At 37.5% G+C, this 72,089-nt stretch overlaps 3 protein-coding genes across 4 annotated transcripts; 1 reads left to right on the top strand and 2 right to left on the bottom strand.

The window, feature by feature from the left end:
* Positions 1 to 939: 939 nt before the first annotated feature.
* On the bottom strand, positions 940 to 2,827 carry LOC149053554 (uncharacterized). The gene is made up of 4 exons (XM_089203164.1): positions 2,769 to 2,827; positions 2,007 to 2,078; positions 1,695 to 1,766; positions 940 to 1,015 (listed from the first exon to the last, which is right to left on the bottom strand). Exons 1-4 carry the CDS (start codon positions 2,825 to 2,827, stop codon positions 940 to 942), a joined length of 279 nt encoding a protein of 92 aa, XP_089059290.1.
* A 49,390-nt stretch (positions 2,828 to 52,217) lies between these two features.
* LOC149053553 (uncharacterized) lies at positions 52,218 to 60,868 on the bottom strand. Of its 2 annotated transcripts, XM_089203175.1 has the most exons (5): positions 60,730 to 60,868; positions 55,309 to 55,371; positions 54,533 to 54,626; positions 53,348 to 53,381; positions 52,218 to 52,586 (listed from the first exon to the last, which is right to left on the bottom strand). In XM_089203175.1, the coding sequence occupies exons 3-5, from the start codon at positions 54,603 to 54,605 to the stop codon at positions 52,508 to 52,510; spliced, it is 186 nt and encodes a 61-aa protein (XP_089059301.1). In that variant the 5' UTR covers positions 54,606 to 54,626; positions 55,309 to 55,371; positions 60,730 to 60,868; the 3' UTR covers positions 52,218 to 52,507. The 2 variants fall into 2 exon arrangements, with proteins under 2 accessions (XP_089059301.1, XP_089059300.1); XM_089203174.1 differs by lacking the exons at positions 52,218 to 52,586; positions 53,348 to 53,381 and adding an exon at positions 53,394 to 54,129.
* An 83-nt stretch (positions 60,869 to 60,951) lies between these two features.
* LOC149053552 (diacylglycerol kinase theta-like) lies at positions 60,952 to 68,732 on the top strand. Its single transcript, XM_089202977.1, has 12 exons — positions 60,952 to 61,226; positions 61,952 to 61,983; positions 62,496 to 62,643; positions 62,891 to 62,932; positions 63,190 to 63,341; positions 63,849 to 64,001; positions 64,602 to 64,847; positions 65,074 to 65,164; positions 65,590 to 65,651; positions 66,100 to 66,142; positions 66,497 to 66,844; positions 67,163 to 68,732. The coding sequence occupies exons 5-11, from the start codon at positions 63,268 to 63,270 to the stop codon at positions 66,707 to 66,709; spliced, it is 882 nt and encodes a 293-aa protein (XP_089059103.1). The 5' UTR covers positions 60,952 to 61,226; positions 61,952 to 61,983; positions 62,496 to 62,643; positions 62,891 to 62,932; positions 63,190 to 63,267; the 3' UTR covers positions 66,710 to 66,844; positions 67,163 to 68,732.
* Positions 68,733 to 72,089: the final 3,357 nt, after the last annotated feature.

Below are 72,089 nucleotides of genomic sequence, written 5' to 3'. Positions count from 1 at the left end.
GAAAACGGTTTAAACTCTAAATGCACTTACAAATCTAATAGCTCCACCAAGCCCTGGAACTGATCTTCATGAAGCTTCTCAATTTTGTTGAACTCCAGTTTCCTGGAGAAAACATCATGGGAATTTTAGACTGAAATATGCTCATGTGGTAGTGATATCTTTAGCTCTACTTTTTTTAAAGTAAAATTTGTGGTTAAGGCAGGGAATGGCAACGTTTTCCAGTAAAATAGCTCCCAATCTTTATATCGTAATGATCAAAGAACACACTCGACATATTTATGATGATCTCAAGATTAAGTGCGAAAACTCTCAAGTTCACTCTCTGTTACAGATTACAAAATTAGTGCCAGGGTAGTTTGATCTGGCAATATAACAAATTCTGAGATATTGTCAACTCGGATAAAAAGGAAACTAAAAAACCTTTGCCTTCAAGGAGTAAATTACAATGTAAGTTGTCTTTTACTAAGAAGCTATTATAGTCACCAAGTGCTGTTATTTTCAAGAAAATTCTTTAAAACAATTTTTAATATTTTGGGCCGATATCAATCTTACTTACAGAAATTTTACCGCTACAATGTTTCTGAAAGCATACGCTGGCAGATTTTCAAGTTCATTGTTTGATAAATCCCTGAAAACAATTATTACACAGTTACAAAGATTTCGCTTATGTTAGAGCTACCAACTGAAATCTGGGAATCGTTAAGGTTGCTATTTAAACAGAAGCTAATAAATTCTTACACCACAAAGTAACTTAACATTACTAACCAAAGCACAAGAAATACATAAGATAGCATCGTCTACTTCAATTAAGATTTGCAAATACGAGCTGGAAAACTTCATGATGTTTCAACTATGATGGCTGTGCTTTTAAAAAAATATATTTTAAGAATGATCATTTGGTTTTGTCCAATTATCTCCTTGGTTAAATAGCTAACTCACTTACAGATATGTCAGCTTGGAAAGGCTGTTAAAAAGTCCGTCTGGTAGACTCTTCAACTTGTTATTTGACAGATAGCTGATAGGAATAACGAAACAAGAAAATGCATTTTCATTAAATACATAAAGATTCTGGTCATCAGAAACAACCAAAGAACAAAGAGAAGTAAGTAGTGATACACATGCACTGTCTTACAATATAGAGAATATTCAAGAGTCACTTCATTCATTTAGTTTGGTCAATATTTATGACAAAAAGCAATTGAAGGCCGCTGAAAACTTGAAATCTGTGTGCATACTGAACTCTTTTCCCCAACACTGGCAATGGCTGCCTCTTGGATCAATAATGAAATCATTAAGCTCGTGATCTAAGAAAATATGCCAACATGGTTCAAAACAGAGAAAGATAACCCATAAAAACAACTCTGATATTCATAACATGCGTGAATTTCATTGTTGTATGTATGATCGTTGTCACTGAAATGTTAGTTCAGCAACAAACACAAAATTCTAGATGGTTCAATTTTAAAACGTGTTATAAGTGCAGATGGAAAGATTTTATAATCTGCAACTGGAAAAGATTTTCTTTCTATATGCTCTAATTAGAGAAAGGGACGAAAAGTATGATACTACCAGAATCTGTGTTAAAATACACTAGCAGTGATTTAACAAAAGAAAGGAAAATTTTACTAAGTGTTGGAACACTTTATGTAGTCATTGAGTTAAAACAGGGGGAAGCTTGGAATGAAATAACTTACAGTTCTTTCAAGTTTTTTAGATCTTGGAATAAATTAGGAGGCAATTCCGTGAAGTTGTTGTCTTGCAACCATCTGTGTTGAAATTAAAAAAATATATATGTGACCTGTATGTAAAATATGTTTAGTTTCATTAAAACAGTTATTTACCGAATCGTCTTTTGATCACTGAGTGGAGGGGAAGAAAAGAGAAAAAAAGAGAAAGGAAAAAAGTTAATTTGAAAAACAAGTATAGACAATGCGGTAAGAGAGGGGAATGCTGCTGTGTTACAAAAACAGTTTTCCTTCCACAACAGTATTGATACATTAACTTACAGTTCCTCTAGCATTGTCAAGTTTTTGAAGGCACTTTCATTCAACCCTTTGATGTCGTTGTCATTCAGGCGTCTGCGTTATTTACCATATAAAACTGACGATTAGTTTAAAGATCCACCAGAAGTTTATCTGCTTAGATAGGGGTACTACTGAAACCTTTCAGGGCTGTTGTCGAAGACAGTTACGATTGTTTTGACTTGTGAGCAAAAGTCGGCATCACCGTCATTGAGCGAAGAGTTGTTTTTGCTAACTTCACCGTTTACTCATTTTACAACATAAGATTATAATCAAATTTGACATAGATATGGAAATTTGTTAATGATGGAAATTGGAATGATCTTTTTATTTAATGAAGGCACTTTTTGATGCCTTTTACACAGAGGACAGAATCTCATAAACGGTCAGTCCTGCACAAAGATCCAGAATGCAACAGTAGATATGTGATCTTCATGATATTTCATATTAATTCTTGATTTACGAAGCGAAACGAATAATCTGATAAATTTAATAAAACAACGATAACAACAAAAAGCAGTTGGAGGCCTGTAGAACTGTTGTGCAGCTGGTCTGAGATTAGAGTTCTTATTCTGCAGGTGCGAAAGTTGACTAGTAGTGTCAATTAAAGGTGAATTTATTTTGTATTTAAATAGCTACATATTATGAATGAAATATTTGCAAATTTTGTCAATCTTATGAACGCTTATATTGCATCACTAAGAATCTAGGAGCGCGGATCAGACAGAAAAAAATGAGTTTACTTACAGAAACCTTAGCTGTGTGTTCTTGTCAAAGATTCCTGGAGGTAGGTGGTGCAATTGCATTTCAGACAAGTGCCTATGAATTCGACGAAAATTTAGCACACTAAATAAAGGCCAGGGCTGGGATGCATATAAAGTAATAAATCAGATGACTAGTGGAATAAACTCAGTTTTGAAATGCAGCTTGAGGATTGTGTAGACAACTCAAAATGATTATTATAGAAATTTTACTGTGAAATCAAAATGGTGCAGCCATGTACATATGTTTTAATATTCTCACTTGTCAAGACGAGCAAGGTTTTGTCTGTCGTGGTTATCCTAACTCAGTTATGTACCCTTTGACGGAGAAACAAGCTACTCATAAGGCCTCGAAAACAATCCTCCAGCTACATCGGTCTTAGGCCACCTTTCGGGCCTTTTTCCATGATGGATGAACTGAAACAGGCTTTCTTTTTTTTCGGCGGTTCATCTCACGATAATTTGTGGTTACCCGTTTCCTTTCCGAATCTGTTGCTCCGAAAACATATAGAAAGGTTATCTTTCTGATTCTCGAATACACCATCGTATTTTCCTCCTTACATGATTCCGAAAGTTCTTGCAGATGAAAATCAAGTACAAAACTGATCTTCGCAGGCGCGGTTGCGCAATTGCACCTTACCTGCAAGGATCATTGCTTTGCTTGATTTTCATCCGAAAAATTTATTTCATCAAAAAATATGATAATATTCCTCTACGGGATGGAAGAACCCTCCAAAATGTGCCTTGATCTCAACGAGTGGCGTCTTAGCTCAGTTGGTTGAGGCACCCCACTAGGTTTGGGGAGGCACGGGTTTGAATCTTGTTGAAGCCTGAATTTTTGCTCGGGCTTCTCAGTTTTTGCAATTGTATGAAATACAGGTCAACTTCGAGGATCATTGTCCAATTTGTTTTATTTTATACTCTTTCCTTAAAGCCTTTCTAATGTCGTCATATCATCTGTTAGTCTCAGCGTATAATCATAATATCAGAGTGAAATTTTTCTAGTTTTTAAAATTAAAAGTGTTACCCAAACATTTATAAACACGTAATAGTGGGTTAATGTGTTTTAAAATACAAAGAAAAATATCGTTTGATGTCCCTTAATAGAGGAAAAATTAACTTACAGCCAAATCAATTTAGTATTTGTAGCGAAAATGTCAGATGGCAAACTCTTCAACTGGTTATCAGACAACATTCTGAAAGATAAGAAACAAAAAAAATTAGAAATGCAATTTGAAATTGTTAATAGTGGCCTTCTTTAAGCTGTCAGCTTGGCATTGTCAAGTAAAACATCGATATGCATAAGAAATTTGTTATTCTGATATAAAGAATAAAGAAAATAAATGGTTGTCCGGTAAAACAATCTTAACATAAATCGCCTCCTTTTCATGTCAGAATGTGTCACTTAATTTACGTGAAAGACCTTTACGTTTACTCACGGTCAATCCTCGTGGAATTACAAGATTATGATTATAAATATAGACAGTGACACGAAGTCTACCAAGTAAAAACGTGGTACTTCTACCTTCTGTACTTCTAAAAGATTAAAATATAGCAAGTCATAATACAGATTTGCATGGATTCCGTGCTACAGATATAATGAAAGGAGAACTGACTAAAAAATTGGGACGGTTTATTAAAGTTTAAATTCTGTCAGCGATGACGCTTGACGCAAGTGGCGACCTAAGCTATTTCACAACACTGCATTGCCGTAACTAGAGCTTCACTTCAAAAATTCTGACAGGAGAAGTGCAATTATGATCCCAGTATTTCTCAGATTATAAGAAGTAAGTCGTTCCTTTCAATGAAATTGGACTTTAAATATTCTAAAGGCTTGCTTTTTCCTTTTTTCAGTTGTTTTTAAGTGACTTTGTAATATGTCAATTTGCTTTCCATCTCCGCCAGTTTAAGTTCGAGAACCCCTCGATTATGTCCATCTAAATGAATTTGTTGGTTCATGATCAGTTGATTCTCGATGAGATTGATTTCCGACCGGACATTTTGGACCTCAGAAATAATTCCACTTTTCGACGAAGCTTTCGGTTACCCGGTGCCACGCACAAATTTCTCGTGGTCCTTGTTCACACTTTTAGATCCCATCTGAGCGTTTTCAACTGTCGTCGTATTTCTTGAAGTCCAGTAGACTTATTGCGTACAGAATCTATGGGCGATTTCTTGAAAATTGTCAGGTGTTACAGAGAGAGACTGTCAATCCCAATCTGCTTGGGACGTCATATTTGTCTAGGTTCTGTCGCCGTGTCTCGGTTCAAAGTCAGCTTAAATTCGACTAAAACACGAGTTAAAAGTTGCTATATGTCTTGCTGAGAATTTGCCACGCCACCATTAGCGTTAGCAGCCCGACATATCAGAAAAGACAGGGTAAACAGAACTTTAAAAAGGAGTTGATGGCCTACTATCTCAAAACACATGGTTCTACCAAGTCACGATAGGACTCTTAGAGAGCCTTACTGAGAGACTCGAATAAATGTTAAGAGTTTTCTTGTTGTTCTCCAGGCCTTGTAAATTCATAGAAAATAGACACCTTCCATGCGCTTTACTTTGTACGCGAACTAATACAGGTTTAACTGGTAAGTAGTTTTGACTTCTAGAGGCTTCAGTTAAAATCCGGTCACATTGAGAACATTTTTTACGCTATTATCAATTAGTAACCTGCGTACTTAAAATGTGACCAGACTTTGTTTTGATTTGTCTCATAGCAGCCTTGAGACTTTGTCATGTTGCTGCATTGATGTTTTTTTGGTTTATCTTCCGGCCTAAGTAACGAACTTTTCCTTGTCAGCACATTCAAAATCAGGCTCGATTAAACGAGACAACGAGGCGCCCTTCCCCTTAAGTAGCAAAAGTTGGCCTCTGGTGGGCATTCACTACCCCCTTTTCCCAACGCGACGATCTAAAGGGAATCAGGCTGAGAAGTGCTTGAATGAATTACTATATATTAATCATTAGTGATTAATCAGATTTTATTAGGGTAAATAATCACTAAGTAATTAAAAACTATATTACTCCTTCATATAAGATAGATTACAAGCTTAGCATTTTTCCTTCGGAGCTGAAGAGTCATCAAGACTGATGTGCCATACATTTTTATAAATCAGTGACTTTGGGGACAAAGTCTATATATTTTAATGCCTTAAACGTCACTAACTGTCCCTGAAATTATCTCTTCATGTACTCTTCTTCCTTTTAAAAAATTAGTAGGATTAAATCTGGGAAGAATGGTCTTCACTTTTGACCAACAGATATTTTAGTTTGTTATTTGGGACGTATGAAACAGCTCTATAAAACGTTCGTAGACAAAATATGAGCGTCCACTTATTGAATTTAAACATCACATGTCCAACTTGGAAACTCATTGCGATGGCTTAAACCTAAATAACTTCGAACATCGAATTCCTATAGAAACTACATGCCAAATATGAACGAATGACTAAATGATACTAAACGAACTAGATACTTATTTATATTTTGACGTCTCTTCTTGTGCAAGTTAAACACCACAAGTGTTACTAGCAAGTACTTATGACTCTCATATCACAAAGATAAAGAAATAGGTAAATTAAGGAGTGCTCCACTGAACATTGACCTGACCCTGTTTCGATTTGTTGCATGGAGTTTAGAGATCGACGCTGTGTAATGATGCTTCATTGAATAGATTTCTTTCTCTGGTCTACTTGGTTTTCTGTAAATGAGCTATGCCACTTTTTTGACCGAGGAAGCTTACCATAAGAAAACTTGTAAAAGGCGAAACTTAAAAGTAGTATTTGACAAGGAGATTGTGTAAAAAAAATAAAATAAAATAAAAATTAAAAAAAAATCCAGAGATAGAAAGGAATTTTCGTTCAGAGCACTAACTTCAGAACATACTAACTTTGAAATAGACGTCATAAGTTTTCTTTGATAATTTGCAGAACGAACAAAATTAAAAGATCCAAAAAATTAAGAGATTCGTAAAGTAGTGTTCAGCAGAAGTGAGGACAGGGACGTAACACGGGGGTAGGAGGGTGGTGTCTGAGGATGCTCTTGACCCACACCCATACCCCATTATACTTGCAGTGGAAATAAATAACATGTTTACGAAAATTAAACATTCCTACTTTGTAACTGATATTTATTTGGAGCCAAGACAACGCTGCTCGTATCTGCTGGTTTTTTTTTCACCAATACGCAATGGATTTGACGCGTTCCTTAGACAAAAATAAAACAAAGTCCAAACTTACAAATATTTAAGCTCGGTGTTGCTACTGAAAATGCCTGATGGTAATTTCTTCAACTGGTTGCTGTCCAACAACCTACCAAAAAAAATAGAAAGAGGGTTTCGGGTGTTGAAAATGTCGTATTTTTTAAAATTTTCTTATCTTCTAACAAAATCACATGTCAAAGAACCGATGTCTTATTTTCAGAAATAGATAAGGAGACCTAGGGTAGCGTTACGAATTAAAATCTGGCTCAAAACCAATTGAGTCTTCTTGTTTTTTTTTTAAGCACTAAAAACAACTGAATGCCTTACATTTGCCTTTTCTCCCTCCTTTCATTGCCCAGCGATGCAATACGTAAGGCTTGTATTTCAGAATAGTCTTCATCATGAACCAGGCGACATCAATTGCAGGGAGGGGAGGGTAATATACCGCGACACAAATTATCTGGATAGTTTTGCTTTAGTTTACATACACAGTGTCTTCAGCACAAGTGTTAACGCCATGTTCAAACTTATTTCAAATTGTTAAAAATTTCAAATTGTTTTCCACTGAGACTCTTACAAACTTTTCTTGGATAATAACAGTTTATCAACGTGATGCCACGTGAGGAAGCCCGTGAAGAGAGTGGTGTTCAAGGTTAGAAACCAATATTTTAAACATATTAATGGAAGCGGAAAAATTATGCCTCAGAGAAAGATTGAATAACGTATGTTACGAGTGACGAAGGACTGTTGTCGGTCGCGGCGGACTGTTGTAGAAAAGAGAGATGGAGAAATCTTTGTCAGTCACCCAAAGCCAAATGTTTGTCATCTCACCTATTAATCGACCGAACGCCGACAGATCGCAGCACGGTTATTTGTATCGAAATATCTGTTTCAGTAAAAATTGTTTTGTTTTAGGTGTTGATAAAACTTTCCTAGGTACTGTCCGGTCATATCTGTTTTGATATAATCCTACGTGTCGCAAAAACATTTGAACAGCATCACATAAGAGGCTTCATGAGGTTTGAAGATACACTCGTTTTGTACCCCAAAATTAAGTCATTTTACCATATTAAGCACAGGGAAGCAAAAGTATAAATAAGCACCAGAAATATTGCATTCTCCAGTGGCTCTAATAGATCCTGGATGTCGGGCAGTGTTCTTAGAAAGTAAGTCCAGCGATGTTCAAGCCGAAGTTGAAAGGCGTGGCATGCCTTTTGTTATATCTGAGGAAACTCTACGAATTGAACTATTTCACTGACCAAATCAGACACCTTCTCATTGACGAATTCCTCTCGTCAGCCGATCGCCGGTCTTTAATGGTTCTTCCCTTCCATTGTCATATTAATGTCTGTGCCCTTAAATATTTCTTTCACACTTTCTTTCTTGTCCCGCTTTGCGATAATGCAGCACTTCTTGGCGTTTAAGAAGTAGCCAAAATCTGGACCCAGATTCCCACCATCCTTTGCTTTCTGTAGTGGAGCCTGCCCCACCCGCATCATTGGCGAACCAGCACTGCTTTGCTGTGGACCTCACCTGTAGTCTCGTGGATAGAGGCTGGATACTAAGAGCACAAAGGGCCGTAGCGATCGGATCTCCCTTTGTGGTCCCTTCTTCTCAGTGGCGGGATCTCTTTACCGCCAGCGATAAGTTATTAATTGTCACTACGTATTAGTTTCGAACGTACTTATAATGTTTACTTATGTTTTTATTGATTTTGTAATGGGTCCTTTGAGCATCACCATGCGTATGTAAAAGCTGAGTTAGCATCCTTTTAGAGAAGTTTTCCTTTTGATTTCGAGTGGCCTTTTTTTAGTGACGTTTTTTGACTCTTAACCCTTGGCCCACCTTCGTTATTTTGTTTAGGTTACGTTTGATAGTTATGGGCAAAAAATACAAGAGAAAATATATTTTTTCATGTTCTACCTGAGGTCCTGGAACATACCCGCTAACAAAATATTTTTGCTAATGTTACTTTTTAAAGAGTGGGACAATTTAAAATAATAACACAAAATGTCTCAACAGTTTTCTTTGAAATAATGCCCGTAAGACACAGCGACAAAATGACCGCGCATGCTTCATTACTCGTGCCTTTTGAGCGTTTAGGGCTATCATTCTTATTCCTTTGCAAACAAAGCTGACGCTGGTTTTCCACAAAAACAACAAACTTTTTCGCCAGGGATTTGGCCACCGAGGAGGCGATGACCAGGTGCGGCGATTGCGATTTTCGCCAATCCCCGCTATCGGGGTATAAAATCGCCCATATCTGGCATGTCAGATATCGGCGATTAAATTCGCCGGCATTCACTAAGTCGGCCCGTTCCCACGATTTTCTCGCCTTTCCTCTGGGAGTCGGCAGGAAAATTAACCAGTCAAGTTGGGCGATATTATCACATGATTTGGCGGAGGGCATCGAAAATTGTTTCTGAACCGAAGAAAAAGAGGTAAATTTGACCACACTGTGGTCAGAAAAGCGATGCTTATTTGGTGTAACATCGAGCGACTACGGTAATCGTCCCAAGAAAGACTCTGCGTTTCAATAAATCCATGTCTTTGACCATACTTTTACATTGTCCCACTTTTAAGAACGCTTCCTGGAGCGCTTTGGGTGCAAAAGTATGACAGCAACCAACAATTTTTCGCTTCGCTGTCGCCATTCTGTTTGTTTATATTGGATCGCGCAATTTTTAAACGTCACTCGATGGAACCTGGGATGAAGTGCCACATTGTCGCGATCGGCAAAAAAAATCGCCAAGTGTGTCCGTAGCTATCTGTGGCGATCAAATTGGCTGCAATTGGCGCATAAAAAAGCCTTTACACTATTTACGGTGGCCAATTTACGTGTTCAACTCAGTTGTTAACAATAAATTACCCTGTTGTTCTTTCCCACCAACTCAGCACCACAGTTTCTTTAGAAACTTACCCCCTTTATTCGTGTTTAGGTTTATATTGCCAGCTGTTGTCATGATAATTATAAAATATGTATCCTGTTCAAAAAAATTTGTCTGAGACTTTAAAAGAGATGATTAAAAGGGAACCGGCATGTTATTCTTCCTTTCAGGCTTTATGAAGCATAATTTGTATGCTTTATAGTCAGTGATATATACTCTGTGTTTTTGAACTCTCGAGTGATGGATAGGTGAGGACTAGGCACATTATTTCCTCTTGGTGACGAATAACGTCAAAGAGAGTGGTCCACAGTGAAGAAACCATGTTGAATATATCTGGTTCTATATTATTTTTCAAAATATTTAAAATGAAAATACCCGAGGTTGTTTAACCACAAAATATCCATTAAAAATTCTCTCGGTATCAATTTTTTTACATCTTTCTAATCCTGTTAATAGCCAATTAGCTCTCGCATATTGAAGAAACTTCTCGGAAAAAAAAGCTCAGTAGAAGGACGTATGGCATCTTATTTTTCATTAAGTGTGGTCGCTTCGTAGGTTTAAAGCTTCCCGTATCCCAAAGTTTACCTGATCAGAAATACAATTGGTAATGGGCCTGAACCTTCAAAGGAAACAGGAAAAGAAAAAACACTTGAAAGCCTTCACGTGCAAACACTGTCGCGATGAGTGTATATAGGCATTATTACTACTAAGCCCTAAGCCCTTGGAAAAGAAGACGCTTTAACTCTTTAACTACCATGAATGACCAAGAAAGAATTTCTCTTCAAAATATCCTTACAATATCAAGTGCACATGTGATGAGAATAGAGAAAAAGATGATTTAGTAGATTATTAGTCGATCCAATGCCAAATTCTCCGCACTAACATCTTAAGGATTTATGGCAGACAGTAGAGAGAGTTAATGATGAGATCTTGCGAGCGAAAGGGATAAAAACACTTGAAAGCTAGGGATTGGTTATAAGATCTTTCTTACTTCATAATTATGATTGATTGATTATGGGCCGCTTACATAATCTATCATTGACGGAAAAATACTATGGGCTTTCTCATATTTCAAGGAGACGTCGAATGCGAGAACTTAAACATAGTTTGAATTCTGTTGAACGGCAAATAATATCAGGGTCATTATGTCATTAGTTAAAGTATGATGGTCGTTTCAATTTAATTTTCATCTCATGAAACTAACGAATAAAAACGTTTCGCGCCTCAACCAGCACGAGAGGCTCGCAGAATCTCTGTGTGCTGATAGTATGTGCTGTGAGAGCTCTTCTAGTGCCCCTTGATGTAACGTCACGGAATCTTCGTCTCGGTATCAAAATTTCGTAGGGAAAATAATGAAATATATTAGCAATGTTAGCAGTCCAAAATATCAGAGGGGACATGGTAAACACGGCTTTGATCAAGTTTCCTGGCCTGCCAGTTCAAACCAATAGGGTCTACTAGGCCACGTGACCTCACACCACAGGCTTACAATTACACCCATATTCTCACAGAAAATACTTTTGAAGAAGCTTAAATTAAAAAAAAACTTACTGTGAATTTTTCGTACGAGTAAAGTCAGGCTCTATGTGTTCAATGTTTCCCTTTTTTCATATTTTGGGTGGTCTACAGGCAGCCATTCGATTATACTTATGCATAGTCCTGCGAGTAACTTGATGGCTTTTACAACCGTCGAGATCTAGTGTCTCCGGCTTCCGCTACTTGGGTCTCGCCAGGTGTTCCAGCTTAGGAAAAGGTTAATTTCCCACGGTCACAGCAGAATAAAAGAGCCGCAAATAGATGTTTAATTTTATTACATTGGAACCGCAACGAATATCACTGTATGACCAACACCGATGAAGAACAACCGTAGCTGCAGTTCAAGTTGTCTCCAGCATGAGTAGCGTAATCACAAACACAGAACTTTAGCTCACAGAGGATCTTACTTGAAGGGCTAATGTTCTTTCGGGACATATGAAACAGCTCTACAAAAATGTGAATAACATTTTTGAACTCAAAATCGAGTGCTTCCACTTTTTTCTACAGTATTTTCTCGTATTTTGCCGAATGGTTTAATTTAAACTTGGTTCATCATCCATTTACACCTCGCAAGCGTAGAGCGGTAAATTCTTATAGTTGTTTATTTGATGTCGGTGCGCATAGAATGTACTTTAACTCTTTATCTTTCCCCAGCGTTGCATATAATCTTTTCTTGCCTTATAAATCATATAAAATCAAACATTGATCGCATTTCAATGACAGGAAGCTGGTGAAGAGTCTCAGGGTTAAGGATACCAAAAAAGGATACAACAAAGTGTCAAATAAATCCTGCAACCCCAGCAATAACTACATTTGGTAATGATAACAATGACATTTATAATAACAATTATGATACTGCTATTATGTAAGTATTATATTTTAATACTAATCTTCATGAAAAATCCATGTTTAAATGGCTACTTTTAAAAAGTCAATCAAAAGCTGATAAAATATTAAATTTCACGGTCGTATTCTTTCCCTCTGTTGTCTGGACAGCGCAATGGGTAAATTAAGGTGTGTCCCAGTGATTATTGACCTTACTCTGTTTCGATTTGTTGCATGGAGATCGACGCTGTGTGATGTTCCTTCACTGTACAGATTTCTTTCTCTGGTTTACTAGATTTTCTTTTCGACGAGCTACGCCACTGTTTGACCAAAGAAGCTTATCATGGGAAAACTTTTAAAAGGCGAAACTTGGGAGTGCAGTCTTTGACCAAGAGATTATACAATATAATAAACTACGATTAGAAAGGAAATTCTTTTTGAAAACACTAACTTCAGAACACATAAACTTCGGAATGCACTTCACAAGTTTTCTTTGATAATTTATATAGTGAGCAAAATTTGAAGATATATACATGGGAATGGTATGTAGTGTTCAGCAGAAGTGAGGATAGGGATGTAGCACAGGGGGCAGGAATGTGGAGTCAAAGGGTGCATTTGACCTACATCACTACTCCATTGTACTTGCAGGGGAATAAATTTCCATGTTCAGAAAAATAAAACATTCCTGCTTCGTAGCTGATTTCATTTGGAGCTAAGACATCGCTGCTCGTATCTGTTATTATTTTTATCATTGTGCGATGGATTTAACGCGTTCCTTACATAAATAAGACAGACTCCAAACTTACAGCTCTCTTAGCTTGGTGTTGTTACTGAAAATACCTGATGGTAATTTCTTCAACTGGTTGTTGTTCAACAACCTACCAAAAGTAACAGAAAGGGGTTTCAATTACATTGTGCTTATCAACATGGTGCGGGCACCGTGTATGCTCGAAAATGACGTATAATGTAGTTATAATCTGCTAATAAAGTCATATTGTCTGATAACCGATGTCTTCTGTTCAGTTTTACATATAGAGGCCTAAGGTTGCACACTGTCATTTAGAGCAGTCCTCATTATAATCCAGGCGACATTGATTGCAGGGAGGGGGAGTTTAAGAAATACTAAGACACAAATTGCCTGAATAGTTTTTTTCAACTTTACATACACAGTGTCTTCACTTGTACCAGCACAAATGATAACGCCATGGTTAAACCATTTTTCGCCAATCAAACTCTAGATTGACGCGGTGTGATGTTCCTTCATTGTATAGATTTCTTTCTCTGGTTTATTAGATTTTCTTTTCGACGAGCTACGCCACTGTTTGACCAAAGAAGCTTATCATGGGAAAACTTTTAAAAGGCGAAACTTGGGAGTGCAGTCTTTGACAAAGAGATTATACAATATAATAAACTACGATAAGAAAGGAAATTCTTTTTGAAAACACTAGCTTCAGAACACATTAACTTCGGAATGCACTTCACAAGTTTTCTTTGATAATTTATATAGCCAGCAAAATATGAAGATATATAAATGGGAATGGTATGAAGTGTTCAGCAGAAGTGAGGGGAGAGTGTAGCACTGGGGATAGGAGGGTGGAGTCAGAGGGTGCATTTGACCTACACCACTGATCCATTGTACGTGCAGGGTAAAATAATTGAAATTGGTAAATAAAAAAAAAAACCTGGTTGTTGTCCAAAAGCCTACCAAAAGTAATAGGGAGGGGTTTTGATTACATTGTGCTAGTCAACATGGTGCAGGCCCCGTGAATGCTCGAAAATGACATTTTTTTAGAATTATAATCTGCTGACAAAGTCACATTGTCTAAAAACCGATGTCTTTTGCCCAGTTTTACATATTGAGATCTAAGGTTACACACTGTCATTTAGAGCATTCTTACAAGCTAGGCGACGTTGATTGCAGGGAGGGGGAGTTTAACATACCAAGACACAAATTGTCCGAATAATTTTTTTTAACTTTAGATACACAGTGTCCTCCCTGTGATTTTTATCTCTCAAAGGATGGATTTGTCATTGAAAGACTCCAAAAAATGATGTTATGCCTGAGTTTTCTTCTTGTCTCTCTAGGCCTCCCGCACTTATCGAAATAAGCACCTTTCTCCACTTTACAGTGAATATTTAGTTCTTTCACTGGTGTGTACTTGGGGATCCTCATGAACTTGTCAGATTGAATCAACTCTTGGGCGCAACAAGGTGCAACTGGGATGCTAGGATAAATTAGTAACCTGCGTACTTTAAATATGACAGGACTTTTTTTTTTATATGTCACAGGGTTAGAGACTTTTTGATGTCACTCCATTGATGGTTTATCGTTTATCTACGGCGTAACTAACAAACTCATCCTTGTCAGCAGATTAAAAAACAAAGCACAATTGAACGACACAACGAAGCACCCTTATTTTCGGGTGGCAAAAAATAGGCCTTTAGTAGTGACCATCTCCCCCCCCCTCCCCCTTCTCCCCCCTTTTCATAGAATGTTCATTAACTCTTTTTCTTTCCCTGGCGTTGCATTTTATCTTTTCTTGCCTCATTAAATCCTATCAAATCGAAATTTATCGCATTTCAAAGACAAGGCAGCCGGTGTTAAGGTTACCAAACAAGGGCCCATTTTGGGGGAAAAAGCAACCATAGCAATAATAACAATGATGATGATTACAAAGATACAATTATGGTACTACTTTCGAGTACTATCATATTTTGTTTCGTGTTAAATGTCGAGAACTGTCCTTAAGTAGTGGTGCTTCTTTTTATTCTCATGCATATCTGTGGGTTTTTTGTGGCTCTAGGCTCTTATAGGACTCGGCATTTGGGTGGCAAACCCTTACATCAAAGAATTCCGATCATTAGTGCTCGCAGAGTCCACGTGCATGAGTGACCAGCCTTGTGCTTTGTTAGATCCTCTGTTCAGCTGTAATATCATCCACTGGCCAGTGATGTTGTAGTTTGACAGCAGCACGGAACTCCTGTTTAATCAGGTTGGCGCCCAATTCTCGGAAAGGAAGTATTGCCAGCCTTTTCCAGGTACTTGGTCAAGCACTCTCTCGATCTTTTGTGGTTTTCCTAGTCTTTCGAAAGTGACTACGTTCTGTTCCGACTTACTACGAGACTCCCCTGTTAGCTGTTGTGATTGAAATGTTTGAGATACTTAACGAGGTGCGTTGACACTTTGACTGATGAAGCGTACTTCCGGCTTGGATTTGCAAGGCACAGGCGCCTCCAAGGCGAACATTAGAGCTAGCATGGTCGTAGCCAGCTGATTAAACTTGCGTTTCGATATTCCAGGAATAAATCTCAGAGTTCTTGCTTTCTCCAGTGGCTCTAGTAGATCCTAATGCCTCGGGCAGTGTTACCAGAAAGTGTGTCCACCGATTTTTTTAAGCCCGAGATGGAAACGGCATAGCATGACTGTGACTGTGGCTGCGTCTGAGCGAACTCCGCCAATTACCCTACTTCACTGACCCAATCAGACACCTTCTCACTGACGAAATCCTCTTGCTACTTTCGTAAGCCTATGGCCGCGCCTCGTTGTGCCTTCCACTCTATTCATTTCTGTAGTATAACCTGTCCCACCAGCATCATTGGGGAACTACGTCTGCTTTGCCGCAGACGCCACCTGTAGACACATGATCATAGGCTGGACGGTAAGAACAAAAAGAGCCACAGCGATCAGATCTCCCTGCGTGGTCCCTTCTTCTCAGTGACAGGATCTTTTTACCGCCAATAATAATTTAATAACTGTCTTCACGTCTTAGCCACGAACGTACCTCTAACGTTTAATTCCAGTTTTTTTTTTGTTTTTGTTTTTGTCATCGGTCCTTTGAGCATCGCCACGCGCATATAAAAGTTGATTCAGCATCCCTTTCAAGTACTTTTCCCTTTGATTTCGAGTGGTCTTGACAACCAGGACCTCTTGATGTTTTTTGACTCTTGACCCTTGGCTCAAGCGAGACCGATATGTAAGTACCTTTGTAAGTTTGTTTTTAGGACTTTTTCTACAGTTATGGGCAAACATTACAAAGGAACATATCTCCTTCATGTTCTACATGAGGCCCTAAAACACACCCGCTAACAGACTGATTTGTTCAAGATGCGATGTTTTCTCTTCGTGTTTCATATTAATGCCTTAAATAGATTATAAAGCTGCCCAAAAATGCAGAACTTGAACATTAGGAGTGAAGATTTGCTGCGATGATTGTGGCTTGGAACTGATGCATTTCTGGTGCTATCTGCTCTCATTTGTCTAGATTCTGTCGCTGTGTCTAGGCCTAAAGTCAGCTTAAATTCGACTGAAACAGAGATTTAACTAGAGCTTCACTTCAATAATTCTGTGTGGAGAAGTGCAATTATGATCCCAGTATTTCTCAGATTATACGGAGGAAGTCGTTCCTTTCAATGAAATTGGACTTTAAATATTCTAAACTATTTATATTTTGACGTCTCTTCTTGTGCAAGTTAAACAACATAAGTGTCACTAGCAAGTACTTATGACTCTCATATCACAAAGATAAAGAAATAGGTAAATTAAGGAGTGCTCCACTGAACATTGCCCTCACCCTGTTTCGATTTGTTGCATGGAGTTTAGAGATCGACACTGTGTAATGATGCTTCATTGAATAGATTTGTTTCTCTGGTCTACTTGGTTGTCTTTAAAATGAGCTATGCCACTTTTTTGACCGAGGAAGCTTCCCATTAGAAAACTTATAAAGGGCGAAACTTAGAAGTGTAGTATTTTACAAGGAGATTGTGTAAAGAAAAAAAATAAAAAACCAGAGATAGAAAGGAATTTTCGTTTAGAGCACTGACTTCAGAACATACTAACTTTAAAATAGACGTCATGATAATTGATAATTTTCAGAACGAGCAAAATTAAAAGATCTAAAAAATTTAAAGATTCGTAAAGTAGAGTTCAGCAGAAGTGAGGACAGGGATGTAACATGGGGGTTGGAGGGTGGTGTCTGAGGATGCACTTGACCCACACCCATACCCCATTTTACTTGCAGAGGAAATAAATTACATGTTCACGAAAATTAAACATTCCTACTTCGTAGCTGATATTTATTTGGAGCCAAGATAACGCTGCTCCTATCTGCTGGTTTTTTTTTCACCAATGCGCAATGGATTTGACGCGTTCCTTAGACAAAAATAAAACAGAGTCCAAACTTACAAATATTGAAGCTCGGTGTTGCTACTGAAAATGCCTGATGGTAATTTCCTCAACTGGTTGCTGTCCAACAACCTACCAAAAGTAATAGAAAGAGGGTGTCGGGTGTTGAAAATGTCATATTTTTCTTAACTTTCTTATCTTCTAACAAAATCACATGTCCAAAAACCGATGTCTTCTTTTCAGAAATAGATAAGGAGGCCTAGGGTAGCGTTACGAATTAAAATCTGGCTCAAAACTAATTGAGACTTCTTGTTTTCTAAGCACTAAAAACAACTGAATGCCTTACATATGCCTTTTCTCCCTCCTTTCATTGCCCAGCAATGCAATACGTAAGGCTTGTATTTCAGAATAGTCTTCATCATGAACCAGGCGACATCGATTGCAGGGAGGGGAGGGTAATATACCGCGACACAAATTATCTGGATAGTTTTTGTTTAAGTTTACATACACAGTGTCTTCAGCCCAAGTGATAACGCCATGTTCAAACTTATTTCAAATTGTTAAAAATTTCAAATTGTTTTCCACTGAGACTCTTACAAACTTTTCTTAGATAATTACAGTTTACAATCTTTATCCACGAGATGCCACGTGAGGAAGTCCGTGAAGAGAGTGGTGTTCAAGGTTAGAAACCAAAATTTTAAGCATATTAATGGAAAAGCGCAAAAAGTATGCCTCAGAGAAAGATTGAATAATGTATGTTACGAGTGACGAAGGACTGTTGTCGGTCGCGGCGGACTGTTGTAGAAAAGAGAGATGGAGAAATCTTTGTCAGTCACCCAAAGCCAAATGTTTGTCACGTCACCTATTTATCGACCGAACGCCGACAGATCGCAGCACGGTTATTTGTATCGAAATATCTGTTTCAGTAAAAATTGTTTTGTTTTAGGTGTTGATAAAACTTTCTTAGGTACTGTCCGGTCATATCTGTTTTGATATAATCCTACGTGTCGCAAAAATATTTGAACAGCATCACATAAGAGGCTTCATGAGGTTTCAAGATACACTCGTTTTGTACCCCAAAATTAAGTCATTTCACCATATTAGGGCACTGGGAAGCAAAAGTGTAAATAAGCACCAGAAAAATTGCATTCTCCAGTGGCTCTAATAGATCCTGGATGTCGGGCAGTGTTCTTAGAAAGTAAGTCCAGCGATGTTCAAGCCGAAGGTGAAAGGCGTGGCATGCCTTTGGTTATATCTGAGGAAACTCTACGAATTGAACTATTTCACTGACCAAATCAGACACCTTCTCATTGACGAATTCCTCTCGTGAGCCGATCGCCGCTCTTTAATGGTTCTTCCCTTCCATTGTCATATTTATGTATGTTTCCTTAAATATTTCTTTCACACTTTCTTTCTTGTCCCAGCACTTCTTGGCGTTTAAGAAGTAGCCAAAATCTGGACCCAGGGTACTCAACATGTTCCACCATCTCTTGATTTCTGTAGTGGAGCCTGCCCCACCCGCATCATTGGCGAACCAGCACTGCTTTGCTGTGGACCTCACCTGTAGACTCCTGGATAGAGGCTGGATGCTAAGAGCACAAAGGGCCGTAGCGATCGGATCTCCCTTTGTGGTCCCTTCTTCTCAGTGGCGGGATCTCTTAACCGCCAGCGATAAGTTAGTAATTGTCACTACGTATTAGTCTCGAACGTACTTATAATGTTTACTTATGTTTTTATTGATTTTGTAATGGGTCCTTTGAGCATCACCATGCGTATATAAAAGCCGAGTTAGCATCCTTTTAGAAAAGTTTTCTTTTTGATTTCGAGTGGCCTTTTTTGAGTGACGTTTTTTGACTCTTTACCCTTGGCCCACCTTCGTTATTTTGTTGAGGTAACGTTTGATAGTTATGGGCAAAAAATACAAGAGAACATACATTTTTTCATGTTCTACCTGAGGTCCTGGAACATACCCGCTAACAAACTTATTGTGCTAATGTTACTTTTTAAAGAGTGGGACAGTTTAAAATAATAACACAAAATGTCTCAACAGTTTTATTTGAAATAATGCCCGTAAGACACAGCGACAAAATGACTGCACATGCTTCATTACTTGTGCCTTTTGAGCGTTTAGGGCTACCATTTTATTCCTTTGCAAACAAAGCTGACGCTGGTTTTCCACCAAAAAAACAAACTTTTTCGCCAGGGATTTGGCCACCGAACAGGCGATGACGTAAAGAAGCGATAAAGCCGGTGACACACCTGGCGATTTTATACGCCGATCACGGTGATCGGCGAAAATCGCCAATCGTGCTCGGTGCGGCGATTGCGATATTCGCCAATCCCCGCGATCGGGGCATAAAATCGCCGATATCTGACATGCCAGATATCGGCGATTTAATTCGCCGGCATTCGCTAAGTCTGCCCGTTCCCGCGATTTTCTCGCCTTTTTACTCTGGGAATCGGCAGTAAAATTAACCAATCAAGTTGGGCGATATTATCACATGATTTTTCAAAATGGCGGAAGGCATCGAAAATTCTTTCTGAACCGAAGAAAAAGAGGTAAATTTGACCACATTGTGGTCAAAAAAGCCATGCTTATTTGGTGTAACGTCGAGTGACTACGGTAATCGTCTCAAGAAAGACTCTGCGTTTCAATAAATCCATGTCTTTGACCTTACTTTTCCATTGTCCCACTTTTAAGAACGCTTCCTGGAGCGCTTTGGGTGCAAAATTATGGCAGCAGCCAACAATTTTTTTGCTACGCTGTCGCCATTCTGTTTGTTTATATTGGTTCGCACAATTTTCAAACGTCAGCCTATGGAACCTAGGATGAAGCGCCACATTGTCGCGATCGGCGAAAAAAATCGCCAAGTGTGTCCGCAGCTATCTGTGGCGATCAAATTGGCTGCAATTGGTGCATAAAATCCCAAGGTGTGTCGCCGGCTTAAGGCAAAAGGTGCTACGAACTTTGTAGCCATATTAAGGGTGCTCTACTTCGGTTGATAAATCCACACCTACTTCTGCAACATCTTTTTATTTTGTGACGTAGAAGGTTTTAAGGTTTTAAAAGGTTTTAGTGACGTAGACGGAAACTTTCCTGAAATCGGTAGTCTTGTCTGTTTTGGTTTGGGTTTATCCTTGTGAAATGAAAACAGACAATGGGAATTTAAAAAATGCTGCCATTTTGCCTCGATAATTATACTATGTAAATATTGTCGTTCCTATTCCTTTACGCGCGTAAAATTTCTCGTGTGTTACAAGCATGAACACTCATTTATCCGCTTTGTGTACACCGCGTGTTCATTTGAGCATGCGCAAATGGAAATGCTATGCTTTGGTTTAACAGGTAATTTGGTGTCATCAACTGACTTCAAAACATAAGCCGGCCCCCGTAGAGGGTAAAGCCTTTACACTCTTTACGGTGGCCAATTTACGTGTTCAACTCAGTTGTTAACACTAAATTACCCTGTTATACTTTCCCACCAACGCAGCACCACAGTTTCTTTAGAAACTTACCCCCTTTATTCGTGTTTAGGTTTATAATGCCAGCTATTGTCATGATAATTAAAAATATGTATCCTGTTTAAAAAAATCTGTCTGAGACTTTAAAAGAGATGATTAAAAGGGAACCGGCATGTTATTCTTCCTTTAAGGCTTTATGAAGCATAATTTGCATGCTTTATAGTCAGTGATGTATACTCTGTGTTTTTGAACTCTCGAGTGATGGATAGGTGAGGACTAGGCACATTATTTCCTCTTGGTGACGAATAACGTCAAAGAGAGTGGTCCACAGTGAAGAAACCATATTGAATATAGCTGGTTCTATATTATTTTTCAAAATATTTGAAATGAAAATACCCGAGGTTGTTTAACCACAAAATCTCCACAAAAAATTCTCTCGGTATCAATTTTTTTACACCTTTCTAATCCTGTTAATAGCCAAGAAGCCCTCACATATTGAAGAAATTTCTCGGAAAAAAATGCTCAGTAGAAGGACGTATGGCATCTTATTTTTCATTAAGTGTGGTCGCTTCGTAAGTTTAAAGCTGCCCGTATCCCAAAGTTTACTTGATCAGAAATACAATTGGTATTGGGCCTGAACCTTCAAAGGAGACAGGAAAAGAAAAAACCCTTGCAAGTCTTCGCGTGAAAACACTGTCGTGATGAGTGTATATAGGCATTATTACGACTAAGCCGTAAGCCCTCGGAAAAAAAGACGCTTTAACCCTTTAACTCCCATGAATGACCAAGACAGAATTTCTCTTCAAAATATCCTTACAATATCAAGTACACATGTGATGAGAATAGAGAAAAAGATGATTTAGTAGATTATTAGTCGATCCAATGCCAAATTCTCCGCACTAACATCTTAAGGATTTATGGCAGACAGTAGAGAGAGTTAATGATGAGATCTTGCGAGCGAAAGGGATAAAAACACTTGAAAGCTAGGGATTGTTGATAAGATCTTTCTTACTTCATAATTATGATTGATTGATTATGGGCCGCTTACATAATCTATCATTGACGGAAAAATACTATGGGCTTTCTCATATTTCAAGGAGACGTCGAATGCGAGAACTTAAACATAGTTTGAATTCTGTTGAACGGTAAATAATATCAGGGTCATTATGCCATTAGTTTAAGTATGATGGTCGTTTCAATTTAATTTTCATCTCATGAAACTAACGAATAAAAACGTTTCGCGCCTCAACCAGCACGAGAGACTCGCAGAATCTCTGTGTGCTGATAGTATGTGCTGTGAGAGCTCTTCTAGTGCCCCTTGATGTAACGTCACGGAATCTTCGTCTCGGTGTCAAAATTTCGTAGGGAAAATAATGAAATATATTAGCAGTGTTAGCAGTCCAAAATATCAGAGGGGACATGGTAAACACGGCTTTGATCAGGTTTCCTGGACTGCCAGTTCAAACCAATAGGGTCTACTAGGCCACGTGACCTCACACCACAGGCTTACTATTACATCCATCTTCTCACAGAAAATGGTAAAAAGACACAATTTTAACACTTTTGAAGAAGCTTAAATTAAAAAAAAACTTACTGTGAATCTTTTTTAAGAGTAAAGTCAGGCTCTATGTGTTCAATATTTCCCTTTTTTAAATTTTGGGTGGTCTGCAGTCAGCCATTCGAATATACTTATGCATAGTCCTGCAAGTAACTTGATGGCTTTTACAACCGTCGAGATCTGGTGTCTCCGGCTTCCACTACTTGGGGCTTGGCAGGTGTTGCAGCTTAGGAGAAGCCTAATTTCCCACGGTCACAGCAGAAAAAAATAGCCGCAAGTAGTGTGTCATTTTATTATACTGGAACTGCAATGAATATCATTGTATCACTAATACCGGTGAAGAACAACTGTAGCTGCAGTTTAAGCTGTCTCCAGCATAAGTACCGTTATCACAAACACATAACTTTAGCTTACAGAGGATCTTACTTGAAGGGTTAATAATCTTTCGGAACATATAAAACAGCTCTATAAAAATATAAATAACATTCTTTGCACTGTCCCTCTCATTTCTAAAAAGTTTTAAAGAAATATAGAAAGATACCTCCTAGCCCTATAAATCTTTGCGCTGCTGATGCATCTGCTGGTCGCTCCATTTTGACTGTTGCCTCCGATCCATTGTTCTTCATCACATGTCCAATGAATGGCACTTGGTTTCATTTTAATTTGAACCTCTCCTTTTGCAGCAAGATGAATTTTGCTCCACAACACTCCTGTTCTATTATGACTGAAATTTGTGTAGCGGTAGAAAATTGTGTTCTTCTTGCCTACGCAGTAATTATTCTACATCTCTACGACTTTCCATGGCGGAAAAGGGTAAACCAGAGTGGATGTCGATGGCTTCTGTCCCGATACATGTGATCTCCTGGAAGACCTGGCCTAGAGATGGAACAGTAGAAGTGAAGATTTGCCGCGGTGTTTGAGGCTTAGAACTGATGCGCTACTGCACTGTTTCACTGTCATATTTGTCACCATTTCTCTGTCCAAAGTCAGCTTAAATTCGGCTCAAACACAGTTTAAAAGGTGCTTTATGTCTTGCTGAGAACTTCCCATGCCCTCAAATGATGTCACGCCTAACTTTTCTTGTTGTCCTCCAGGTCTCATGCATCCATCGAAAATAGGCACCTTTCATGGGTTTCCCGTACGTAGGTCTCACCGGTTAGCACTATTGACCTTTGCGTCCTTAAAAACCGGTCACATTGAGCTAAGTACTTAAAATTTAACCTGAAGTTGCTTTGATTTTTCACATACTAGCTTGAGACTTTGTAATCTCGCTGCATTGATGGTCTTTTGTTTATCTTCCGGCGTAACTAACGAACTCATCCTTGTCAGAGTATGTAAAATCAAGCACGAATGAACGAAACAACGAGACGCCCTTTCCTTTAGAAAGCAAAAATAGGCCTGTAGTGGCCTATCCATGCTTCAAGGACGAGAAGTGCTCAATGGATTACTATAAATTAATCATTAATGATTGATCAGATTTCATTTAGGTAAATAATCACCAAGTAATCAAAACTACAGACTTCCTGCATATAAGTTCCAAGCTTACCATTTATATTAGGGGCTGGCGGGTGTATTAAGACTGATGTATCAAACAATGATACAAATCTGTGACTTTGGTGGCAAAGCCTTTTATTCTGATGTCATAAATGTCGCTATCTGTCCCTAAAATTATCTGATTATGTCCTCTTCTCTTGCTTTTTAACAGTAAGTAGGATGAAAACTACAAAGAAGAGTCTCAACTCTTTGACTTACAGATATTTTAGTTAGTTATTTAGTACGTATGAAACAGTTCTATGACAAGTTGTTAGACAAACTATGCGCTTCCACTTATGGAAGTTAAACAACACATGTTCAACTTGGAAACTCGTCACGATGGTTTAAATCTTCGGACTTCGAATTCCTATAGTAAATACATGCCGAATATGAACGAATGTCTAAATCGTAATAAACAAACTAACTACTTGATAACATTTGAACGCCCCTCCCTGTGCAAATGAAACACTATAAATGTCACTACCGGTATTTTTGACTTTCATTTCACAAAGATAAAGCAATAGGTAAATTAAGGAGTGTCCTAGTGATTATTGACCTGACTCTGTTTCGATTTGTTGCCTGGAGATCGACGCTGTATAATGTTCCTTCACTGTATAGATTTCTTTCTCTGGTTTACTAGATTTTCTTTTCGACGGGCTATGCCGCTGTTTGACCAAAGAATCTTATCATGGGAAAACTTTTAAAAGGCGACACTTGGGAGTGCAGGCTTTGACAAAGAAATTATACAATATAATAAACTACGATTAGAAAGCAAATTGTTTTTGAAAACACTAACTTCAGAACACATTAACTTCGGAATACACTTGACAAGTTTTCTTTGATAATTTATAAAGCGAGCAAAATATGAAGATATATAAATGGAAATGGTATGTAGTGTTCGGCAGAAGTGAGGGAAGAGTGTAGCACAGGGGGAAGGAGGGTGGAGTCGATGGGTGCATTTGACCTACACCACTACTCCATTATACGTGCAGGGTAAAAAAATTCCATGTTTACAAAAATAAAACATTCCTGCTTCGTAGCTGATCTCTTTTGGAGCTAAGACAACGCTACTCGTATCTGTTGTTATTTTTATCAATGCACGATGGATTTAACGCGTTCCTTACATAAATAAGACAGACTCCAAACTTACAGTGTTATCAGCTTGGTGTTGTTACTGAAAATACCTGATGGTAATTTCTTCAACTGGTTGTTGTTCAACAACCTACCAAAAGAAATATAAAGGGGTTTTAATTACGTTGTGCTTAGCAACATGGTGCGGGTACCGTGTATGCTCGAAACTGACGTATAATTTAGAGTTATAATCTGCTAACAAAGTCATATTGTCTGATGACCGATGTCTTCTGTCCGGTTTTATATATGGAGACCTAACATTGCACACTGTCATCTAGAGTAGTCCTCATTATAATCCAGGCGACATTTATTGCAGGGAGGGGGAGTTTAAGATACCAAGACACAAATTTTCTGAATAGCTTTTTTTCAACTTTACATACACATTGTACTCACTTGTGCCAGCAGAAATGATAACGCCATGTTTAAACTTATTTCGCTAGTCAAACTCTAGATCGACGCGGTGTGATGTTCCTTCATTGTATAGATTTCTTTCTCTGGTTTACTAGATTTTCTTTTCGACAAGCTACGCCACTGTTTGACCAAAGAAGATTATCATAGGAAAACTTTTAAAAGGCGACACTTGGGAGTGCAGTCTTTCACAAAGAGATTATACAATAGAATAAACTACGATTAAAAAGGAAATTGTTTTTGAAAACACTAACTTCAGAACACATTTGGAACTTTGGAATACACTTCACAAGTTTTCTTGATAATTTATAAAGCGAGCAAAATATGAAGATATATAAATGAGAATGGTATGTAGATCTCAGATGGGTGTTGTTGCTGAAAATGCCTGATGGTAATTTCTTCAACTGGTTGTTGCCCAACAGCCTACCAAAAGCAATAGGGAGGGGTTTTGATTACATTGTACTTGTAAACATGGTGCAGGCCCCGTGTTTGCTCGAAAATGACAGTTTTTTAGAATTATAATCTGCTGACAAAGTCACATTGTCTAAAAACCGATGTCATCTACCCAGTTTTACATATTGAGACCTAAGATTACACACTGTCATTACTGTCATTTAGAGCAGTCTTTATTAAAAGCCAGGTGACGTTGGTTGTAGGGGGGAGTTTAACATACCAAGACACAAATTGTCTGAATAATTTTTTTTTTAACTTTACATACAGTGTCCTCCCTGTTATTTTTATCTCTCAAAGGATGGATTTGTTATTGAGAGACTCCAAAAAATGATGTTTAACTTAGTTTTGTTCTTGTCTCACCAGGCCTCGTACAGTTATCGAAAATAGGCACCTTTCTTCACCTTACATTGAACGTTAAGTTCTACACTTTTCACTGGTGAGTACTTGTGACTCTTAGATCCTCATAAACTTGTTAGATTGAATCAACTCTTGGACGCAACAAGGTTTAACTGGGATGCTAGGATAAATTAGTAACCTGCCTACTTTAAATATGACAGGACTTTGTTTTGATATGTCACATAGAGGTTAAAGACTTTGTGATGTCACTCCATTGATGGTCTATCGTTTATCTATGGAGTAACTAACAAACTCATCCTTTTTAGCAGATTCAAAACCAAGCACAATTGAACGACACAACGAAGCGCCCTGCTCCTCTGTTCAGCTGTAATATCACCCACTGGCCAGTGATATTGTAGTTTGACAGCAGCACGGAACTCTTGTTTAATCAGGTTGGCGCCCAATTCTCGGAAAGGAAGTATTGTCAGCCTTTTCCAGCTATTTGGTCAAGCACTCGCTTGACCTTTTGTGGTTCTCCTGGTCTTTCGAAAGTGACTACGTTCTGTGCGGACTTACTGAGAGACTCGCCTGTTAGCTGTTGTGTTTAAAATGTTTGAGATACTTAACGAGGTGCGTTGACACTTTGACTGATGAAGCGCACTTCCGGCTTGGATTTGCAAGGCACAGGCGCCTCCAAGGCGCATCCAAGGCGAACATTAAAGCTAGCATGGTCATTGCCAGCTGATTACACTTGCGTTTCGATATTCCAGGAATAAGTCTCAGAGTTCTTGCTTTCTCCAGTGGCTCTAGTAGATCCTGATGCCTCGGGCAGTGTTACCAGAAAGTGTGTCCACCGATGTTTTACGCCCGAGATGGAAACGGCATAGCATGCCTGTGGCTGTGTCTGAGCGAACTCCGCCAATTACCCTACTTCACTGACCCAATCAGACAACTTCTCAGTGACGAAATCCTCTTACTACTTTCGTAAGCCTATGGCCGCGCCTCGTTGTGCCTTCCATTCCATACTGTTGTTTTAATATCCGTTTCTTTAAATACTTCCTTCACACTTTCCGTCTTGTTTGGCTTTTCGATAATCCATCACTTCGTTTTGTTTGGGAAGAAGCCAAAATCTGGACCCAGAGTACTCCGCATGCCCCACTATCTCATTTCTGTAGTATAACCTGTCCCACCAGCATCATTGGGGAACTACGTCTGCTTTGCCGCGGACGCCACGGTAAGAAAAAAAAGAGCCACAGCGATCAGATCTCCCTGCGTGGTCCCTTCTACTCAGTGACAGGATATTTTTACCGCCAATAATAATTTAATAATTGTCTTCACGTCTTAGCCACGAACTTACCTCTAGCGTTTAATTCTATTTTTTTTTTGTTTTTGTTTTTGTCATTGATCCTTTGAGCATTACCACGTTCATATAAAAGTTGAGTCAGCATCCCTTTCAAGTAATTTTCCCTTTGATTTCGAGTGGCCTTGACAACCTGGACCTCTTGATGTTTTTTGACTCTTGACCCTTGGCTCAAGCGAGACCGATATGTAAGTACCTTTGTAAGTTTGTTTTTAGGTCTTTTTCTACAGTTATGCGTAAACATTACAAAGGAACCTATATCTTTCATGTTCTACATGAGGCCCTAAAACACCCGCTAACAGACTCGTTTGTTTAAGATGCGATGTTTTCTCTTCGTGTTTCATATTAATGCCTTAAATAGATTATAAAGCTGCCCAAAAATTAATGTTACGGGTAAGATTATATTCGGTCATGTAGTGTTGTCTTCATGTACCCGAAACATTTAGAATTATATGAAGCATGTTCAATCCAACAGGTGCGAAGAAGAACGCTACGTTCAGGTTTATACTGCCAGTTATAGTCATGACCTAAAATCAAAATTTTGTGGAAAATAATCCAGTTTTTTTTAAGAGTTCGAAAGAGCTGATTAAAAGAGAACCGGTGTGTTAGTCTCCTGATCAGGCTTTATGAAGCATAATTTGCATGCCCTATGGTCATTGATCAGATCTAGTGGTCTGAAGTCCACTACTTAGGGCTTGTCTCGTGTTACAGACAGAGACTGGGCCTTGCTGGTATTGCCACTATAACTTTGCTTAGTTGTGAAAATAATATATGAGCGTCTGTTAGCAAAAGTACTTGAGGCGCGTCTGGAGCGCCTGGGATGGATTGCCGCAAGGAGGTCATCTTCTGCAGCAGCTGGTGGATACGCTTAATGCCAAGGACTGACGCCAAAAATTACTTGTGAATACTTACTATCTTCCACCGAGAGCGCCCCACTTATATATATCAATGGTTGACAATGCTGCAACAGTAAAAAGCCAAACCCATCCTTGGACGCATCTTCTTGTCTCCCTGTTGGGTCACTCTTGGAAAAGTAATTGAGTACTGGTGCTTTAGAAACAGGGTCTTTGAATTCTTTGAAGGCATCTTTCTGCTCATGAGTCTAGATCCACTAAGCATTCTTGCGTAAAAGGCGGCGTAGTGGCTCTTACATTCTTGAAAGGTTTTATACGAATTTGAAAAAGTACCTCAGTAGCCCTAATAATCTCTGCACTTTTGATCGTGTTCATCTTACTTAGCAGTAATTAATCCACTTCTCTAAGACTTTATCGATCCTGCATTTCTCCTCCTTAGAGGTAAAGGGTAAACCAGGGTGGATATGGAGGGCTTCTGACCCGATACATGTGATGAAAGACGTTACTCGATAGCCGTTCAGCTTCAAGTGTAAATGGAGGATAAATTCTGTGTTTCAAGTTATTCATTTCAATATTTTTCTAGATCTCCACGAATTTCTAGCCTCGAAAGAACTTGAACACTAGAAGTGAAGATTTGCTCCAATGTTTGTTGCGTGGAACTGATGCATATGCTGCTGCTATCTGCTAACCACGTCATATTTGTCTAGATTCTGTCGCTGTGTTTAGGTCCAAAGTCAGCTCAAATTCGACTGAAACACAGGTTAAAAGCACCTTGCATGTAGCGTTAGCGGCCCGAATTATTAGAAAAAACAAGGTAAACAGGACCTTGAACCGGTTTGATGGCCTACCAGCTCAAAAACACTTAAAGTCATTAGCTCACCATATCTGGCACTACAGTCTTACCATTGTAAGACCCTCTTATTATTTTGGAGGGAAAACGACATAACATGTATAGTTTTAAGCAATTCGAGGTTTTACTCTGCATTGGATGTTTTTCCGTGATAATATGTCAAAAACTTTTTTCAGATTTTCTTTAATTGAGAAATTGTAACTTTCGACCAATATCCTCTCCTGATTATAAACAATTATATTGTAAATGAAGAGAATGTGACTTATGGGTATACCACTCGACAGCTTCGCATAGTTATTATTCCAACACAAATAACTCATACCTTGTTTAATACAGATTGTCTTTTTATCGTACAATTAACCTTGCAACCCGTATTCAAAAGCGATAATCACAGCCTCTGGAGTAAATTAAATGCACAGTCAATAGGACTCTTAGAGAGCCTTATCGAGAGACTTGAATAAATGATAACGTGCCTGAGTTTTCTTGTTGTCTCTCCAGGCTCATTCGTTGTAAACAAGCACATTTCATGCGCTTTACGCTTAGTACTACAGGTTTCACTGGTAAGTACTTTTGACCAAAATCGGTCTGGAGATAAATTTTTCACGCAATAAATTGCAACTTGGCCGCTAGGATAAATTAATAGTCTGCGTACTTAGAATGTGACCATAATTTATAACCTTGCCTACAAGGTTTAATCATTGTTATACCTTAAATGTTTCAACTGTCCCTCAAATTATCTGTTTATGTCCTCTTGTCTTCTCTTTACAAATTCAGTAGGCCTGGAGTAAAACTATTGAAAATACTCTTTACTTTTCTACTTACAGCTCTATTAGGTTGATATTGTTACTGAATATGTCTTTTTGCAAGTCCTCCAACTGGTTGTTTTCCAAGTACCTTTCAGCAAAAGACGACAGTTAGTGTTTGCAAGAAGTATTCAGCTGCTTTAGCAATCTAAACGCATTATCATTATCATCAATATTTTGACCAGCTAGAGTTTTTTCGGGTAAGCACCGAACAAATCCATTTCTAAATCTTGCTCTTTGTTTGCTGATGCCTATAGCAAAATTCATCTATGATTTCTTCAATTACATATTTCCTAGGAGGAACCCCGATAAACTTAATTGACTCCCTTTTTACCATTTCTGGTAGAACTGCTAAGGAAAAGGCGAATTTCCCATGGTCACGGCAGAATAAAAGAGACGCAAATAGTGTGTAATTTTACAACATTAGAAAAGCAGCCATCTTTGAAAATAGGCTTCTGAGCTCTGAAGCTGATAAAGTTTCACAGAAATATTAATTTATTGTTAAGACCGACAAGGAACAATCGTAACTGCAGTTTAAGTTGTCTCCAGCATTAGTACCATTATTGCAAACACAGAACTTTGGCTCACGAAGGATCTTGCTTGAAGGGTTAATAATCTTTAGGGAGGCATGAAACAGCTCTATAAAAATCCACAGAACATTTCCTGACTCAAACCGAGTACTTCCACTTTGTTCTAAAGCATTTTCGTATTTTGCCTAATGGTCGTATTGAGACTTGGTTCATAATCCACCGACAGTTCGTAAGTGTAAAAGTTGTGAACTCCTATAGTTGATTATTTGATAGCGGTACACATAGAATGTTCTTTAACTTTTTTTTCTTTCCCTGACGTTGCATTTTGTCTTTTCTTGCCTTATAAAATCCCATCAAATCGAACATTGGTCGCATTTCAATGACTGTAAGCTGGTGAATATTCTGAGCGTTAAGGATACGTAGCAGAGGCCCATTTTTATAAAAAAAAGAAAAAAATATAAAATCAAAGTGTCAAATAAATGATACAACCACAGCTATGAAAACAGTGGTAGTGATAACAATGTTATTTATAATAGAAGTTTTGATACTACTTTCGATTACAATCATAATTTATTCTTATCGAAGTCGCTCATTCTGCCGGTAAATATTAGGAATGTTAAGGTTCCGTGTTCAATGTCGAGAACTCTTAGCTCATTATGTCGTTGTATGATAAATCTGCCCCGTTTACAAATCTTGGCGTTGTCTAACGTACAGACTTGTCCGCATACACTCGTGGATACGTGGAGGGAATATCGTCGACTGGCCAGCCATATTGTAGTTTAACAGCGTTACAGAATTCCTGTTCAATCAAATTGGAGCCCATTTCACGGAGAGGAAGTAGTGTCAGCCACACCGATGACCCTTTTTCAGCTGCCGGTTAAGCACCAGCTTAATCTTTGGTGGTGCCCTTACCTTGGTGTCTTTGAGTTTTCCTGGTCTTTTGCAACTGATTACGTTGTGTGCCGACTACTAAGAGACTCGTCTGGTAGCTGTTGTGTTAAAGATGTTTGAGATGCTTAACGAGGTGCGTTGTCACTTTGACTGTTCCCGCTTTGGATTTGCAAGGTACAGGCGCCTCCCAGGCAAATAGGAGCTCTGGATGTCCGTATCTAACTGATTACGTTTCGTTATCCAAGTAATAAGTCCTAGAGATATTATATTCTCCAGCGGCTCTAGTAGATCCTGGTACTTGAGCAGTGTTGCCAGAAAGTAAGTACACCGATCTTTAAGCCGAACGTGGTAACGGCATGGCATTCCTGTGGCTGTGTCTTAGCGAACTTTGCCAATTAGCCTACCTCACTGACCCAATCAGGCACCTTCTCATTGACGAATTCCTCTTGATACTCTCGTGAGCCTATCGCTGTGTTTCTTTAAATAATTTCTTCCCACTTTCTGTCTTGTCCGCTTTTGCGATAATCCATCACTTCATTTTGTTTGGGAGGAAGCCAAAATCTGGACTCAGGGTACTCTGCATGCCTTACTATCTCATTTCTGTAGTATAACCTGTCCCACCAGCATCATTGGGGAACCGGCACTACTTTTCTGTGGACGCTACCTGTAGACACGTGATCATAGGCTGGACGCTAAGAACAAAAAATGCCATAGCGACCTGAGCTCTATGTGTGATCCCTTCTGCTCAGTGACAGGATCTTTTTACCGCCAGTGATAAGTGAATAATTGTCTTCACGTCTTAGCCACGAACGTACCTATAACGTCTACTTTTGTGTTGTTGTTGTTTTTTTTTTTCGGTTTTTGTGATCGGTCCTTTGAGCATCACCATACGCATACAAAAGCCGAGTTAGTATCCCTTTCGAGTAATTTTTCCTTTGATTTCGAGTGGCCTTGTCAACCTCTTGATGTTGTTTGACTCTTGACCCTTGGCTCAAGCGGGACTGATTTGTGGGTTTCTTTGTAATTTTGTTTTTGGTTACATTTTATCGTTATGGGCAAAATCCAAAAGAACATGTCCCTTTTATGTTCTGAATGAGGCCTAGGAACACATCTACTAAGAAACTAAGATTGATTTCGACCCAACCTTTCTCTTCTTTAGAGGCAAAGCAGAAGCCCTTGATATCCTGCTTTATCGGGTAAACCAGGAAATCGAGGGCTTCTGACCCGATACATGTGATTAACGTCGCTGCTAGATAGTCTTCCAGCTTCGAGTGTAAATGGAGGGTAAATTCCATGTTTGACGTCAATTTTTGCAATTGTTTTCTAAATCTCCGCAAAGATTTAGCCTCGGAAGAACTCGCACAAAGAAGTGAAGATTTGCTGCGGTGTTTGTGGCTAGGAAATGAGACGCTGCTGCTGCTACCTGCTTGCGACGTCATATTTGTCGAGGTTTGATGGCCTGTTTCCATGGAGACCAGCTCTGGGATGCTACGTGTCTTGGAGTTTATCTTAAGAACTGACCATAGGCGTCCAGGATTAGTTTTGAAGTCAATGTTCACAGTCTCAAAGAATTTTTCTGTACTTTTTTTGAGCAAACGCTTGATCTTAGCCCATAAGCTACGAAATTTCTCTCTCAGCTTGACGGATGGATGCGACTTGAGCTTCCTACGCACAGACTCCTTTTTCCTGATCAGGTCGAGAATTGCACTTGACAGCCAAGGAACAGGGCAACGACCTTTCGGACGTTTTGTAGGAGTATTGTCTTTTACAGCAGCGAAAAAAAGGTATTTCCAAGCTATAGATAGCCGGCAGGTATGTACTGTGATTTAATACTAAACTTTATGAAAAAAAATTAATAAAATAAAACAATATGTGGCTAGAAATTGAATCCATTTTTAAAATAACTACACCTAAAAAATCGATCAAAAGTTGATGAAATCTAAAATTTCAGAGTCGAATTCCTTCTCTCCGTTGTCTGAACGTCAAAATCAGCATTTTTTGCATCGCAGGGCGCTCTTCGCGTTAGTCTTGAACCCCTCGAGCAGATGAAGGCGCATTTTGTTAGAAAAAAAGATATTTTTTCCCTACTTTGCATATTGGTCTCTCTTCGTTCAAACTTTCATTTTCGCGAGACGACTGTGTTATATGAAGTCAAGCATTCTTAGCCCATTCCGCCGGTTGTGGTTAATATTAGGGGTGTAAATGTTCTTTGTTCAATGTCGAGAACTGTCATTGAGAACTGTCGCTTCTTCTCATTCTCGTGCATACGATAAATATTTTTTTGGCTCTAGGCTCTTACAGGACATGGTATTTGGTTGGAAAAGCCTGACATCAAAGAATGCCGATCGTTGGTGTTCGCAGAATCCATGTGCAAGAATTACCAGCCTTGTGATTTGTAAGCTCATCTGTTCAGTTGTTCTGTACTGATGTCTTGAGGGACGGATTCGCCTTCAACATCGTTGCATACCGCACTTAAGAGTTCAGGGTCAAGGTCTCAGCTCATTATGTAGTTGTACGAAATCATGGCGTGGTCTAACATAAAGACTTCCCCGCATGCACACTTGGACATGTGGAGGGAATACCATATTTGTGCCGTCGTAGGTCTGGGTGGGTGAGGTGTGATCACAATGGACTGAAGCGGCTGCCAGAGGCGCCTTTAATATGCTGACGTCCGATCTCACCTCTCTGGTTCCTCCGCAATTCAGCCCTTGGCTGCAAGTGAGGAAATTGGCACCATTCATCTTTCATCTTTCATCTTTCATCTTTCATCTTTCATCTTTCATCCAGTCATATTGTAGTTTGACAGCATTACGGAACTCCCGTTTAATCTGACTGATTAAAATTGCTTTCTGTTATTGCAATGATAACTAGTAGAGATACTGGATTCACCAGTCGCTCCGGTAGATCCTGGTTCTTAGGAGGTAAGTCGACGGATGTTTTAAGCCGAAGGTGAAAGCAGCATAGCATGCCTGTGCTTCTTGTCTGAGCGAACTTTTCCAATTGAACTACCTCACTCACCCAATCTGACACCTTCGTACAGATGTTATCCTCCTGATACTTCCGTGAACTTATCGCCGCGACCAGATGTATCTTCGCTCTCACTGCTATGTTAATGACTGTTTCCTTAAATATTTCTTTCACACTGTCTTTCTTGTTCGGCTCTGCAATAATCCAGCGCTCCTTGCCGTTTGAGAAGTAGCCAAAATCTGGACCTAGGGTACTCAACATGTCTCACTATCTCTTCATCTCTGAAGTAGAGCCCGTCCCACCTGCATCATCGGCAAATGAGCACTGCTTTGCTGTGGACGTCACCTGTAGACTCGTGATCAGAGGTTAGATGCTTAAAGCACAAAAAGCCATAGCGATCGGATCTCCCTGTGTGGTACTTTCTGATCGATGGCAGGATCTCTTCACCGCCAGTGATAAGTTAATAATTGTCTCTACGTTTTAGTCACGAACGTACTTACAATGTTTACCTCTGTTTTTATGATTTTGTAATCGTTCCTTTGAGCAATAACAACGCGCATGTAAAAGCTGAGTTAGCATTCCTTTAAAGTAGTTTTCCCATTGATTTCGAGTGGCCTTGTCAACGTTGGCCTCTTGAAGTTCTGTAAATGGTTACCGATAAAGGACAAGAGTGGGAAACTTAAAATAATGACACAAAATGTCTCAATAGTTTTATCAAAAATTATAAACAGCGTGTTAAATTGAGCAGGTGCGAACTAGAATGCTATGTTCAGGTTTATAATGCCAGGTATAGTCATTATTTAAGATAAAAATCACGTTTAAAATAATTTGCTTCGGACTTCAAAATAATTGAATAAAAGAAACCGGTATGTTAGTCTCCTGATTAGGCTTCGTGAAGCAAAATTTGCATGCCTTATAGTCAGTGATATGTACTCTGTGGCTATGAACTCTCAAGCGGTAGATGGATGAGGACGGTGGGCTACAGACAGCCATTCGATTTTACTTATGCATGGTCCTGCAAGTAACTTGATGGCTTTGACAACTGTCCAGATCTAATGGTCTGGTCTCCACTACTCGGGGCTTGTTGGGTGTTACAGAAAGTGACTGGCCAGTTCTTGGTTTTGCCACTGTGGCTTTGTCTTGTTGGGTCATATTGTAGCTTCTGCTGACGGAGGTGCTTGAGGCTCGTCTGGAGCGGCTCGGATGGATGACTGCTGGGAGATCATCTTCTGTATCAGGGAAACCATTCAAGATTGTGCATTTAGCCTTTGTAGAGTTGGGACACAAATCTCTCTCTCTGGGTTTCATTGAGTTGGTGATCTGGAACGGAAAAGAAGCGGTCGTTATGAATGCGATCGACCACTTGTTCTGCGAGGGTAAGCTCACAGCCCTTCATGAAAGCTCTCGATAGATAGCCGGCCGGCAGCACACCTCTGTTACGCTTGTAGCTTATTTCGTAGTCATACTGCTGAAATGGTAACAAGGCACTCTAGCTTCTTGGGTGCTGATGCTAAGGGCTTCTGGATAATAAAGACCAGGGCTTTTTTATCAGTCCGCAGGATGACTTTGTTAACAAACATATATTGGTGGTTGTGCTCCGTGCCAAAGACCGGGAACAAAAATTACTTCTCGATCTTAGAGTACTTCCTCTCTGCCAACGGAAGTGTCACTGGTTCACCTTGCTGTATTAGTAGAAAGTCAAGTCTATTCTTGGATGCATCTGGGTCACCTTTTCTGAAGTACTTGAGTTCTGGTGCTTTTTTTAAAAGCGTCTTTGATCTCTTCAAAAGCATCTCTTTGGTCATGAGTCCAGATCCACTCACATTCTTTCATGTCGGTCTCGCTCTACTAAGACTGAAATTTGTTTGGAGCTCGAAAATTGTGTTCGTCTTGCCAAGCAGTAATTATTCCACATTTCTAAGACTGTATCGATCCTAACTTTCTCTTCCTTGGAGATAGAGGTTAAACCGGATTGTATGTATATCGAGGGCTTATGACGCGATGTATGTGATGGGAGACACTACTCGATAGATGTCCAGCTTCGAGTGTAAATCGAGGGTAGATTCCATGTTTGACAGGTTTGATGGCCTACTAGCCCAAAAACACATGGTTCTACAATGTCACGATATCTTGCACCACAATCCTACCATTGCAAGACCCTCCTACAATTTGGGAGGGGAAACAACAAAACATGCATAATTTTATGCAAGTCGAGGTTCATATTCTATATTGGATGTTTTTCGGTTATAGTATATGTTAAAAATCCTATTCGGATTTTCTTTAATCGAAAAATTGAAACTTGCGACGGGTATCTACACTTGATTACAAGCAGATGTATTGAAAATGAAGAAGATGCGACTAATGGGCACATCTCTCGACAGCGTCGCGTAATTTGTATTCCAGCATTAATAAAGTTTACCTTATTTTATACAGATTGTCTTTTTATCGCAGAATTGAAACATGCAACCCGCATTCAGAAGTGATGGTCACATCCTCTGGACCAAAATTAATGCACAATGAATAAGACTCTTAGAGAGCCTTAATGAGAGACTCGAATAAATGATATAGTGCCTGAGTTTTCTTTTCATCCATCGGAATCAAGGACGATTGAACGACACAACGAGACGCACTTCCCTTTGGGTAGTAAAAATAGGCCTCTAAGGGCTATTCCCCCACTTCCCCCTTTTCCCAACTCAACGCTCCAAAGAAAATAAGGCTGAGAAGTGCTTGAGTGGATGACTGTATAAATTATTAAAGATTAATTTGATTTTACTGGGGTGAATAATCACCAAGTAATTAAAAACTACATCCTCCCTGCATGTAAGATGGATTCCGATCTCAGCTTTTTATAGCGGGGGCTGATGGGTCTATCAAGACTAATGTATCAAGCAATAATACAAATTTCTGACTTTAGCGACACAGTCTAATTATTATAAAGCCTTGAATGCCACTAATTGTCCCTGAAATTATCTGTTTACGTTCTATTGTCTTCCTTTTAAAATGTCAACAGGATTAAAACTAAGAAGAATAGTCCTTACTTTTTACTTTACATATATTTTAGTTTAATATTGGGGACGTATGAAACAGGTCTATAAAAAGTCAGAAGACAAACTATGTGCCTCCACTTATGAAAGTTAAGTGCAGGAACTGTATATGCCAGAAATTTCTTATTTTTTAATGTTCTAATATCCTAACAAAGTCATATTCTACAAGAACCGATGTCTTCTTTTCCGTTTTTTTACATAAAGAAACCTAAGGTAGCATTACGAATAATAATATGGCTCAAAACTAATTGAAACTTGTTGGTTTTTTTTTAATTTTTAAGCACTGAGAACAACTGAGTGCTTAACACATTGTAAAGCTGGAAAAGTGAGATAACATCTCTTCGCAAGAAGGTTCAACTTGAATGTTAGAATAAATTTGTGACTTGCATAAGTTAAATTCGACCTGACCAGTTGTCTTATTTTGTGTTGCTTCATTGATGGTCTATTGTTTATTTTTCTTTACCTAACAAACGTATACTTTATAACAGATTTAAAATCAAGCGCAACAAGAAGAAACTTTCTCCTCTGAAGGCATTCTTTACAAACTGAAGAAAGAGTCCGAACTTACAGGTAGTACAGCTTGGTATTGTTACTGAATATGCCTGATGGTAATTCCTTCAACTGATTGTTTCTTATATTCCTGCCAAGAATAGATACAGGGTGGTGTTTCACGATGTATTCAACAATTACGTTGAATTGAAGGGTGTATCCGGTAATGCTGTATTTCCTTGCATGCTTTGATATGATATCTATCTTGCCCTGTGCGAGATGGATCTTAGGCATTCTTTACAAAAAGAAGAAAGGGTCCTAACTTACAGGGCGGACAGCTTGGTATTGTTACTGAATATGCCTGATGGTAATTCCTTCAACTGGTTTTTGCTAATATCCCTGCCGAGAATTGGTAGAGGGTGGTGTTCATTACCATGTATTCGATAATTACATTAAATCAAAGGGTGCATCCGGTAATGCTGTACTTTCGTGTGAGCTTTGATAGGGGGGCTCAAACAAATCTATGTGATCATTTCTTTTCTATCAGCTATGAATATAGCCTATTTTGTGCTTAACCAGAACTGTAAGTGAGCTCGTTCCATTTTCACGTTAAGTATTTTTTCTTTATTTTTGGAGACTGTGCCTTAATTCTTAGATTAGGAGCTCTATGTAAACCCAGAGCCTGAAGGAGGGGGAGGGAGCATTGGTTGAATACCCATTAACACTAAAAAAGCAGGGCTGGGGGGGGGGATTTCGCATTATCTAGCGGGGAGGCCCCCCAAATTAAAAAGAATTTATCGGGTAATTATTATTGTTCGGGTGAAAGTGGTGCTTCGAAGGATTGTGTTCGGAACCAATTCCAACGTTTCGATAAGTCCGGCGGAGGTTATCCTAAGGGTCGAGTAAAGAAACATTGTCAATCGACAACAATCCTTCGCAGGACTAACCCCATCCGGACGATCAGGCCACAAGATCATACGTCAGTCCGTGTCACTGACACAGTGACTGAAGTAATGAGTTCAGGTACACATCAGGTGTTCATGTAAAGGTTGGGCGAAGCTAGTCAGGATTTTTGGGAGCTAGAAAGACTCAACATTACAACCGCAGATTACTCGGTGAAGAGTCCTTCACTGTTACTCAAATTCCTATCAAGAATCATTACAAACGTGTCTGGCACAAATAACAAATAGTCCTGGCTTACAGCCACTCCAGCTGGGTATAATTACTGAAGATTCCTTGGGGCAAGTCCTTCAGCTTGTTGTTGCTTAAGTGCCTATCAAGATAACGTTAGAACGTGTAAAGTACATGCTGAGTACAACCGTTACGATAAGAATGACACCTGAACGTCTAATCTTTTCATTGTCAAAACCATAAGGAAATTTATAAAGAAAACAACTAATAAATGACTAATATCTTATCTTGAATCATAGGTTACTCTTGTCAGCCTAATGATCCATCACCGCCTGATATTTTGTCACTTTCTGAAGAGTAGGGATATTGAAAGTGATGATACTCTATTTGAGTGGAACGATAGCCCATCGCCGGGAACTTCATCAATAGTTTTCGTAGTTTCTTAGTTTCACTGTATCTATTTTTGATCTCTGGCTAGAGAGAATGTCTTTCCCCAAAACAAAATACATTGATCTGGCCAGGGCTTAAATCCGAACCTGTCAATCTGGAGTCAAACACTCTCACCAGTTGGTCACTAAACCTTGCAATGTTAAGAGCAGTGTTAGCAATTGGCCCATGCGGTGCTTCTTATGATTGACCTTCTTTTACTTCCTTTGGTATTAAGCAACTGTTTTATGGTTCAAATCTCATTGATCGACTAATTTATTCCTTATCTTTAGCCTTGGCATCAAGATAGTTATATTGATTTCTGGCTAGTTATTACACCAGTGAAAGTGAAAAAGTAGCACAAACTAAACTTGTCACAACGTCAACAGATAAACCAAACTGAGCTGATAAGTTTTTTTATTATAGAACGTTTACAGCTCTGCGTGCTGCAACCTTTGTTGAAATTGAGAGTTAAAACTTAAAATGAGTTTAGATTCTTCGTTAGCGTGGCTTGAGAACTAATTGCACTCTTTGATCAACCCGACAAAGGAAATCCTTCATTTCCCACTTTTTTATTAAACTACACGCTGAGTGTTAAATTCGCACGTTTCAGGACGTACGCGTTACTAGTTTTAAGAGAGGATCAAGTAAAGAGACTGAATCCCACATGTAAGCCTTATTCTTGAACTTATCTCTGTTAAATTATTTTAGGATCAAACCCTTCCTTGTAGATCCTAGGAGGATATAGCCAATCCAGCATAGAAAATTGTGCACATTAAGAATTTCCACGACTCGACTACCTGTTATGGTACATTTTACGTTGTCCTGGGGTTATCCTAATCGATTTGAGTCTTGCCATAACATGAAAGTAATTCCTTTGAGAATAAGGTCCAAGATAGCATGAGAGGAATTCCTCTAAGAATAGGGCTTTTGGTGGAGAAGCAGTCCTCTGGGTCAACCTTTTCTTGGTGTTTATAACTGTTTAATTACACTCACAATTTTGACATGACAAGCGGAAATTTCCATGAAATTGAGTTAAAGCTTTTTCCATTACAATTCACACTAACAATAGTTTTGTGGAAGACGCCACATTCGCAAGGGTCTGGGCACTCTAAAATGAGGCAAGAAATGATTGGCCGTTAAAATTCGTTAACAAAGGCTTCAAATTTGAAAGAGTTAAGTCAGTTGTTCTGGCAACGAAGAATATTTCATTTTGATAGAACATTACTGTAAAATCACAATTACCAAGATTACATGAACACTTCAGAGTTACGATGTAAATTAACTGATCATGAATCAAAGATGAAAACTGGATTGAAAACACGCACTTCAGGTACACTGTATGCAGGCGCCAAAATCGACAAACTGTGGCATAGTAACTTCACTTGAAATAGAAACAAGTCTAAGCGTACAAATGTGAATTTCCTTTGGTTATCATCATATACGCCTTTCCCTTCACCAGATAACTATCATACCAATAATTAAAATTCAAACCTAAAAACAAGATACAAGTTAAATTAAAGGGATATAGAAAAATTAATTTTGAAAGGTTAAATAAGATCCAACTACCAAAGTAGCTTAAACGTTTTTGGGTGGTTAGAATTTTGAGCAAATGAAAAAGTACAGGTTTAGATAATCCAATTATGTAAAGTACTGATATACTTCAACAAAACAATAATACCTCACCTTCAATTCTGAGGCTGATGTCTCTTCTTAATACCTCTCCATCTCTTCTTACCTCGCAGCTGTAATTCACGTTGTTTTCTGAAGTTACTTTAAGCTGAAATGTTATGCTGGTACTATTTTGAACAGCGACACCATCTTTTCTCCACACAATGTATGGAGCCGGCGCGCCTTTCACTGGGCACCACAGGTAAGAGGTTCTGTTCAAAAATACATACTGCGTCTTTGGAGCTTGATCCAACGTAGGATTGACTATATTAGATTTCAAAGAAAAAAGGAAAGTAATTGTTGGAATTATTATGGTGCATGTATGCAGAAAATCTTAGAGACAGTTCGGGAGAATAACTCATTATACATGCACGTCAGAAAATATTCTGATTCTGACACAATTCAGTGTTCAGGCCAAAGTAACATACGGATTCTATTTGTATTCTTCCCCTTCCTCTGTCTCCGCCTGTCTGTTTGTGGATTTAAGGATATGATAGACCTTCGAGTGCCAACTTTTTATTCTGTTATGTTTTAAATTTTTTTTCATGTCAAACTAAGCATTATTGATTTCACTATAATTTCCAAGAGCATTATGGTGAAATACTGGAATGCGGGCGAAAATCTCTGTTATCGGTCTGCGTTTAAAACTAGCATGTGAATGGAGAAAGATTAAAAAGGAAAAGAGTCCATAGGTGAAAGTAAAAAAGAAGCCTGGCTTCCAGCAAAAGACGTAAAGAAATTCGTTGCGAAATGGCGAAATAATCCACCAAAATGGATAAAGCCTTGTAGTTTTGGCAATTTTCGCTGCTCGCACTCGATCAGCAACCGTTCATTTTTGCTGCGGCGTGCTTAGGTCGCTTTTTAAGTTGAAAAAAAAAGAAAAAAAATTCAATCAAAATTGCCGTTCAGCAGAATTGAACTTAAGGCCTGTAACGGGTTACTGTTAAGTAGTTACCGCAAATCCTGTTTTTGCTAGGAACCTCCTAAGGCTCTGCAGGACGTTTCTATGATTTTATAAGGGGTTGGCATTTTAAGTTTTTCCGAGTTTTGACATAACTTGACATGTGGTCATCCAATGGCGTGAATTGCTGTAAAAACCTGAGAAGCATAAATTAATCTACGTCGTTTGCACGTAAAGGTGCATTTCTTTGAAGAGTCAATAGGGTATTGAAACTTTACTCATTGCCTTGTAATTTGGTATGAAGAGTCCCAAGATATCAACCTAAACGACCGTGTGTGGGAATTGCGTCTTTCAAAATGGATCTCCGCGATGGCCTCAGACGTAATGTAGATCGGTGAAGTTTTGATCGGTAAACTTGACAGTAATAGACCGCGGAGATCTACCGTATCATTAACTTGGTAGTTATTAGGCGAGGTAACAATTGCTCAATACAATTTGATCCACAATTTGACCTACAAATATGACGCTATCGACGTTGTTCATCCTAGCAGTATGCAGGACGCGTGTCATATAAACTTTATAATAGACCTCGCTCACGGTAGAGTCTCTGTGGCTCAGTGGTAGAGCATCGAAGCCTAGGGTCTGAGGTTTGATTCCTCATGGAGACTCAGAGTTTTTTCTTCGTCCTACGCTCGAGACCAGACAAAAAACGTATTTTTCTATCTCTTTACCAAACTCAAAACTTACCAACTCTCTTACTCTATTAACGAAAAATCTAGTTGTTTCTGGAATTTACAATTAGTAATATATATATATATATATATATATATATATATATATAGGTATATATTGATTTATTGAAAGAAACATCATGCCTGTTTCATTGATGGATCTGGCAGTATAGAATACGTCGAAGTCATAGAGATCTGTTCGGATAAATTTCAACCACATGTATCGGCCACTGGATCGCACTACTCCAGTTCCGTAATCTCCACAGAATTCACCAAGAAGATTGGTTGACTGATTACTGCCATCACGAATTTCAAGATTTAATCCCCATATGCATAGTCCTGGAATCTTGCTGCGTATTGTAAAGTTTAGTTCCACATAATTTCCCCGTGGAACTGAGAGGAATTTTTTTCCGTCAAACTCGTGGACTCGTTGCCAATCTTGTGCTCGTGCTTGCTTATCATACTTAAACAAACCTGCAATAACTGTAACGAGTCAATTAGTCTGGTTGCAACAAAAACAATTCATAGTTATTATGAAGAAATTGTAAATGGTACATTAAGACCAAGAAAAAGACAGTGGCTTGCAAAAAAACTGACCTCTATCTTGCAAGAACAATTACTCTATATATTAGAGTTTAAAACATTCAACAAATCCTAAATAAAAATATACTTTTATACTCCGCACAGGAGAGAGTGAAGTAGTACCGAAAAGTCGACCTCTGCTCCAGCTGGGACAAAACGAATGACAATTTTAAACATTCGAGTTAAATTAAATCTTAAAAAATCCATATATTGCCCCGCAGAGGTTATCCTAGCTTGACAGAAACAAAAACTAAATGAAGAAATAAGCACAGACGTTCTGTGAAGTAACTAGCTCAATAACACAACATAAATTGTCGGTCGGGGCTAGGGCTCACCAAGTTTGAAAGTTTTTTTATAGCCACTGCACCAAAGAGTCTCCGATTCCAAATGGAAAACGTGCTGGCGATTTAGAATTAAGACTGTAAATCTAGTTTCCTTGTGAAAAAAAGTGTATCGAGGATAGAGAAAAGTTGGTTTATTACTGGTTTTGAAATACATTTCATCGCAATTATTTTATTGAATTTTAACATGAGTTAATTTTATCGAGCTTGAAGAAATTGAAATCTCATAAAAATTAGTGCACGAGCAGAATATGCAGGAAATCGTTATTTCAACTTGAGATGGGACAATCTTGGATAATTTGTAACAAAGAATGCGCCCCATTTCACGTGAATAGTTTTTAAACTTAAAAGTTGCATGATATACTCATATTCAAGAGATAAGGATCTCTTGCTCATCTTTCAACAGATGCCATCTTCGTTCATCCTCTAACTCTTCAATGCCCTCCTTCGACGAATATCCCACTCATTAACTCTATTCCCTTCCCAGTGGCGCCCATCCCACCCATGGGGCCCCTCCCTCTGAATTAGAAAAAAAAATTAAAAAGCTTAAAATTTTTAGATAATGGTTGTAAACAGCTAGGGCGCTTACAGAAAACAAGGATGAAACTCCACTTGGCCATTGAAGATACCATCACAATGTTGTGTGCTCTAGAAGTAAAGTTGATATGCTTAATTTTCCTTATTCACTGAGTAAGCCAACATAGATTTAATAAAGTAAATGGTTTGAACCCAGGAGTATCAGTAGTTCGTATGGTGTGATCGTCCGGGTGAGTGTAGTTCTGAAAAGAACTGTTGTTGGTGAACCTTATCATAATTCTTGTCTTTTATTTTTTTAATAACCTCAGATACACGTGCGAAATTTTGTAGAGCGGATAATCATTCTTCTTTTCCTTCCTTAACCAAACTATCTCGGAAAAGAGGCCGATCAAAGTATCTCGATAAGTTCCTATTATAACGTTTAAATTTCGCAGTCCATCAACATGCACCCAAAATGGATCAGTCTTTCAATTCTCGCTTACAGACGACTTAACAACCCAATCAAATAAGAAATGGGAATTATAATGTCATCACTGAGCTTAGTTAGTATTCAGTTACGAGATGAATCGTTGATAAACTCATTGCTAATTCATGGCGACTGATAACAATATTCCATACTATATTTGGCGCTTTTCATCCCCTAAACAAGAAATTTAAAGGTGATTTCTTGTTCCTTTTGAAACGCTGAGCAAAATCCCCACCGTTGCGAAAAGTTAATATTATGTTCATGCATTTTTAATGTAAAGAAGAAAGAGAGTATAAATTTTTAAATTTTCCTTCCTACAAAAAAAATGCTTCTTTTTTCCCCTTGTGGAGTTCTCCAACCTCTTCAGCAAGAATGTTGATGATACATTTAGAGTTTTGGAGGAAATAAATTGAAATCCTCGCGCTGTGAATAGTTATCCTTTTATCCATCACTCAGCTGATAATTTTACAAGCTTCCTGCTTCTTGTTTGTGCTCTGATGTCATTTGAATTTTTCATTTGATCGAGTTGATTGTTTTCCAAAATTCTAAACACCATTGTTCTTGACAATGTAATGATGTTGGTGGAGGGAAATGAGATTTCAATGAATTAATCTAGAGCATAACTTAGAAATACTATGGTTAAAACTGAAAGGAATCGAGTTGATTTTACAGTAGAAAATACTTTAAACATATTAGAAACTATATTGCGGTAAAGCAGGTAGCATATTCATAAACAAGATCGACATCTCTACAGACTGTATACATGCAGTTAATGCAAAAGAAAGGCTCGCCGCCTCTAGATAGAAAGTGATCGTAGGATAACTAGGTTTTTCCATTGTTTTAAAATTTATCTGTAATTCAAAAACCGTAACTATTCGTTCTTTTTGGCAAGAAAACGGTCATCGCTTTTTAAACAACTGATGTTTCAATATCTATATAAATATACTAATTATCTTTTGTATAATTCATGGTGCGAAAGTCACGAAAAACTATTTAAAAGTGTTTTTCAATCTTTTGATGAAGAAAAGCCAGAAAAATGTTAGGTTTGCAATTTTGTGGTCTAAGCGGCCTCGTTCTTCTCGAAAGCAATCTGCATAAGTATCCACACAAATTGGAGATAGAAGAAGAAATTGCGCTTTTTACACGGCACATCATCGGAGAACATATAGAGAAATAAGATTATTTATATCACGTAAAAAGAATAATTAATTCCGCATATATTTTCGTTTTCCTTTGTTGTTTTTCATTTTCTTATCGAAACATAGATTTTTGAACAAAGCTTTTAAGACGACTCGGCAAAGTGGAAGAGTAACTCTGTGAATGTAACTGTTGATCGTTTATAAACTGACTGCTTCGTGTCTTTACTCTCAGATGGCATTTGACTTTCAAATTTACGTTTTAACATCTGACAAGGAATATGTTTTCCTTTCGGTAAAATTCGCGTCTGCATTGTAAAATACCATTACAAAACATAACACTCCTGTTTATTATTCCGAGGATAATACTACTATTCGTGTCTGTCAAAGAATTTGGACTCTTTTCGCTGTTGATCAATTTTCCTAAACTCTAAACATCGTTCTTCTTGAAAATTTACCGTTAATGGTGAGGAGAAACTTGATTCTGAGAAATTATATGAAGTGTTGTGAAAAAACAATTATGTTTCACTTTTTCGTGTGCTTTGTTTCTCAGAAAATGCAGGAAATGCACCGATAACGATAACATAAAAATCACAAAAACAGAGAAAGAAACTAAAATGATCGAATTAAAGAACTATAGGTCCGGGAGCTAGAATAGTTTAGAATAAATATTGTGGTAACAAACAGAACAAAAATAATTTCATCGAAAAGATCGTCACCTGTCGACGTCTCGGAAGTTAATATCCTAGTTAACAAAACTGCTCTCTACTTTCAAATCTAACTTTTGTACCGTAAAGTGAGCTAGACAGATGAATTAAAATTTTATGAGGTAAGAACAGAAAGAAACGAAGCGAAACGAAGCTCTCATGTTTAGGACGTGAATGTTGACTGTCCCTTTACTCTGTAAGAATCTGATCGCATTTATCCGCATAAGCAGATAATTAATTCACACAAAGATAAAGGTTTTTAAGGCTGTTTTAATTGTTGTTTTCAATAACTTGAGAGTTTTAAACAGACAAAAATTTCCATCACGTAATTTTCCAAGTCCACGTTCACCTCAAAAGAGAAATTCAAATAAGGTCTACTTGGCTCTCTTTTTTTTTCTCCCTTTGCTCTTTGAGCAGTTTTAATAACTAATTCATTTAATATTGCCATGAACTGAATGAACCGACTTAATTATGACTATTCATCGGCGACCAACGCTTTTTTTCCTTCTTCAGCCAAAATATCTCGGAAAAGAGGCCATTTAAAGTATCTCGATAAGTTCATATTTTCAGGTTTGATTACGTAGTTCATCGACATGCATCCAAACTGGATCAGATCAGTTTCTCAATTCTCGCTAACAGACCACTTAACAATGCATTAAAATAAGAAATAGGAATTCTAATGTGATCACTGAGCTTAGTTAGAATTCAGTTAAGAGATGAATCATTGATAAACTTATTGCTAATTCATGGCGACCGATAAAAATATTCCATACTATATTTGGCGCTTTTCATCCTCTAAACAAGAAATATAAAGGTGATTTTTACTCCTTTGGAAAAGCTGAACAAAATCCCGACCGTTGCGCAAAGTAAATATTATGTTCATGCATTTTTAATGTAAAGAAGAAAGAGAGTATAAATTTTTAAATTTTCCTTCCTACAAAGAAAGTGCTTTTTTTTTTCCCCTTGTGGAGTTCTCCAACCTCTTCAGCAAGAATGTTGATGATACATTTAGAGTTTTGGAGGAAATAAATTGAAATCCTCGCGCTGTGAATAGTTATCCTTTTATCCATCACTCAGCTGATAATTTTACAAGCTTCCTGCTTCTTGTTTGTGTTCTGATGTCATTTGAATTTTTCATTTGATCGAGTCGATTGTTTTCCAAAATTCTAAACACCATTTTTCTTGACAATATAACGATGTTGGTAGAGGGAAATGAGATTTCGATGATTGAATGAAGTGTTATCATGAATTTTTAAATGAGTTTTACTCATTTTGTCGTGTACTGGTTTTGACAGGGCGTAAAATGCACATCTAAAGCATAACTCACAGATACTATGGTTATAAACTGAAAGGAATAGAGTTGATTTTGCAATGGAAAAATATTTTAGACATATTAGAAACTATATTGTAGTAAAGGACGTAGCATATTCATCAACAGGATCGACATCTGTACTGTGCAATAAAAAGGAAGGTTCGCCACCTTTAGATAAAAAGAGCTCGTAATAGAATAACTAGGTTCTTCATTGTTCTAAAATTTACCTTAAATTCTAAAACCGTTACTATTCGTTCTTTTTGGCAAGAGAACGGCTACTGCCCTTTAAACAACAGATGTTTCAATATCTATATAAATATACTAGTTATATTTTGCATAATTTATGGTGCGAATGTCGCGAGAAACTATTCAAAAGTGTTTTTTAATCTTTAGATGAAGAAAAGCCACAGAAATGTTAGGTTTTCGATTTTATGGTTTAACCGGTCCGTTCTTATCAAAGTAAATCTGTTCAATATCAACATATATTGACGATAGAAGGAGAAATTGCGCTTTTATCACTCTACTGCAAAAATTGGTAGACAGTACATCATCAAAGAACTGACAGGAAAAAAGATCTGTATGCGTTGCGCGCTTTCTATATCAATTAAAAGAATAATTAATTCAGCAATTTTTTTCAATCTCTCATCAGGACAGATTTTTGAACAAGGCTTCTGGAAAGATTCCACAAAATCGACGAGTTGTAAATTTTTTTTTCTAAAGATTATGTCCGATACTCTGTGAATATAACTGTCTACCGTTCACAAACTGACTTCTTCGTGTCTTTTTCCTCAGGTGCCATTTGACTTTCAAATTAACGTTTGAACAACTTACAAGGAATATGTTACCCTTTCAGTAAAATTCGAATCTCCATTGTAAAATACGATTACAAAACATACACTCTTGTTTATTATTTCGAGGATAATACTACTATTTGTGTTTTTCGAAGAATTTAGACTCTTTTCTATGTCGATCAACTACTCGATTAATTTGTTTAACTTTTTTCGTGTCCTTCGTTTCTCAAAAAAGGCGGAAATGCACCTAACGATAACATAAAAATCACAAAAATAGAGAAAACAAACTAAAATGATCGAATTACAGAACTTCAGAAGCTAGAATAGTTTAGGATAAATATTGTGGTAACAAACATAACAAAAATTATGTCATCGAAAGGATCGCCATCTGTCAACATCTAGGAAGCTTATATCCTATCAACAAAAAAATTCTCTCTACTTTCAAATCTAACTTTTGTACCGTATAGTGAGCGAGAGAGATGAATTAAACTATTATGAAATAAGAACAGAAAGAAACGAAACTCTTATGTTTAGTACCTGAATGCTGATTTCCCTTTACTCTGTAAGAATCTGATCGCGTTTATCCGCATAAGCAGAAGATAATTAATTCACACAGAGGTATAGGCTTTTACAGCTGTTTTCATTGTTGTTTTTAATAAATTGAGAGTTTTAGATAGACAAAAATTTCTATCATGTCTACCTCAAAAGAGAACTGAAATAAGGTCTATTTCTTTTCGTTTTTCTTTCTTTTCGCTTTTCTCTTTGGGCAGTTTTAAAAATTAATTTATATAATGTTGCAATGAACTGAATAAACTGACTAAATTATATGACTAACGTGACTATTCATCGGCAACCAACGCTTTTATTATTTCATAACAGTATTTGACTTTCAAATCCAAATTATGCCAAATTTTTTACCCTAAATACATTTTTTTAATTTTCATGAACACTGACTTACTTTTTTGAACCGAGCATCCAAAACTACGGATCTCATCTCAAAAGTATTTTCATTTTCTTCTTTTATCAACTTCTCGAAAACGAAGCTTATTTCCGCGATGTAATGTCCCTGGATTGAAAATGACCCGTCAGTGGAAAGATAAATATGTTATTTACCGACTGGGAGGTTCTTAGAGTTTAAATCTCCGTTTGAGGGCAGGATTTTCAAGTTTTCACCACAAGGACCTTCCTCAGCCGGTTGATAGTTTACCATCACTTTCTCTTTTTTCCTCAGTTCGTGAAGGGGGGGGGGGGGGGGGGCGGTATTTTACAATTTTGTGATCTGATCGGTTCTAGGAGCGGGAAGTCCCGCTTCTTCCCTTACCGTCCCCCCCTCCTCCCACACACCCACACACGCTCACAGCGGGTGATATCCGTCAGGTGACGAGTTGTGTTATATGTAGATATCCATTTTTTGCCAGCGGGGGACAGCGTCTTTAAAGCCTTTCGCAAAGATCACTACTACTAGGGTTGACCTTACAATGACTTATGTGAACTTTTACTCCTCAAATCATTTTCGTTGTTTGGTTTCCAAACAAATTTGTTATCGCAAATATATCATTGATTGGGTTATAACTCTTGACACGCGGTCTAAACACCATAGGTATATTTCACTCCTTTGCAAAATTACTTGGAAAGGTATTTATTGGCATTTTAATTAATAATTCTCACGTTCAGTCATTTAATGCCTGGATTCTCCTAATTTTTTCGGTGAACAAAATTTAAGCATAGTTATGAGTTCTTCTAAACTAAACTTTCGGTAAGTTCTTTCAATTGGGGCTTCCACATCAGAAACCGAAAGAATTCAGGGAGCGAAAGCTGAATTAAATCCCCTCGTTTCTTGTAAAGTTATCTCTTCAGTTAACCATGGGAAGAGAGATAACATGTAGAAGCGCCATTACGGCGAGAAAACGAATAAATTCTACTAACTGTGACTTTCCATGTCATTTCGTGAATAGCATTACCTTTGAATAATCGTAAATAGAGGCGGACAATACTTTTCGATAGATCATTTGACTGGTTCTTAAGAAAATGTAGAGTAATCTTCGCTCCATCCTGTCAACCAATCAAATCTAAATTAAAAGCTAGTCGCGAATTGGTCAGTCGCGTTTGCCCGCGCTTCAGGCAATGTACTTTAACCCTTTAACTCCCTGAAGTGATTACCAAGTAACTTCTCCCTGTAGTATCCATATATTATACAGCAAACAGGTAATGAGAACACTCAGACTCATCAGGTACAATTTATTTCCTTGATTGAACACCTAATTCTCGTAATCAATTAACAAAGAAATGTGTAGTAGCTAGAGGGGAGAATTGACAATCAGATCATGGGAGTTAAAGGGTTAATTGTCACCTTTCTCAATCACTAACCGAGTTCTGGTTTCTACGCTGATTGCTCCAGAGTGGTCAACGAATTTCAAGCGTTGCGCATGGAAAGTTCCCCAAATTAGGGTACAAAATCGTGTCATAGTCAACTGATGCCGAGTAAGAGGAATACTGTGATATCATTTACGAATAACCTCATAAATAAAAAGGTTCACAGTTTTATTACTTCCTTTTATTTTTCTTGCTCGACTTTGTTTCAGGCTTGCCAGATTTCTTAGATGCCTTTCTATACAGATAGTACAAAATCACTCCAGCCAGGAGCGGCCAAAATCCTATTTGCAGCAGTAACTTTGGATCGAACAGCGACTTCCTACTAATGGACATGAGCTCAGTGGTAAAAATAAGTACAGAGTCGGCTATGTGTGAATAAAGCAAAAATAAGAAAATGTTAGGATTTGCTTTTTATTCAGTAACGTAGAATGATATTAATATCATGATTAGCAGAAAGATTTCTTCATAACCCCATACTATTCTAAAACAAATAAAAGTTGTAGTCCTAAAGGCAAAATATTGTTTCTGCCATTATTTTTTTTATCCATAAACTATCTGCATAGTGAAGAATGGGGCTGCGCAGAAATCTTGCTAGAAGAGCGAAAAGGAAAGGCTTCTTAACCATTCCCATTCTGTGTTATAACAAGAAATTTAAAAGAAAATTTTTCCCTATTTGGTTATTACCACATATCCAATAGATATCTTGTTCATGATTGGTCAATGACTCATGCTCAATAAAATAAGTTCTAGCTTGCAACACAGGATTTACATATTGCATGTGCTCAGAATTAAAGACAAACAAAAAATGCTAAGTTCTAAACATTTCAAAAAACTTTAAACTTGGTTGAAATGTCATAATTATTTTATCAAATTGCCATTACAAAGAAAATAGTTGCATTTTCCAACTCGTTGGAAATTTCTTATTCTAAGTAACGTGTGACTGAGGACATACAAAGAGATTTGAAAAATGACTTAAAAATCAAAAATCATACAAACTGCTTTTGCATTTAATGATTAATGGCTTCTCGTGACGTTCTGAAAAGTTTTGGTCGTCCAAGTTCAATTAACCTTTAACTACCAACACAAAACTTCTCCCTACAATATCCATACATTCTTCAGCAAACAGGTAATGAGAATATTCAAACTTATCAGGTAGAAGCTGCTATCTTGATCTAGCATCAAGTTCTCATAACTAATTTATAAGGAAATGTGAAGCAGCTACAGGGGAGAATTAAAGATCAGATCTTGGGAGTTAAAGGGTTAAGTAAACTTCCCAAATATCACTTGTGTCATAAATCAGGACTTGCACTTCTGCTCGGGCAATTTTCTGTATTTATAGGCCCCCTTAGTTCCCCCATGGTCATTTTTACAATCAACATTTACTTATGAGGAATAACATTCTGAATTCCACGAGCTCCGTACCCTAGGTGAGGAGGGATGATCAATTTTCTTTTTTCACTGCAAAAGAGAAAAAGTAGAATCAAGGACTGTTGAAAAATATCAGCCTGAGCACTGCTTCTTTAAACTCATTTGAGGGAGCTACAAAAATGATCAACCAAAAGGGGTTTTTGAATTTACTTGTAGAGAATAAACAATGTGAAAAGAAGAATAAGAAAGGCAGTTAAGACAGTAAGGGGCTATGAAGCCCAAAGGGAGTTTTACTTAAAAGTTGCCATGCCAGTCTTGTTGTCAGTTATGTTTGCAAATAGCTTATTTCAAATTAATAGAACTTGGAAAATAGTATCAATCCATGGGCACGATTTTTTGCACCCCAACTTGTCGCTTAGAAGTAAAATTTTAAGCAGGTATTTTTTTTTCACTTGAGGAAATCCTGCTAAGCTAAGACCCACTTTAGAAGAAGTCCCTTCCTCAATGGCACTAATTGCTAATGACAAAAACCTGCTCATGATGAAAATATTTGACCTTATTGTTGTTTTTTATCACATACTGTAGTATGTATAGCACTTGGATGGTATATTTGGACCCAACATATTGACCAGCTCTTAGTTGGTAGAGCACTGCACCGGTATCACAGAGGTCATGAGTTCAAATCCAGTACAAGCCTGAAATTTTTTTCAGGTCCTATTTTCAACTACTCATTTCAGTAGAGTTCTTAGCTGCGAGGATCCTTTAATTTCATCTCTTCGCTGCAGTGCAAATATATGAATTTCATATATCTAAAATCATTATATGCATACTGTAATATTTCTAATTCTTACCCTATGCACATTCCTTTTACACCCATCTCCCAACCTGTAAAAAAGTTAAGGTGGCAATTACTTGTAAAGTGGTGAACTTTCCGTCACTGCAGTTCACATAAAATCACAATTTGGGAAATCTTAACATCTCTAAAAGGGCTTTAACTGGGAGCTTTTAAAAGAAGTATTACCAACCAGGCAAAAGAAGAACTCAAAATATTGGAAGTCATTATTATTCATCACCTGGATGGTTTATTTGGACCCAACATATTGACCAGCTCCCAGTTGGCTTGTTAGCTCAGTTGGTAGAGCGCTGCACTGGTATCACAGAGGTCATGGGTTCAAATCCCATACGGGCCTGAATTTTTCTCAGGTCCCATTTTCAACTTCTAGTTCAGTAGTGTTCTTAGCTGCAAGGATCTCCTAAATTTGTTTCTTCATCGCAGTGCAAATATATCAATTTCATATATCTAAAATCACTATACAGTAATTATACTTTGGTTTTTGTTTTCATTGATGCTCAATCTACATTAGATATCACAAAAGGTAACCTCATATAATCAAATTCACCAGAACACTTGACTGAGGACAGTGGTTCCTTTCTAGTTTAGCTTTTAATGTTTCCTCCTTATAATTTTTATACCTCACTATGTATGTATACATGACCAACAAAATGTCACATAGTTGTAAGTAAAACTTTAGTAGCTAAATAATTCACATATTGTGAGTCAAGAGAATTATTCATTTACATGAAATGAAGAATTGGGATATCTTTGCATCTCTAAAATGGTTTTAACTAAGAGCTTTTAAAAAAGGATCAGAAACCAGATAGTAAAGAAGGTCAAAATATTGCAATTAGAAAAATTTTCATTTGACTAAGTATAAGTATTGACAGTAACTAAGTTTAATTTTATGGTTTCACTTCAAGTTTCTATGTGATTGGCCATGCAAGAACACTTGCTCCATATTCTCAGCTAATCAGATTAAAAAAAAAAAAACTAATTGCCAGTCAAATGCTCACTTGAGTGTTCTCATGCTTTATATATTGTTGCTAAACTGTGTTCTCATCAGCTCATGATTTTACATTTTTTTTTTTTGCTATAGAGAGCAGTTGACTGACAACTTTGGCTTAATGGCTTTATGAATCCAAAACTAAATCACCCTGATAGTATTGCAAAATAATCAACAAGGCCTGGAGCAAGTTACCTTTTATAACCTTCCCTTTTCCCAACTGGAACTCAAGTGGCTCCCTTCCTTTTGCCAGGGATGAGTCGAACATTTGTCCATTTTCCAGTGTACCCTAAAAGAGTTTATTGTCAAATTAAGGAAATTCAAACATTTGTGATGGCCACATCTTTAATAAGAATTGAGAGGAGGTTTTTACTTTTTGTTGTTGTTTACTTTGTGTTGTTGTTGTTGTTTTTAAATTTTATTTTCAATTGGCAGTTTATTTTTGTCTTTTTGTTTAGACAGTCTAATTTAAAATGATAATAGAAGGCTAAAGGGAGAGGATGCCAAAATCTATTTATTAATAACATCTTGGCACCCAGGTGATTAAAACAATTTTGATTCAAATTTCCAGTGTACCCTTCAAGAGTTTATTGTCAAATTAAGGAAATTCAAACATTTGTGATGGCCACATCTTGAAAAAGAATTGAGATCAGGTTTTTACTTTTTGTTGTTGTTTACTTTGTGTTGTTATTGTTGTTATTGCTGTTGTTGTTGTTGTTTTTTTATTTTGGCAGTTTATTTTTGCCTTTTTGTTTAGGCAGTCTAATTTCAAATGATAATAGAAAGCTAAAGGGAGAGGATGCCAAATTCTATTTATTAATAACAGCTTGGCACCCAGGTGACTAAAACAATTTTTGGTTCAAATTTCTGGCTTGAAAAATGTAAGGATGTGAGAGCATCCTTTCCTTTGGAATTCGCTGTAATGCTTTCAAGTAAGAAGTAGACAACACGAAAGTCATATATATACATACTGTATAGTGAACAGACACAATGTCGCCATTATCTGCTTTGTCCTCACAGGTAGCAGGCTTGTACTGAAATAGAAAGATCATATAATTTTATATAGAATACTTCATGGAAAGTCTGTCCATATGGTAATTATGCACAAGTCAGCAGTTAAAATATTCAAGGACTGAGATTTCTGATATAAAACCAAAAAGTGTAGACAGATAATGATAACATATTTACTAGCTCTACTAGAAGCTTCTAAACTAGAAAAAGAATTGAAAACTCAAAATTTCATCTAGACTAATAAGTCTTCATTTTTGCATTCTTTCCTGATTAGTGTGAAAATTTCTATAATTTAAGAAATTAAATAACTGCATTCTGTGCAAACCCTAGAGGGAATTTAAGTAATGTCTTTAATCCCTTGGATTTGATTTTGCCCCCTCACTTAATTATATTTACAATACTCCTCTAATTTAACACAATCTACTTGATTATGTCCATTGCCCACCAGTTTCCAAATTTGGCAATAAAATAGTTCATTGAAAAGAACACCAAAAGCCATCACAGAGCAGAGGATATTCAAATTACTGTGCAGACCATCTTTTCTAATGCTAAAATTATAGTGGCCCAAGCTTTTTTTTTTTACAACTATTTTGAGAATATTCTTAACAAAATTGTTGTGTCACTCATATTCTACTGAGTTTCAACATCATACTTTGAATGAAAAATCTAGTGAATGTTTTAATGAGACTGTAGGAATTTCCCCTCTCAACTCCATTTTGTTTGTCTTAATTCAACACTGAATATATACACAGTCAGGTATTTAAACTACTCTTCAGAAATGCACAAATCATACTTTTTCTCTAATACATATTAAAATTAAAATCTTGTGCTTATTGGATTGGTACATGTATGAATATAATTCATTGTTACATTGTATGAGTTACGTTGTATGCCCTGGTGAAAAACCTCACAGGATCTTTGAGGATCTTCAAGGATTGACAAAGACCTGCCAAAGATCCTTAAGGACAAGGATCTTTAAAAGATCTTTAAAGGATCTGTAAAAGATCCTCAAAGATCTTTGTAAGCAAAAACGTTTGTTAAGATCCTCAAGGATTTGATAAAGATCCTCAAAGGATATTACAAAGATCCTCATAAGGATCCTCGCAAAGTTCTTTTCAAGGATCCTTCAAGATCCTCAAGGATTTAGCAAGGATCTTTCAAAGACCCTCAAAAGATCCTTTCAAGGATCCTTTCAAGATCTTTGTAAGGATCCTTAAGGATTTAATCAGGATCTTGCAAGGATCCTAGTCAAGATCTTTGCAGGATCTTTTTGAGGATCTTTCAAGATCCTCAAGGATTTAATGAGGATCTTTTAAAGACCTTCCAAAGATCCTTTCAAGGATCCTATTAAGATCTTTGCAAGGATCCTTAAGGATTTGATCAGGATCTTACAAGGATCCTACTCAAGATCTTTGCAAGATCTTTTCAAGGATCCTTCAAGATCCTCAAGGATTTAAAGAGGATCTTTTAAAGACCTACAAAAGATCCTTTCAAGGATCCTATTAAGATCTTTGCAAGGATCCTTAAGGATTTGATCAGGATCTTACAAGGATCCTACTCAAGATCTTTGCAAGATCTTTTCAAGGATCCTTCAAGATCCTCAAGGATTTAATGAGGATCTTTTAAAGACCTACAAAAGATCCTTTCAAGGATCCTGTAAAGATCTTTGCCAAGATCCTTAGGAATTTGATCAGGATCTTACAAGGATCCTTAAGTCAAGATCTTTGCAGGATCTTTTCAAGGATCCTTCAGGATCCTCAAGGATTTAATGAGGATCTTTTAAAGACCCTCAAAAGAACCTTTTAGGGATCCTGCTAGGATCTTTGCTAAGATCCTTAAGAATTTGATTAGGAGTTACAAGGATCCTAGTCAAGATCTTTGCATGATCTGTTCTACAATCCTTTAAGATCCTCAAGGAATTGAAAAGGATCTACCAAATATCTTTAAAAGATTCATTTCATGATATTGTACAGCTCTTTGTAAGGATCCTTTTTTAATTTGATGTGGATCTCAAAGGCAACTTTGTCAAGATCTCTACCACATCTCTGCATTATGAATTAGGTTCCTTTGAAATCCTCAAGTAATTTCAAACATAACAAAATTGTAAATTGAGGGCTCACTGTTTATAATTTAAACACAACAAGGAATTTTCGCAGAAAATTATTGTGCAATGAGTGTAATGAAGGTTACCGCATAGCAACGCCATGCTCGAGGCTTTCGGGAAACTTTGTGACTACTTACATGACAACAAAGAGGGTTTTGCATTATGGGATAGGAATTTATACGCGCCGAGATTTTTAACGGTCGCATAAAAACATAAGAAGCTCGTTGTTACGGCAAATATCATCGACAATGGTCGGAACTAAAGGGAAAATGTACACAGAAATAAAGGTAAAGGAAAGGCGTTTTCTGGAGTTCAGAAACAAGCGAAAAGAGAGACAGAAACAACCGAAATCGTCAATCAAACTCCAAGAAGGTCTCGCGATTGCTCTGACTCTGGGGCTGAATGAAAAAAATTCATTGGTACTTCTGGAAAGAAAATGAAGATGCCATCCTCGCCTAATGATTCTTACTCTGAGCTCTTGGAGAGTGAGGATGCAAATGATGTGTTACAGGGACAAGGATACAGGCTTATCGATCTAGAGAGATTCTCCTCGACGCTCACTGAAGGACATGTTTCTGAAGAAGGTGTGAATTTACTTGGTTCTGTGTAACCAACTTAAAAAGCTCTTTTAGAGGTTGTCATATGAATTCCCGAAAACACTTATTTTGTACCTCAGGATGTATTAGTTCAATTAATCTGAAGTTTTCAGGGCTGTATCCTCTTACTGAGTTGAGTTGGATAAGCTAACAGTTTCTCTATAAGCTGAATTTTAAGTAAGATGTTGTGGAATAACTCACCTAATAATCTCTGTGAACTTTGAACGGGCATTGTGCCCATAATATAAACGACTCCAAAAGTTCAGCTCAGCTCATCCAAAAGAACGACCCTAGTACTTTGTTTTGACACTAAAAACACTTGATTTCATGCAATCTTTGTGCAGTTATCTTTTCTCAAGTTCACCTAGGTTTTTCACACCATATGGTGGACAAATTGATCTGATGTCAAATAACAAATTAGTTTAGGGCAACATATTAGTTATATTCAGTATGTGTGATTCCTAAGCTTTCCTTTGGTATATAGGTTAATATGGTTCAGAAATATAGTCATTGAAGTACTCTTGTTTGCCTTTTTTTCATGTTTACCCCCTCTGTAAGAGTAGTCTGAGTCTGGTCATAGTCAAGTTTAACACATATATTTTGGTCTTCTTATCTTTGAGCTGGACTGTTGCCAGATTTTTTGGAAAATGAAAATCTTAGTACTAACCAAAAGTCTGAACAGAAATAGTGTAGAAGTAGTCCAACTAGAAGAGGATGGGTAATTCTCGTTTAGCAATAAAAAAAAAGTTTTATCTTCATTTTTTTATGTTTGGTTCAATTTTTCTTTTTAACTTAGTATGAGGATTTAAGTATGCTTATTTTCTTGTCAAAATTTCGAAGGTTCTATAACATTCTTGCTAAGATCTTCAACGATCTTCCATTTCCTTGCCAGGATCTTCAAGGTTCACTGACATTCTTGTCAAGATCTTTAAGGATCTTCAAATCTCTTGCAAAGATCTTTAATTTGGCTGTCAAAATCTTCAAGGATCTTTCTTTTTTATGCCAAGATCTTCAAAGATCTTTCAATTTATTGCCAAGATCTTTAAGGGTTTTTTATTTTCTTTCCAAGATCTTTAAGGATCTTCAAAATTTTCAAAAAGATCCTTGAAGATCTTGGCAAGAAAATGAGAGATCCTCAAAGATCTTAACAAGAATTTGGAAGATCCTCAAAGAATTTTCAAAGATCTTTAAAGGATCTTCAAAGTTCATGTAAAGATCTTTGAAGATCCAGACAAGATCTTGACAGGAAAATGAAAGATCCTTAAAGATCTTGTCAAGAAAGTCAAAGATCCTCAAAGATCTTGGCAAGAAAATGAAAGATCCTTGAAGATCTTGGCAAGAAAATGAAGGATCCTTGAAGATCTTGGCAAGAAAATGAAGGATCCTTGAAGATCTTGGCAAGAAAATGAAAGATCCTTGAAGATCTTGGCAAGAAAATGAAGGATCCTTGAAGATCTTGGCAAGAAAATGAAAGATCCTTGAAGATCTTGGCAAGAAAATGAAAGATCCTTGAAGATCTTGGCAAGAAAATGAAGGATCCTTGAAGATCTTGGTAAGAAAATGAAAGATCCTTGAAGATCTTGGCAAGAAAATGAAAGATCCTTGAAGATCTTGGCAAGAAAATGAAGGATCCTTGAAGATCTTGGCAAGAAAATGAAAGATCCTTGAAGATCTTGGCAAGAAAATGAAGGATCCTTGAAGATCTTAACAAGAATTTTGAAGATCCTCATGAAGATCCTCAAGAGGATCCTCAAAGGTCCTCATGAAGATCTTGTAAGATCCTTAAAGATCCTTGAAAGATTTTCACCAGGGTGAATCACATATGAACCAGTTGCACCCATCTATTGAAGAACAGTCTACAGATTTCTAATAAGATCTATGCTTTTAAGTCCTTACAAATTATATTTCATGTAAACTAGAAGATCAAAGCCATGATATTAACCAGTAATCACTGCTGCTAGGAGACAAGATTTGTAATAAATTATTAATTTCTTGCATCACTTTAGACCACCTGTCGTGACACTCCTTCTCAAATAGCCCAGACTATTATGTAGTGTGCATGTATTTGAACAAAAAAAGCAAAAATGTTCTTAGTTATTTAATTTTCCACTTTTTCTCCATGTGTGGAGCGCTTGAAAAAATTTTATTTTAAATATCGATGAAACAAATACCGCGATAAAAGGACAAAAAAAAAATATCGCGTGATATTTTAGCATCTTTCGCCTGCGAAGGACTAATCCTCTCGTTCACATTTACCACAGAAGTGTTATCAACCGGCATACACAATACATATCAACAGTTTCATCGATATTTCAACAACAACCTTTAGCTTACCCACTTTTGGCTGACAAACGAATATCGATTTTTTTTCAGTATAACATATTTTGCCATAAAGTTCACCCAGACTCCTCCCGTACGTACCGTACGTATGCAAAATTAAAAACATAAGCTTCTAATCTTCTCGACTGCATAACAAAATCCGCGCGGGTAGGTTATCGCGACAAATTTCGTGAATTTTCCCTCAAATAATATCGATTTCACAGACTTAATAAATGCTCGCTTTTTTTTTCGAAGAAAGATAAAATCCAAATTCAAAATTGCAGAAATTAGCACCCGATCGATCACAAAGAAACTAATTTAAGCGCAAGAAGCTTGTCTGAGATTTCAATCTCTTCACATACCTCAACATTAGTTTATAGATCCTTCTCCTTTTTAGCTCCAGCAGCATACCCACATGAAAAAAAAAAAGTACCACAGAACAACAATCTTAAGTTGTTCTTCATTGGAGATCATCATCCAATTTACGCGATCTTTGAGTGTACTGAAATGTCGGCTGTAATCTAATCGTGGCAAGCGGAGGCAGGCGCAACTCTTCTTGCACTTCGAGAAAGCCTGGGAATGAACCTCAACTCAATATGGCGGACGAAGAGAGCCCAGAAGAATCGGAGAAAAAGATTGACTCTCTATCGCATCCAGAAGTGATGGTTCTCTTTGGTGAAAAAATTTGGGGAACATACGGGAAGATCCACTCCATATATATATAATTTTATATGCCTTTTAATAAACTTTCAGCTGTAGTTGTCATCCAAAATGCGACAGTGCATCACTTAAAGAAGGCAATACAAAGACAAATCTCACTTAAACTCTTCAGGGAAGGAGGTCTGCATATTGTCTCTTGGTAAGTGGATAAGGAATCAAATGATGTCAAGTTTACATAGTATGGTTTTACATAGTTTTATATTTCTGATTGATGTAATCATATGGCCTCTATACACTGTACTTGCAAAATCAACATATCAGTCCACTGCATTGTGTGATTGATACATATTTATGTTTTCAGCCATGAAAATTTGATACTGAATCAAACAATATAACCTAATATTCATTTATTCGACCATTAGCCGACCATTAAGGACCTGTCTTCTTATTAGCTTTCTGCTTGAAAACTTGTCAATATTCATAGTACAACACTCAAGGTGGTAGAGGGTTAGATATTAACTTTAACTGTTCAACTTATACACAAATCTAATACGTCAATAGAGATGATGGAATTGAAATGCTTACTATCAAATAGCATAACAGCTGATCAGTAACAAAGTAGACCTTTAAGGGAATAATTAATGAGTATCGAAATACTCCAATGACAGCAAGCTATAACCCGCCAATAATTACAAACCAAGGTGTTGCAAATAGTGACATATCAACTTTCGACCTCAACACCTGATGAAGGTGTTGATGGATTAAAAAGATGTTGATCGATCAATTAGCCTGACTCTGACATCATGAGACAAACAGTTTAATGTTTGTTTACCAATACACAAATCATAATGTAATATAATTTTGTAAATAAAAACTAATAGGAAGTACATTTGGAAAATCTATTAGTTGTCATTTGAAGGACAGAAGCTAACAGAGAATCATCAACCTCTCACATAGTAAGTCAACAGTAGATGTAGTTATGTAGTATTAAACAGTATAATAGTTTGACCCTTTTACCCCTTAGACTGACCAACATCTAATTTCTCCTTACAGTATCACCCCTGAATCAAACATTAAGGTCATGAGAATTAAAAAAATGATCAACAAATACCAGAGCTCTTGATTGTTAAGCAAAATCTCCATGTCAGCACCGTAGGAAATGTATAGAAAACAGCACGGAGAATATGCACACTGATCTTTGGGTGTAAAGGGTTAATTATCTGGGTGAGGGGCTCCTCTGCCTTTTTGCCTTCCACTTTTCTCATTTTTACGTAAGTTACAGCCATTGAATATATGGTGGTAAGGTGGTGACAACTTAGCTTTCCATAGTTTCATGTCTTTGCGCCCATTTTGTTATTAACTTCCTTTGATAACTGCAAGGTGATTTTTAATGATTAATAATAGATCTTATATTCATCTGAAGGTGTCAGACTCCTTATAAAAATTAATGTACTTCTTTTCTTTGCAGAAGTCTGTAAGGAAAATGAAACCCACAAGATTCTACCTGAGGCAAAACATAGAACCCTTGGGCAGTTTATGCATATGCATTGGTAGTCTCCCAGTTGGCCTTGACACAAGCAAATACAAAATTTTGATTGGCAACATTCTAGGAGAAAGTAAGTTCTGTTTTGTTTGTTTTTTAGATGCTTCTAAACAAGTATCTTTGTTTTATGAGGGGCTAATGTACATTTCCTGAGTCCTCGTTTCCCTGACCATCTGCCATATCCATTCAGCTATTTAAGAGTGACAGAGACCCTGGTAACAAGATTGACAACACCTTGGCGACCTAATATTTTACGCATTAAAATACTCAAAGGGAGGCTTTTGGCTGTTCTCATATTTTTTCTTGTAATTGTTTTGTAGCCATGGAATTTTGTGAGGTGAAAAGTGTGTTTTCAAGTTGTGGTGAGTTACTACTAATCCTAGAGCTCAGTTCATGTATCTAATAATTAAGACACATTATTATATCACTGGCAGTGCCCATGGGAAGTATAAAGCGAATTCTGTGTTCTTTCTGTAGAGCATTTCCTAGAAGTACTTTAAAAAACAGATGAACTGAAAAAGACTGACTGGAATCAAGATTTCTGTTTCTTGCATATCGGTATTCTCTTCCTACAGTTAAGGAGTTATGCCTATTTTGTTTTTTTCGTTATTCCCTATAGCCTGGACTGTTCCCCCCTGGAAGCCAACCCCTTCTAGTACTGGTAAACTCCAAAAGTGGTGGCGGTCAGGGAGCAGACATGTTCACAGCTTTCCAGAGACTGCTCAACCCTAGTCAAGTGTACAGCCTCTTAGAGGGAGGCCCATTATCAGGGTATGTTAAACTCGCTCCCCCTCCATATCGAGACGAATTCCCACCCGAATTTGTTGAGGTTACACGGAAGTTGTTTACTTAGTAAGAACTATCTCCTTAGACTCATGTGTCCACGAGAATTGACCGAGGCCGAGCTAATCAAGCCATAGTGCAGATATGGGTGGGTGCAGAATCTTTCCAGTGCAGATTGCACCCTTTAAAGGGCAATACCCATATTTACATGAGATGACCCAATGTCTCCCCCCAAGCTTCGCTTTCAAGGTGGAACAAGCAAAGGAAGTGGTAAAGATTGATGTAAAATTTTTAGTGGCGGTTAGTTTTCCTTATATGACGTCGTCCTGCAGAAGAGCGATTTATATTTTGTTGTATAGGTTGCTTCCCAAATTAATCATTTACAGCTATTCTATACTCAAAACTGTAAGCCTTGTCTTCTTCTGTCAGCTTTGTCCCATCGTCTTTAAATCTCTGAATATCTAAAATATGAATCGATTTGTATCTTTGTTTCAGAGTTTATGCTTTCAGATCTATTTCTGATTTTCGTGTCTTGATCTGTGGTGGTGACGGCACAGTTGGCTGGGTGCTGTCATGTTTGGATGATGTTGTTCAAGAGATAAAGTGTAAGCTGCCTGCATCAGCAGTTCTTCCTCTTGGCATTGGTAAGTGGATTTTTTCCAAAGTATTCGTGTTCCCCACGATTAAAGAAAATTTATTTCCAGAGACAAAAGTACCTTTGTACGTTTTGTTTTTCTGCGATATGTCATAGATTTCAAGACTCGTTAGACAAACTTGGTCAATGGGATGAAAATCTGAAACTATTCATGACTTAGTCATTCGTGTTTTCTAAGCGATAGAGACCATGGAAAGTCATGCAGATTTTCCCTTTTTAGGCCTGAAAAGTTCGTAGTATTTGAAAGTAAATCAAGTAGTATTGATTACTGAAAGTCTGGAACTCTATACGGTTATTATATGCATTTTCAAGTTACGATTAATAGCAGAGGTTTAAATTAGTAGAAAAACCGTTATAGCGTATTTTGAAAAGCTGCCGTTCAGGTGTTGTAGCAAAGTGAAAAGAGAACAGGTGGGAAATTGAACGAGACTCTCGTATGAATGAATCTCTCTCGTGATTTCTATAGTAGCAAGGTAATGAATGGGAAATTGAATGAGATTCCCAGCTTATATGTATTCATCTCTCTCGTGATTTCCATAGTAGCTAGAAAATGAGTGGGAGATTGAACGAGATTCTCAACTTACGGGTAATGATCTCTCTCGTGTTCTCCATTGGGGAGGTGGTTACTCTGGTGGCGAGAGTCCTGTATCGCTTCTCATGGCCGTTGTTCAGGCACACGAAGTGTTTCTTGATAGATGGTGTGTCATGTTTGATTCAGCGGAAACTAACGACAGTGCGCTTGGCTCGATGGGAGGAAGAGAAGACGATCCTAGTATTTTTACCATGAATAATTACTTTGGCATCGGAATTGGAGCTGAGCTTTGTTTAGATTTTGGATGGTAACAAAGGTTCCATAGTCTTCTGAGATGTACTGTTGTTTCATCTTTACTGCGTTTAATGTACTCAAACTCCGGATAAATTTTAACCTCCGTTGAAAGCTCTTTTGAAAAGGGATAGGTTGAAAAAAACCCCGACTTTGTGTTTTGCAATTTAATGTTAGTGCGACTCTGTTGAATCTCTAATTCCCCCTTTTTTTTTTTTTTTTTTGGTTTCTTTTTGTTTCAGGCTTCATAACAAAGGAGTTTACTTTAGAGCAGGTATAAAGAAAATGGTCAAAGGCTACTCGCGGACATTTACTCAAGAGGTCGAAATAGAGGTGATTAATCTGTAGAACGATGGTATTGAATGGCTGATCACAATAAAAGGGGTGTACCGCTGACTATAAGACCTCTTATTGCCTTTTGTTTACCCTGCAAGCGGGTTCATGTTTGGGTTTCACCATACTGCCCCTTTTCGGCCACAGCCGCCTATTTTACCATCGACAGCTGCTTATGGAAAAAGGTTATTGAAACCCCTGTATCAGAATTTACTTACTTAGCATCGAGTGTTGGTCCAAATCATCATCGTCTGTCAGTTGTATTCAACTCTTAATGATTGCATGCGTATCATTTGCACAATTTTTTATTTCATGCTCCAATCACACCTGAGCGTTTTGTTTTGGAGTTTTGCGGTGCTTGTTTGCCTTTCGTCCTCTTTAACTTTCTAGGGACCAGTATCTTATTTACTTCCTTTTCGCTGCAGATTGATGGCAAAAAACTTGACTTACCAACACTAGAAGGAATTGTAATTCTGAACATAGGCAGGTAAGTAAAAGCTTGAAATTGAGGTCAATCAAATTAACTCGAATTAACTTTGCAGTGGTTAGATTTTCAATTTAATTGCAAGAAAATCGCTGCACATCGGCTTCAACAAGTAATTTTAAGCTGCACAGTTTTTACGCCCGGTGAAAGTATGATTCGTGTAGGTCAACATTATTTGTTTCATATAATTATGATCTGATTCCTTTACGGGAACGAACAACCTTTTAAAATTTGTCTCACTCACATCACGTGACTTTGCAGCAGTCCCCAACTATTATCTGGGAGGCCCGGGTTCGATTCTAGTCAAAGTCTGAATTTTTAAGGCTTCTTTTCTGAGATTACTTTGATAGCAGCTGACCTGCGATTATCACTTCGTTACTTGTAAAGTCTTTTATTCTTTTGTATAAATTTTGCGCTTTAACTTTTTTTTTAAAATTTGTTTACCGGCCAGTTGGGGAGCAGGCACAGATGCATGGGGACCAGACAAAGAAGATGTATGTAGTACTTCATGAATTTAGTGGTGATATCTGCTCATATTCTTAGCACCAAACAACTGATAAAATAACCATGACATGTTGTCCCTAGAAGATGAGGTCTGGAAAAGACTCAAAGATTCAGCGCATTAACTATAAAGAAGTCAATAAGTACGAAGAGTAGAATTGTCCAAACCGCCAATAGCGCGGGAAGTAGCAAATGACCAAACTACCGTTGATTTTAGTTTTGCCCGTGATTGGTTGAGAGAGTGACTTGAATTATCTGGACCAATCGCAAAGCGAAGTTAAACGAAATAAATGCAATCCTGGATTCCTTTTCCAAACACAATTGAAATTGCTTGAATCTTTTTGCAGGGTCATTCCCCAGCTTGTCACTGTGACGGTCTTGTCGAGGTGGTTGGACTTCAGGGAGTAATGCACCTAGTGAGTCAGAATCACTACCATCTTTACCCTTCACACCCTAACATCAGCAGGCATATGCACCATACTGTTCTCTCCAATCTGCTCCGCGTATTTTTTTCTACTAACTGCCACAATTTTTGTATCCTGCCTTTTCCTTTTTTCTAAAGTATTTGCATAGGAAACGTTTTTATTTAGCGATAAAAATGGTGCCTTAGTTCTTAATTGAGACGAATTCGTTATTAAAAGGGTCAAATTCAAAGTGGAATCAGGACTGGTATTCGGCTAGCACAGGGAGCCCAGGTATAGATGTCTGGTTGTAATCCAGTAAATAACATAATGAAGCCATAAGTTGATTATCCTCGTACTATTCTCTTGTAATTTCTGTTTTTCACGTTACTATGTTCCCACCAATGGCGTAGCGTCATTTTCCCCGGCATATTTACTTTATAAAATCAGTTGATAGAAGAAACTATCTTATAATACCACCCCTTCCCTTCCCCCCTCCCCTCCCCCCCACACCGACGTAGAACCACAATTTCTTTAGAAATTTACCCTCTTCATTCATCCGCTTCAAAGCTTTTTTTTTAATTGATGACAATTATTATTACTTCATTACAGATCAACATCAAATTAAAATCAGAGATGCCCGTACAAGTAGATGGTGAACCTTGGATGCAGCCTCCTGGAAATGTGATTGTACGGCCCATACTAACACAGGTATTTACAGAAAACTGTGTAACGACGCTGTAAAAGATTGCCGTTTGGGGAAAATGAAAGGCTTGTGATTGGACTCGCATATCTCAGTGTTAAAAATGCACCTAGAACATTTCGAAAAATCAATTTAGTTTAATCTTTTTAACTGGGAGACTTTTTTATTATTATTTTTTTTTGTCAACATTTTCATCCAAGAATTCAATAAAACGTTTATAACCGGACGACTTTGGTTCAGAATTCTTTGGAGAATGAAGAAAATTTTGCTAGAACCAAAACTGCCATCGAACACTTCTAGAAATTTAATCATAAGTTCACTTATTTTTTTCTTTAGGCGCTGATGCTATCGAAGAGGAAGGTTAAAGTCAAAAACAAAAGAAGACCCACAAGTTCGTCTCGCCCTCCTGCAAGCCCCAGCGCAACAAGAACTATTTTTTATGACGATTAAACACTTACCCCGGGCTTATGGCAGCTTAATTAGAAACCATACTGGATATTTTTTCCAGCTCTGATTTATACTTAACTTGGTAATCTTGTAAAGTTTCATCTAGTTAAGTATTGCTTTAGCCGAGAAAATGTAATTCGAAATTGTAAAGGAAATTACTGTCATTTGTATCGCTTTGGGTATACGCTGTATTGTAAACAGTGCAGACTAAAATTCTATCTTTATAGTACGTTAAATTGAACCAATTGTGAAACTCTACCAGCACGAAATGTATGCTGGTTGAGAAATCACATGAACATCACGTGCTCGTCATATAGGCTGAAATAAGGAGAGTGGCTCAGTCCTCACCATTCGAAACTCTTCAATGTACATTACCATTCGTGCTATTGGAGTCAATTTCTAACACCGGCCATTTGATTTAAAGTGGTATAAAATGATTCTGAACTAGTCTTGGCCACATTCTGTCTTTCCCCGTTCCGCCCGTAAATGCGCAAAGGCGTTGTAGTAGACGCTACGCGCTAACGAACCAAACCCGTAACCTGGTATTCCATAGTCGTATGTAGGAAAAAAAGGGTGGCGCGAGATTTCTAGACGAATCACAGTTTATTAAAGATTTCATACTCTAGAAAAAAGTGAGAAGAATACGATTAACTAACGCAATTTTTCGATAGGAATGAAAACACTTGAGAGTCGACGATACGCGTACCCTGGTGTTCTACAATCGTATATCAAAGGTGCGATATAAAATGTTGAAATCTGTCTCAAGGTGGAGTTGAAAGCTTAGCTTGTCCCCTAAATGGAGTTTTTACAGAAGACACCGGTGAATTTGAAGATATTATAAGTTCGAGTATATTTCAAAAGAATGTTGTATTTGTAATTATATGTAAAAAGTGGTTTAACTGCAGAAATATTCATTAACAAGCTAATATGCATGAACGCCTTCTATTGATTTACCTTTTCTCCATATGTTTCATTTTATAAAATGATCAGTTCATGTAGATGTGATCCGCGTGAATTAAATTTGTGAGAAAACCTCTCTTTGCGTCGTTAAAGGCATAGCTGGTGATAGGCTCGCGGTAAGAGGAGAGAAGAGTAAAAGAGAGCGAGCAAAAATCGGCGAGGTTCTGGGAAGGTATGACACCTTCCTTCATTCTAATTCGATTTTACTCTCACTTACCCCACGTTTATGCTCGTCCTCACTGTGTCAGACTTCCAGAGGCAAGGTTGGCTGTGTAGCACGAGGAAGAGTGTAGAATGGAAGGGAAGATTTTCCGGTTTGCTTCTAGTGGGTTGTACAGACGTAAAGTTATTTAAGTTGAGTTAGTTTCACTCAGGTTTGTGACTCGATTTACTCAGGTTTAACTGAAGGTCTCTTTCAAGAGTGGTCATAATTAGCTGCGTATCTCTACATGTTACACCTTCGAGTCCTTCACTGGAAATATAACTTTGGAGCGTAAATTCTAGTCCCCCAGTAAATTTAACCGCAATGGCAAATTATTGAATTTCTTAAGTTCGCTCAGCGGTTGACAAGAATGAAATATCACAAGCAGTCACTAAGGACTAAAATTCATGACGAGTCAACACCCTAAAAGGCAGAACAAAGGGTGGTGCGAGACTTCTAAACCAATCACAGTGCAGTAACGATTCCATATCTGAGGGTTTTTTAAATGCTAACCGTCACTCCCATCCACCCTTGGTGGAAGTCTTAGGATAGAAATGTAAAGCTTAAAAATGTTTCCTAACCTCCCGGAAATATATATTTGTTACCCCTTTTTTTACATCGGGTGTAACCAAAAACCTCCAAGAGAGTCGCGTCAAGAAGATACATTATGGTTTTAAAAGAAAATAGCTCGGTTTCTGGGAAAAATTCAGACTGAATAATTCATTAAAACGAAAAGTTTAACATTATGAGAGATACAGAAAGCAATTTTGTATCAGTTTACTTGTCACAGGTCATTGTGGCACATAATCCACACTGTGGATGAACCCGAAGTGTGACTTAGAAACCTTGACAGGGTAAACTGAGAACGGACTCATGTGTAAGGTCATAAAGATGTTTTATTGAAGTCTTCGTTAACGTTTTACAGTAGATCTGGAACCCTTCTTCGTAACTCGGTGTTACTTCCCTCAAAAAGCCACTCACACATTCAAGTTATTCTTACTGTAGAAGCCATGTTAATGATCACTTTGAACAAAGTTAAAAAAAATACCACATACTACAATGAACTAGAATTCTCGTTGTGAGTTAAAAAAATCTAGAAATGGGCTACAAAATTAGATTTAAAAACACTACTAAATATCTAAGTTTGTGGTATTCTTAGACCTTTTTTCTTTTTTTGTCGATTTTCAGGTTAATGTTAATAATAATGTAAATTATGTAAAGAGGCAGGCTTCAGCCATGACAGAGGTCACTATTGACTATGATTCTCGCAAACGAGTTATAAAAACTCTAAGCCAGGACCTATTTAAATTATTTTCATTCTATAAAAACCTCTAACAAACGAACTCTGACCTTGTCTATTTCCTCTAACAATTCTAAACGTAGTTTGCATGCAAAGCACTCGCAAGCTTGTTGTGGAAGTGAACTATCAGATTGTTGTTATACCAATTAATATCCTATATCTGACTTGTTACTCGTTACCACAACATCTTTCTAATTTCTTTTTTAAGGAAATTGCGTTCATAAAGAAAGTAGTTACATAACGAAAATAGACGTCAGTCTACCTTTTAGCTATCATTATGCTCTCATACGAGTTATAAAAATTCTAGAAATGAGCTAGTTAGGTCATTCAATATATTGTTAAATCTCTAATGCATGACGTCTTATCCAGTAATTGTTTCTCTTTTTTTGGGTGACATTTTTACCTTTTTTTTTCAGCTAGAGATACTAACGAAATTAAACAACTCGACACGTACTCTGAATACTCGCCGGACGAGTTGTAGTAATGTTCGAACTATTCAGATTGTTACTGTACCGCCTAATGTCTACTAGCTGCGGAAATCTTAACCGCAAGTCTAAGTTCTTTAATTTAATATACAACCCAAAATTAACGTCACTTTAACTCCTTATGACTTTAATGCTCGCGGATGAGTACTAAAATGTTAAGAAATGAACTATTTAGATTACCAGCGTACCATCAAATATCTAGTAAGTGGACGTCCTCTTCCCGTGCATTTGTCTAAGTTTTTCTTGTCAAATTTTAGATGATTTTTCGTGTTTAAACAAAACCTAGAAATGAATTATCTAAATAGTTGTTGTGCAGATTAATATCTGATAATTCTTTTTAAAGCTCGTTAGTTTTCTATTTTTATCACATTATTAACCTTCTATGCTCTTTTCTATATTAGGAACTCTACAAGAAAGTTCTTCTGGGACATCGAATCCCCTCTAAACTATGAGTAAACTCCGAATAAACTTAACATTTTCCATGGAAATGAGCTTAAACATTACTTTTAAAACCAGTGAGGCATTCCTAATCAAAACAGTTACTCAGCTATATTTTATTTAATGATGGAAAGATCAGCATGCAGAATAGAATATCTTATCACATCAGGACCATAGCCAGGTTTTCGACTTGTCGTGGGCTTATACCCTGAGAAAGTTCAATTTTTGTTTCAAAATTTGCAAGAGTGATATGATAAAATTTAATGGTACAGGTCTCTAGGCTGGCTACACCCCTGATATTGTTGTACTCCGTTTTGAGCCATCCGACTTAACTGCGGTGTAGCAATCATGGTCTTTAGAAATACGCTAAAACTAACAGACTTAAAGTGTCAGGTAGATGTACATGTTACAAAAACAAACAAACAAACAAACAAACCAAAAACGGGAAAAAAAAAACAAAAGAAAGATGAACTACCACTACACGCCTACTCATATAGAGCACAATATGTTCCACTCCAACTATACTTAATTACCATAATATACCATAATTACCATAACTATACTTAATTACTAATTATTGTTAAAATTAAAGCTAAAAAAAAGGGATTAAAAAGCAGATTTTTTTTACTAAGATGTTACCACACGACCATACGTATTGATTACTAGAATTATTTTTTCCCTTTTCTTTGAACTTTTTCTAGTTTTTCTCCAGCACTCGCAGTCTCCATACTAATGGCAATGTTTTTGGCTCTTGTAGACTGTCAGACGCAAAAGAAAAAAGCATGCTAATCAATGAATGCAAAAGTTAATAATCGATTAGTTGTTTGTTTGATCTACTGACCCGACAATCAGTCAGTCAAGCATTTAATTTTTTACATGTCAACATTGAAGTGTATTGCAGCCATAATATAATCCAGTTAGTAATAACCATGCCCACTGGCCAGGTGGAGAGTCCGGAAAACAGTCAGGCAGATAATCAGCCTATCTGTCAGTCAGCCAGTAAT

Source organism: Pocillopora damicornis, chromosome 1 (genome assembly GCF_964200805.1).
Source record: "Pocillopora damicornis chromosome 1, jaPocDami1.2, whole genome shotgun sequence".
NCBI classification, from domain to species: domain Eukaryota; kingdom Metazoa; phylum Cnidaria; class Anthozoa; order Scleractinia; family Pocilloporidae; genus Pocillopora; species Pocillopora damicornis.
Note: the sequence above shows the minus strand (reverse complement) of the source record. Positions and strands in the feature narration are given on the sequence as shown.

Bases quoted from the DNA above. Each gene is read 5' to 3' on its own strand.
- LOC149053554 (XM_089203164.1), bottom strand. From the start codon at position 2,827: ATGCAATTGCACCACCTACCTCCAGGAATCTTTGACAAGAACACACAG. The intron at 2,079-2,768 runs GTAAGTAAACTC...TAAATAACGCAG, and splicing joins AACACACAGCTAAGGTTTCT to ACGCCTGAATGACAACGACA. The intron at 1,767-2,006 runs GTAAGTTAATGT...ATTTCAACACAG, and splicing joins TTGACAATGCTAGAGGAACT to ATGGTTGCAAGACAACAACT.
- LOC149053553 (XM_089203174.1), bottom strand. From the start codon at position 60,776: ATGCTGCTGGAGCTAAAAAGGAGAAGGATCTATAAACTAATGTTGAG. The intron at 55,372-60,729 runs GTATGTGAAGAG...TTTCTATTTCAG, and splicing joins ATCTATAAACTAATGTTGAG to TACAAGCCTGCTACCTGTGA. The intron at 54,627-55,308 runs GTATGTATATAT...AAACTCTTTTAG, and splicing joins TTGTGTCTGTTCACTATACA to GGTACACTGGAAAATGGACA.
- LOC149053552 (XM_089202977.1), top strand. From the start codon at position 63,268: ATGTTCACAGCTTTCCAGAGACTGCTCAACCCTAGTCAAGTGTACAGC. The intron at 65,165-65,589 runs GTGATTAATCTG...TTTTCGCTGCAG, and splicing joins CTCAAGAGGTCGAAATAGAG to ATTGATGGCAAAAAACTTGA. The intron at 65,652-66,099 runs GTAAGTAAAAGC...TTTACCGGCCAG, and splicing joins GTAATTCTGAACATAGGCAG to TTGGGGAGCAGGCACAGATG.